The 72089-nt window shown below is 40.7% G+C and overlaps 1 protein-coding gene across 1 annotated transcript; it reads left to right on the top strand.

Annotated features, from left to right (window-relative positions):
- The first annotated feature begins 22547 nt into the window (after positions 1-22547).
- zswim2 (zinc finger, SWIM-type containing 2) lies at positions 22548-54615 on the top strand. Its single transcript, XM_060828123.1, has 10 exons — positions 22548-22697; positions 24459-24535; positions 26830-26870; positions 28002-28221; positions 31004-31252; positions 35258-35342; positions 39277-39404; positions 39952-40111; positions 53359-53596; positions 54602-54615. The coding sequence occupies exons 1-10, from the start codon at positions 22548-22550 to the stop codon at positions 54613-54615; spliced, it is 1362 nt and encodes a 453-aa protein (XP_060684106.1).
- Positions 54616-72089: the final 17474 nt, after the last annotated feature.

Below are 72089 nucleotides of genomic sequence, written 5' to 3'. Positions count from 1 at the left end.
GTGGCGAAGGCAAGTAATAAGGATGACAAAGAGGAGCTGCAGAGGGAAATCATCTGGGTAAGCAAGTGGGCAAATACTTGGCAGATGCAATACAACGTGGGAAAATGTGAGCAGGAAGGAGAGCTGCATATTATTTAAATGGAGATAAGACTGCAGAAAGCTGCAGCAGAAAGGAATTTAGGAGTCCTCATGCATAAATCATAAAATGCTTGCACACTAGTTCAGTGGGTAATAGTGATGGCAAATGGAATATTGGCTGTTATTTCAAACAGAAAGGGATATAAAAATAGGGAGGCCTTACTACAACTGTACTGGTCAAACCACAGCTAGAATACTGTGAACAACTTTGTTCCATTTATCAACAAAAAGACATACGGTCATTGGAGGCAATCCAAAGAAAATTCACCAGGTTGATCCTGGGGATGGAAAGATTTCCTTATGAAGAGGTGTCATTTGGGCCTATAATCATTGAAGTTTAAAAGAATGAAAGGTGACCTTAATCCAAACATACAAGATTGTTCGAAAGAACAGGGTAGATACAGAGAGCTTGTTTCCCCTTGTGGGAAAGACTAGGACCAGAGGACATATTCTTGGAGTAAATGATCACCCATTTAAGATAGAGAAGGAATTTCTCCTCTCGGAGAGTAGTGAAAGTGTGGAATTCTTTACCACAGAGGGCAATAAAGGCTGCATCATTTAAGAATATTCAAAGGTGAGACAGATGCTTAATGAGTAAGTAAATAAAGAGTAATGGGGAAAAGGCAAGAAAGTGGAGTTAATACTTGCATCCATCCTCAAGACATGTATTTTTTAAAGTTCATTTGTTGAATGTGGGTGTCACTGGCTGGCCTGCATTTTATTGCCCATTCCTACGTGCCCTTGATGAGGTGGTGGTGAGCTGCCTTCTTGAACCGCTGCAGTTCACCTGCTATGGGTTGACCCCCAATGCCATTAGGGAGGGAATTCTAGGATTTTGACCCAGTCACAGTGAAGGAACAACGATATATTTTCCAAGTCAGGATGCTGAGTAATGTTAATTAATGGTAATTTAACAATGACCCTTCCTAAGGACTTTAACTGGTATCTCGACATGATATCCAACACCTTTTCCAGCAGACCTATTGGGAGAGATTGAATAGACTGGGGCTGTTTTCTCTGGTGCAACGGAGGCTGGGAGATGACTTTATAGAGGTTTGTAAAATCATTAGGGGCATGGATAGGGTAAATAGACAAGGTCTTTTCCCTGGGGTGGGGAGTCCAGAACCACAGGACATAGGGTTAGGGTGAAAAGGGAAAGATTTAAGAGAGACCTGAGTTGCAACATTTTCACGCAGTGGATTGTGCATATATGGAATGAGCTGCCAGGGAAATGGTGGAGGCTGGTACAATTACAACATTTAAAAGGTATCTGAATGGGTATATGAATAGGAAGGATTTAGAGGGATATGGGCCAACTGCTGGCAAACGGAACTAGATTAGTTAAGGATATCTGATCGCGCCAGGACTAGAGGGTCTGTGTCTATGCTGTATAGCTCCATTACTCTAACTCCTCTTTGGAGAATTCCCAGGAACTAAGCTGAAGGAAGGATGGAGTCACAAGGATGAAGAAAACAAACCTTGAGGATCTGCTGTGGGCGGAGAATACAATGCGACTGTCAATCCTCCAATAAATACATATTTCGACGAAATTGAGAAAATCCTTGCGCAGCATTTGAAAGAACCAGGTTTAGGTGCAAGAACCAGTCCCTGCGCCGCTCACCTGGAAACCCCGCCCCCAGTGACCTTTCACCCGGCTGCACGGGGCTGACGGGAAGCCCCGCGGCGTCCTGTTTCCATAGTGACGCGGCTCGAGAACCTCCGCCGCCCGTTTTCAGCCTCGAGGACCCAGCGGCCGCACTCTCCCAGGTCAGCGTCCCAGAGGCCGGGGGCGGGGGAGACAACAGCAACAACACCGGGAGAGAGAGAGAGAGAGAGAGAGAGGGAGAGGGAAGGGAGTGTAGTGGGAGAGCAACAATAGAGGGGGCAAAAGGTGGGGAGAGAGGAAGGGGTGAGCGAGAACAAGGCGAGAAATGGGGCTTGAAGGGAGAGAGGCGAGTTATGAATGAGGGAGAGTGGAAGGGAGGGGGAGTGGGAATGTGTGAGAGGGACATGGGGATTGAGGGTAGGGGGAGTGGGAATGTGTGAGAGGGACAAGGGGATTGAGGGTAGGGGGAGTGGGAATGTGTGAGAGGGACAAGGGGATTGAGGGTAGGGGGATGTGGGAATGTGTGAGAGGGACAAGGGGATTGAGGGTAGGGGGATGTGGGAATGTGTGAGAGGGACAAGGGGATTGAGGGTAGGGGGATGTGGGAATGTGTGAGAGGGACAAGGGGATTGAGGGTAGGGGGATGTGGGAATGTGTGAGAGGGACAAGGGGATTGAGGGTAGGGGGATGTGGGAATGTGTGAGAGGGACAAGGGGATTGAGGGTAGGGGATGTGGGAATGTGTGAGAGGGACATGGGGATTGAGGGTAGGGGGAGTGGGAATGTGTGAGAGGGACAAGGGGATTGAGGGTAGGGGGAGTGGGAATGTGTGAGAGGGACAAGGGGATTGAGGGTAGGGGATGTGGGAATGTGTGAGAGGGACAAGGGGATTGAGGGTAGGGGGAGTGGGAATGTGTGAGAGGGATAAGGGGATTGAGGGTAGAGGGAATGGGAATGTGTGAGAGGGACAAGGGGTTTACAAGGGGAAAATGGATTGAAAGGAAAAGTGGGGAGAGAGTGGGCGAGGAGAACTGTTGGAGTATGGGGAGGAGGAAGAGGGGTAGACCCAGAGTGGAGGTGAGGTAGGCATAGAGGGGAGGCAGATGGGAAAGGGTTTGCAGGAGTTGAGCAGAAGGGGTGGGAGAGGGGACAGAGGGAGAGGGAATTGTGGGGCTGGTGGTTGGGGGAATGATAGAAGCCGGGAATGAGATGGGGAAAGGGTGAGGGGAAGGGGACAGTTGGAAAAGATCTGGATTGGGTATTGGGGAGGGGGAAGAGAGAGAGAGAGAGAGGACTGAGGGCAAGAGGGAGGGAAGCAATGAGTTGAGGGAGGGAGGTGGAAGGTGACAAAAGAGTTTAGTGGAGGGTAAATGGGGAGAGGTGGTGAAAGAGGCAGGTGGTTGAGGGTGAGGGATGGGAGAAAGGAGAAAAGTGAAGTAGTCTGGGGAAGGGAGAGAAAAGGAAATGGGAAAGGTCAGAGGGAAACCACCAGAAAAAGTTGGAAATGACCGAAATTATCTAAGCTTGTTTTGTATCCCATAGGAGATGGAGGTGGGAGGGCAAGTTTCCAAAACGATTCACAAACAATGAATTTAGTGTTAAGTCTAGAATCATGCAGTGATACAGCAGGAAACAGGCCCTTCAGCCCAACTCATCCTTGCTAAACAAGTTTCCCAACTAAACTAGTCCCAATTGCCTTAGTTTGGCCCATATCCAACTAAACCAGTCCTATTTATGTACCATTTAAATGTTGGAAATGTCCCTGCATCTACCACTTCCTCTAGTAGTTCATTCCCAACATATGAACCACCTTGTGTGTGAAAAAGTTGCCCCTCAGGTCCCTTTTAGATCTTGCTCCTCTCTCCTTAAAAATATGTTCCCTAGTTTTGAATTTTCCCTGTCCAGGGAAAATATTTTGCTATTCATCTTATCTATGTCCCTCACGATTTTACAAACTTCTGAAAGGTCATCTCTCAACCTCCTATGCTGCAGTGAAAAAAAGGCCCCAAACTATCTTTGTAAACACCCTGTGGTTAAGCACAGTAAGCATAAGGAACAGGATATTTACATTGTTTCTGTATGTGTTTTTCTCCTGAGGTCACTGTACAATAAGAGTTCACAATTTCTGAGAAGGGTTATGTTGACAGAACACTGTCGTATAAAGGGTTTGGTTTCACTCTGATATGCTAATAAGAAGTAAGTGGTACAATGCATTGATCATGCAGTTCTGTGGCAAGGTGAAGGCTCAGTAAGATGCTTAAATAAAGTTGATATTTTTCTTCCCTGAAAAACACTCTATATTTTTTAACAGTGCAACAAACCAAGAATACTATATGGCAGGAAAAATGAACGAACAATCATGAAGAAGTCTCTGCCATTACCAGAAAGCAAATCTCAAGCCCCATTGAGGAAGAAACGTGGCTAAGTTGCCATCAGAGAATTACAAGCTATCAAACTGCATCTAGTCTTTCTGTGAAGTTGTGCAGTGAGCAGGTCAGTACACTATTGTAATCAATGGATGACTGTGCAGACAATATCCTAGTCAGATAAGTGATCAACAAAAAATATTATGTCCAAGAAGTTAATAAATGCCTACTGCAATCTACAAAAACGTATCATTTCTATCAGGTTAAATGTAATAAGCACACCCAACAACAAGGGGAAAGTATTAAAACATCTATCAATAGAGTGTACAAATAAGTATGGATTATGATTAAGCCGGGTGTTTAAAAAGCTTGGATTTAGTGCTATCTGACCACTTGGAATTGAGAATGACTTAGCATTAACAAAAGCATTTGAACCAAGCAGATGAGCATAGGTTGAAAAGAAAAACTAATTGGTGATTTGTGATAATAGTGGTAACCATGCAAAAATTATCTTGCCAAACATTTAGTAGGACCAGTCTGATTCAAGATTGGAATACATACAGACTCTAAACTCACACCTTTAATACATTGTCTAAGCTGAGCTGTCACTTTTGTTTTTACCTTAAGTTATCTCAGGCATATGATTTGAAAGTATTTCTGGGACTTACATATTAATGAATCAAAACCTGCAGCCCATTCTAAAAGGTGAAAGACTTAACAGTAATCTAGGTTTGTTCAATATGTTGCATCAGTGTATGACACTCTGACCTTTTGCTATAAATTCTGTGTTCTATGATCCTATTCCACTGACCACCTGACAAAGGAGCAGTACTCTGAAAGCTTGTATTTCCAAATAAATCTGTTGGACTATAACCTGATGTCATGTGATTTTTAGCCTTGTAGACAAAATGCAACATATTTTAAGTTGGGCATAGATGCAGCAATTTTGTTTCTTTCTAACAGTGAACTGTAGCGGAATTGGAAAGCCAAAGAGTTCAGCCTAAAAACTTCAGAAGTGAATTTCCACTGCTTATTACTTCACCAGTGGGAGAACAAAAATGCTGGTGCTTAGAGATGTTGTTAGTACCAGAACCAAGCAGGTCTATCAGAATCTGCAGAGATCTTGTATATCTGAATAAAATAGTTGAATGTGAAGTTCATCTAATGCCAGCTGGATGCAATAGCTCAGCAAAATTAAAAAGGAGGTGAAAGTGAGGACTGCAGATGCTGGAGATTAGAGTCAAGACAAGAGTGGTGCTAGAAATCTACAGCAGGTCAGGCAGCGTCTGAGAGTAGGAAAATCAACGTTTCGGGCAGGAGCCTTTCATCGGGAATCCTAATGAAGGGCTCCTGCCCAAAACGTTGATTTTCCTGCACCTCAGATGCTGCCTGATCTGTGCACTTCAGCACCACTCTAAAATTAAAAAGTAGTTTAATCTTCTCAAAATCAGATGCAAATATTCCTTTTAGACCATTGATGAAAAGTGTAAGTAGCTCAGAATCCTATGACATGTTGGAAGGTATTTTTCTGCAGGTTACTTTGTAGTGATTGTAACAAAGTCAGCCAGGTGGTCTTCCAAGAATATAAGTTCCCTGATTGGAACTTTTAACCTGGTCTACTCAGGGAACCTTAGCTGATAGATAAGAACAGGAGTGTCAGACATCCTGTTCACTCTGAGAACTAGGTGTGAAGGAGCTAGATCAGTATCAAGGACTCTCCACATGTAAATAATTAGTGACAGGAGCAGGTCTCTGTGGAAAGAAAAGCATGCTTCTGAAGAAATTCACTTGCAATAGTCGTCTTTGAGTTGGGGTAAGCGTTTCTGGCATCATGTTCTTTGTGAAGCTTGATCCTGCTGTCAAGATGGCTCAATATGTGGAAAGAGTGTTTTTTTCAGGCAAATAACATTGGAGCAGATGAAAAGCAACGAGTAGTTCTCCTGGCAACTTGCAGCTTTTTCAGTTATTAGGAGCCTTACTTTCCCTGAGGCATCAGATACTAAAACCTTTCAAGAGTTAATGGATTTAGTTAAGCAATATTACTACCCAAGCCTTCCCTAATTAGATTAGATTACTTACAGTGTGGAAACAGGCCCTTCAGCCCAACAAGTCCACACTGACCCGCCGAAGCGCAACCCACCCATACCCCTACATTTACCTCTTACCTAACACTACGGGCAATTTAGCATGGCCAATTCACCTGACCCGCACATCTTTGTGACTGTGGGAGGAAACCGGAGCACCCAGAGGAAACCCACGCAGACATGGGGAGAACGTGCAAACTCCACACAGTCAATCGCCTGAGGCGGGAATTGAACCCGGGTCTCTGGCGCTGTGAGGCAGCAGTGCTAACCACAGTGCCACCGTGCCGCCCAAAAGACGTTATTGGTTTTACTCAGCAATTCAAGAACTAGGGGAATCCTAATCAGAATTTTTGACTAGGTTAAGACAACGGGCAGAGGCATGTGACTTTGGTTTAACCTTTAATGAGATGCTGAGAGAAATTTGATGTGAGCGATTAATGACATAACCATGCAAAAGCACCTAGTAGCTGAAGACCAACTGAATTTCAAACAGGGACTACAACTGGCTTTGTCATTGGGAAATGAGGCAAGTGGAGCATAGGAGTTGTAGAGTATTCTGATGGGAGTGAACATCCGTGCCAGTCCAAGTAAGCTTGGGAAACACCATTTGAGTGAAGGCAATTGCATAGTGTCACTCAGGACATAGGGAAACTCTAGGTCAGCCCACAGCAAAACCCCAAAACAAAAGCAATCCTCGGCCAAACAATTAACATTTTCTTCATGATCCAGGCTGACAAGTCATTGTAGTTGCTGCCCATATGCAGACTCCCACTTACTAAATTGAGTAAGAGAGCTCATAGGCCAGTATTCAGGAGAGTGCACACCCTGGAAAGTCTACCTACATCTGGTTTGGAACAGTTAAATTGCTTAGCAGCATCAAAATCAAAACAAATCGAAATAAATGGTCACCTGGTTCTAATGGAAGTCGATACCAGTGCAGTGACTTCTGTGATCTCAGAACTAGACTTTAACAAAATTTGCCCTGATTTAAGTTTGCACAAGACCTCAGCTAGACTGACAACCTATACTGGGGAACCTTCACAGATTAAGAGTATAACTTCCGTTCCACTCTCTTATGAGAAGCAGCTGATTAAGTTACCAGTGGTTGTAGTAAAAAGCTTGGGTCCATGGGAGGAAATTGGTTGAGAAAGATTTACCTAGATTGACTCCACATTTTCGATTTGAAAATGGCTGTCTCAGTGAAATCGTAATTAAATACTGAGAAGAATTTCAGGAGGGTCTAGAGACAATCAGAGAAGCTAAGACTACTGTGCATGGACCAGAAAGCAATTCCACGATTCTGCAAGGCCCACCCAGGGCCATTTGTCTTACAAGCAAAAGTAGAGGCAGAAATCAGGCGGCAGTGAAGCAAAGGAATCGGCCAACCAGTCCAGTTTATGGAATGGGCAGTTAGATGAGGATCCCTAGAAGCATGCTACAATTAATACCCAAAGGAGTTTGCACCAATGTGCAAGACTACCATTTGGGGTATCATCAGCCTGTGCAATTTTTCGGTGGATGATGAAGAACATTTTACTATTCACTATTTATGTAGATGATATGCTAACAACAGGGAAGATTGATAGGAACGCTTAGAGAACTTGGATGTAGTCCTTAGATATTTCTCCCAGGAAATCGTACACCTTAGAAGGGAAAATGTGTTCCAGGCACCCCAACTGATCACTTGGGTTACAGAGTTAACAAGACTGGAAGATAAAAATGAGGATGATCAAATCATCTCCCACGTCTCTCATCTGTACTAGAGCTTAGATCTTTCCTTGGGCTGGTGAATATTCTGTAATAATTCATACATACTGTGGCCTCCATCCTGGCATCTTTGCATCAGCTCTTAAAGAAGGATAAGCCTTGGAAATGGTCATCGAGTCAAGCCATTGCTTTCAGGGAAGTGAAAAAACAGCTATCATCCTCAAATGTGTTGAATCACTGATTCCAAGCAAGATCTGGTATTTAATGCGATGCCTCCCCATATGGCATTGGGGTAGTGTTATCTCATAGTTGGTCCAGTGGAGAGTAAAGTCCAATAGCATCCAAGTATGCATCCAAGACTTTGGCTTTAACAAAGCGTCAATATGCCCAGATTGAGAATGACGGTTTGGTGATCATATTTGGAGTCAGGAGGTTCCACCAATATCTTGCAGATATAACTTATAATAATATAACATTTTTTTTCCCTGTCCAGGAGCAGCAGGAGACAGAGCGGAAGTGAGTTTGGAGACCAGGAGGTTGCCAGGAAGGTAAGGGCTTAGTATAAATTCTTACCTTCGAAGTCTGCGACCTTTTTCCTGTCCGGGAGCAGAAGGAGACAGAGCGGAGGTGATTTTGGAGACCAGGAGGTTGCCGGAAAGATAAGGTCTTAGTATATATTTGGGCAATGGCTAAACGTAAGGTACTACATATGTAGTAAGGTTTTTACTCTGTAAGGTAAGGCTTTTTCTTTCTTTTCTTTCGTATATTTAAGTTCATTGTCTGGTTTTGGTTAGTTGATATAAAGCTAAGGCATTCAATGGCAGGGGACCTCTGACCCATCGCATGTGCCTCTTGCTTGATGTAGAAGCTCAAGGACGTGGCTGACGTCCCTGACTCTTACACTCGCAAGAAGTGTGTCCAGCTGCAGCTCTTGATTGACTGCATGACCACTCTGGAACATGCGTGATGCTGAGGAGGTCGTGGATAGTACGTTTAGTGAATTGGTTACACTGCAGATTAGAATTGCTGAGGGAGACAGTAAATGGGTGACCAAAAGGCAGAGAAAGAGTAGGAAGACAGTGCAGGTGTCCCCCAAGATCATCTTCCTCCAAAACAGATATACCATTTTGGATACTGCTGGGGAGGTGGCTCACCAGGGGAGGGCAGCAGTTGCCAGAATAATGGCACTGTGGCGGGAACTGCTGTTCAGAGAGTGGAAAAAGACTCATAGGGCCATAGTCATCGGGGACTCTATTGTAAGGGGAATAGATAGGCCGTTCCCTGCCTGAGAATGAGACTTTTGGGTGGTATGTTGCCTCCCAGGTGCTCAGGTCAGGGATACCACTGAATGGCCGCAGGGCATTCTGAAAGGGAAGGGTGAACAGCCAGTTGTTGTGCTACATATAGGCACCAATGATATAAGTAAAAAAATGAGATGAGGTCCTGAAAGCAGAATTCAGGGAGCTAGGAGAGAAGTTAAAGAGGAGGATCTCAAAGGTAGTGATCTCAGGATTGCTACCAGTGCCACTTGCTAGCCAGGGTAGAAATGAAAAAAATAAGCAGGATGAACATGTGGATTGAGGGATGGTGTAGGAGGGAGGGGTTCAGATTTCTGGGACATTGGGACCGGTTCTGGGAAAGTGAGACTATTACAAATTGGATGGTCTACACCTGAACCAGACTGGAACTAATGTCCTTAGGGGAGTTTTTTGCTACTGCTGTTGGGGAGGTTTTAAATTAATGTGGCAGGGGGCTGGGAACCAGAAGACTTGTAGACAATGAGATGGAAACTAGAGACTGTAAGGATCATGAAGTTAACATTACTAAGGGGAAGAGTAGGCAGAGTAGATGAACGCAAAAGAATTGGAGGCCTGAAGTGCATATGCTTTAATGCAAGGAGTATAGTGGGTAAGGCACACAAACTTAGGGCTTGGATTGGTGCCTGGGATGTTATTGTGATCACAGAGACTTGATTGAAGGAAGGGCATGATTGGCAACTAAATGTTCCAGGATATAGATGCTTCAGACAGGACAGGGAGGGGGGGGGGGGGGGGGGGGGGGGGGGGGGGGGGGGGGGGAGGAGTTGCATTGCTGCCCAGGAATGATACCACAGCTGTGCTAAAGGAGGACACTATGGAAGGCTTGAGCAGTGAAGCATTATGGGTAGTGCTGAGAAATAAGAAGGATGCGGTTACATTGTTGGGGCTGTATTACAGCATGAGGTAGAAGAACAAATAAGTAAATAGATTATGGAAAGATAGGCAGAAGTAGGTACTGCGATGCTTGAAATCTGAGTCAAGGTTAGAGTGGTGCTGGAAAAGCACAGCAGGTCAGGCAGCATCTGAGGAGCAGGAAAAATCGACGTTTCGGGCAAAAGCCCTTCATCTGGAATGAGATTATGGAAAGATGTAGAGGCAGCAGGATGGTGATGATGGAAGATTTTATTTTTCCCAACATTGACTGGGATATACTTAGTGCCAGAGGTCTAGGTGGGGCAAAATTTGTAAGGAGCGTCCAGGAAAGCTTTCTAGAGCAGTACATCGATAGTCCCGCGAGGGAAGGGGCCATATTTGACCTGGTGTTGGGGAATGAGCCAGACCAGATGGTAGAAGTTGCAGTGGGGCATTTCTTTGGGAATAGTGACCACAATTCCATAAGTTTTAGAAAACTTATAGTCAAAGATGAGAGTAGTCCTAAGGGAAGAGTACTAAACTGGGCCAAGACCAATTATATCAAAATTCGGCAGAAGATGGGAAATGTCGATTGGGAATGGCTATTTGAAGGGAAATCCATATTTGATATGTGGGAGGCTTTCAAAGATAGGGGTTGAAGATAGTGCAGGATAGGCATGTCTCTTTGAAAACAAGGGATAGGAAAGGCAAGATTCGTGAACCGTGGATGACAAGAAAATTTGTGGACTAGCCAAGAGGAAAAGAGAAGCATATATAAGGTCCAGGCAGCTAAGAACAGAATGGCCTTGGAGGAATATAAGGAGATGAGGACCAATCTTAAGCAAGGAATCAAGCGGGCTAAAAAGGGCTATGAAATAACTGTGTGAGCAAAATTAAGGAGAATCACAAGGCTTTTATTCATACATAATAAGCTAGAGGCTAATTTGAGAGAGAGTTGATCCACTAAAGGATAAGGAAGGAAGGTTGTGTGTCAAACCTGAGAAAATGGGTGAGATTCTCACTGATTACTTTGCATCAGTGGTCACTGAGAAGAGGGACATGATGAATGTTGAGATTAGAGAGAGAAGTTTGTATACTCTGGATCACATTGACATAAGGAGTTAAGATGTGTTGGGTAGGCTAAAGGATGTTAAGATGGCAAATCCCCATGACTGGATGGGATCTATCCCAGGTTGCTGAGGGAGGAGAGAGAGGAAATAGCTTGGGCCCTGACAAATATCTTTGTAATATCCTTATTCTCAGGTGAAGTGCCAAAGGACTGGATGGTTACTAATGTTGTCCCCTTATACAAGAAGGGTAGTAGGGATATTCAAGGTAACTACAGACCAGTGAGCCTGATGTCAGTGGTGGAGAAGGTACTGAGGGATAAAATTTATTTATATTTGGAAGAGAATGGGCTGATCAGTGATAGGCAACATGGTTTTGTGCTGGGGAGATCATGCCTTACCAACTTACTATAGTTCTTTGAGGAAGAGGCCAAGTTGATAGATGAAGGAAGAGCTGTAGATGTCATATACATGGACTTTAGTAAGGTGTTTGATAAGGTTCCCTATGGTAAACTAATGGAGAAAGTCAAGTCGTATGGTGTGCAAGGTGTTCTAGCTAGGTGGATTAAGAACTGGTTGAGCAACAGAAGACAGAGAATAGTAGTTGAAGGGAGTTTCTCGAAATGGAGAAAGATGACCAGTGGTGTTTTACAGGTATCAGTGTTGGGGCCACTGTTGTTTATGATATACATAAATGATCTGTTAGTCTGATCAATAAGTTTGCAGATGACACAAAGATTGGTGGAGTAGTAGAAAGCATAGGGGATTGTCAAAGAATACAGGTGAATATAGATAGACTGGAGAGTTGGACAGAGAAGTGGCAGATGGTGTTCAATCGGGCAAATGTGAGGTAATGCATTTTGGTAAGTCTAATTCTAGAGCAAACTATACTGTAACCGGAAGAGTCTTGGGAAACGTTGATGATCAGAGATCCAGGAATTCAGGTCCATTATACCCTGAAGGTGGTTGCACATGTGGAATGAGTGGACAAGAAGGCATATGGTATGCTTGCCTTCATTGGGTGGGGTATTGAGTATAAGTGCTGGCAGGTCGTGTTAAAATTATACAAGACTTTGGTTAGGCCACATTTAGAATACTGTGTTCAGTTCTGGTCACCACATTACCAAAAGGATGTGGATGCTTTGGAGAAGATGCATAGAAGGTTTATGAGGATGTTGCCTGGTATGGAAGGTGCTAGCTATGAAGAGAGGTCGAGTAGGTTAGAATTGTTTTCATTTAAAAAAAAAGGAGATTGAGGGGGGACCTGATTGAGGTTGACAAAATCATGAAGGGTATAGACAGGGTGGATAGAGATAAGCTTTTTCCCAGGGTGAAGGATTCAATAACGAGAGGTCACCCATTCAAGGTGAGAGGTGAAAAGTTTAAGGGGGATACACACGGAAAGTACTTTACACAGAGGGTGGTAAGTGCCTGGAACGCATTGGCAGCAGAGATAGCAGAGGCAGACACGGTAGATTCATTTAAGGTGAGTCTGGACAGATGCATGAGTATATGGGGAGCAGAGGGATACAGATGCTGAGAAATTGGGCGATAGGTTTTGACAGTGGATTTGGATCGGCTCAGGCTTGGAGGGCCGAAGGGCCTGTTACTGAGCTGTAAAATTTCTTTGTTTTTTTGTGTTTTTTTAATAATGGAGCACAAACTCCTACCATGTCTACTTAGAGGACAAGGCCATGCCATGCATAGCTTCAGACCTAATTTAGCGGTTTGATCTAATATTAAGTGCATATAATTATAAAGTGGAGTACCATACGGGAGGCCAAGTAGCAAATGTGGATGCATTGAGCAGCTTCCCACTGTTGGGTACCATTGGTGATATCACCACTGGCAGAATACCTAAGATTTTAAATTTTCTGGACACACTTCCAGCCACAGCTGACAATATCAGACTTTGGACACAGAAAAATCTAGTCCTGGAAAAACGGAATCAGCTGGTGATGATGAGGGAAACCAAAGGGCTATCACAACCAGAATTGAAACCTTTTGGAATGGAGAGACCAGATCACAGTCAAAGATGGCATATTATTATAGGGAGGAAAGGTCACTATCAGGTACTGGCTGAATTCCACCAGGGTCATCCAGGGGTTTCCAAAATGAAGATGTTAGTGTAAAGTTATGGTTGGTGGACAGGACTGGATGCTGGGGTAGTGCCCACAGTGCAATAAAGTCAAAGATTGCGGACGGCAACTCCCCTACATTTGAGAATGGCCACGTAAACCCTGGACTCGGTTACACATCGAATATACAGGACCTTTCATGATCTCAATGTTCTTATCATTGTGGATGTCCACTCAAAGTGGTTGGATGTGCATAGAGTTCATTCAAGGAACTTGAGTACAATGTGCATCTTTTGCAATATCCGGACTCCTGGAAGTGTTGGTCACATATAACAGGCCATCATTAACGGAAGGGAATTTGAGTATTTCCTAATGTCAAATGGTATTTGACATAGAAGGACAGCTGCAAACCATTCACTGTAATGGTCTGGTAAAACAACAGTCCAAACTTTGAAGGCAGGTTTAAAGAAATAGCCTACAGCCTCACTAGACACCTAACAGTTCCTATTATCGGACCAACCCTGGTACAGCAGAGATGCAATTTGGGAGAAGACTCCGTGCCAGGTTAAATTTGTTCTTCCTGGACCTGGGGAGCACAGGGTGAAATGGCCTCCGGAATGTCAATGCCAGTTGCAAGACTCGTCTAAGCAAGACACACAGTTTACTTCAGGGAATGGGATCTCAGCCGGGCCCGCAGGAGCTGACCGGACCTCCCAGTCACCACTCATTTTAATTCCCCTCACACTCCTTTCCAACGTGGCCATCCTTAGCCTCCTCCACTGCCACAATGAATCAAACTGCAAATTAGAGGAACAACCCCTCATCTTTCACCTGGGCAGCCTCCAGCCTGGAAGACTCAATATTGAGTTGTCCAGTTTCAAATGACCTCCCTTTCCAGCTCCTCACTCTCCCTCTCATTCCTCTCAACCACCAACCGGACTCCTCCCTCCATCGACCAAACACATTGTGCCCTCTACCTATCTTTACCTATCCCCACCTCACCATTCTGCCCTTCTCTCCTCCCCCCCCCACCCATTTTATCTGCTGCTTCCCTTATCCACCCCCAGTCCTGAAGAAAGGTTACACCCAAAACATCAACTGCTCCACCTCCTGATGCTGCCTGGTTTGCTATGTTCTCTCAGCCTCCTGCTTGTCTGCATGGGTAAGAGGCATGGTTAACAAGAGGTCAGGTTCAATGATGTATGAAATTCAGGTAGGCGCAACATCCTGAACAAACACATGGACCATGTAAAAGCTGCAAACTGGGAGCAAAATATGCCCCAATCCTTAACAGCCTTTCTGACTGTTCTGGAACATATGGATTCTCCAAATCAGTCGAGCATTGAAAATAGCTCAGAATCTGAGATGGACACAGAGGATGTCGCTGCCTCGATGTCTTTGCAGCCTGAAGAGAAGAACAAATTTCTTCCATGACGTCCCAGGCACAAGTGGTGAACTTCTGTGTATTACACTCTGCTATATCAGAGGCAGAATTAGAGGAACCAGCCTATGTCCTCTGATTTGGGGAGGGAGAGATGTAGTGAGTGTAGCAAGGTCAGCCAGGTGGATCTCATGGAATATGATCAGGGCTGTTGATCTGGTCTAGTTATGGAGGCCTGGCTGACATTCTGTTAACTCTGTAATCTGGCTCTGAGAGAGCTGGATCAGTGTCAAGGATTTTCCATATTTAAATGAAGGGCGATTTGTTGTCTGAATACCAGCCTGTGTGGAGTTTTTTTCATTCTTGTTATTACATTAGCAGCAGTGACCTTCCAGAGGATAATATCAAGCAGCCTAGAGGTCTGGCTAGAGTCATATGTCACATCGATGATGTCCTGATCCATGAATCCACTCATACAGAATATGACTAGTTATGTGAGTTCTGCTGCAATGCCTACAGATAACAGGACTTGCACTCCACTACAAATGTGAATTCTCGCAGCTGACTATGTCAGGCTCCTTAGGCACATTGTGGAACCATCCAGTGTTAGGGTTGATCAACAGAAGACAAAAGCAATCAAGAATTTTCCAGCTCATTGAAATATTAATGAGCCCTACATATTCATGGATATGGAAAACCAAGTTGGAAAGTTCTTGATGAATATAGACATCATCAATGAATCGTTTTATCAGCTGTGAGAACAGGACAATACATGGCTCTCTGCGAGGAAGCCCCAAGAGCTTTTTCAAAGGAAATCAAAGAAGTGGAGATATCATCTGATTTTATGAGCTTGGATACCTATTACTTTTACTGCAGATGCATATTTTACACACCTGGAGGCTGTGCTCTTTCAGGTACAAAAGCTTGAAATAAATAAGTAGTATCTGATCCAATATATTAACAGATAGACAGAACAGATATATGCAGTGATAGATACATTTTCTGCTGCAAAGGCTTGTAAAAAGTTTGCAAGCTTACCACAAACCATCTTTTAAATTCTGAGGAAATAAACATGCATCCATCAGTATAGCCATTCAAACTGAGACTGCTGAGGTTTGAAGCAAAGACAGAGTATGCCAATATTTATCTCTGTGTCAACAGCTTAAAAAAAGTAGTTTTCATTGAAGTGCTGAACCTTTTATTATCAATAGCAACAGCAATTCTATCAGCAGCAACTCAGTGACTGAATAGAATTAAAGATCCACAAAAGTCTGACAAAGCTTGTGCTCATGAAAAAGATTACTTTATCACAGGATGGCTATCACAAATGTCACAAAATTCTACTCTTGGAAGAGGAATTATATCTCATCAGTTGATTTATTTATTTATTTATCATGAGAGAATGATCATTCTGATAGTCACTGAGACTCAATATACAGTAATATTTGCACCCCAGATAACTCACACTTTGCATTAGAACAAGATATTCTGCTTGGCAGTTCGAGCTCTCAGAACCATTGGAAGAAATGATATCAAGCAAAGTTTTTTGTCTATTCATTACCAAAAGACAAAAACCATTTGTGTCACTTTCATTCCCTTCACAACCATTTGAATTCCTTATGTTGAAAAAAGACTAAGAAATCAGCTCTCTGCTCTTCCATATGCACTCATCTAGAATCACAGAATATTACAGGATTGTTATAGCACAGGGGATCATTCAACCCATCAGGTAACACCTACACTCTGAGTATTGCACCAAATGCCTTCTCCCTGTCATTCTGCACTTTGATCCTTTACAAATAATGGTCTTTCTCGTTTTTGAATGGTTTGATTGAACAAGGCTGCAAGTATGAGGTGTCACAGGTACAATCTGATGACTTCAGAAAAGGTACAAGCAAAAGACAATGTGTATTGCTATAGCACATGTAACAAAGTATACAACTTACTAGATTTACTAGGATGTCTTGAAACACATAAAAGTGGATAAATCCCCAGGACCTGATCCGGTGTACCCTAGAACTCTGTGGGAAGCTAGGGAAGTGTTTCCTGGGCCTCTTATTGAGATATTTGTATCATTGATAGTCACAGGTGAGGTGCTGGAAGACTGGAGGTTGGCTAACATGGTGACACTGTTTAAGAGGGGTGGTAAAGACAAGCCAAGGAACTATAGACCAGTGAGCCTGACATTGGTGGTGGGCAAGTTGTTGGAGGGAATTCTGAGGGACAGGATGTACATGTATTTGGAAAGGCAAGCATTGATTACGGGTAGTCAACATGGCTTTGTGTGTGGGAGATCATGTCTCACAAACTTGATTGAGTTTTCTGAAGGGTTTGGAGGGACATGGGCCAGGTGCTGGCAGATGGGACCAGATTGAGTTAGGATATCTGGTCGGCATGGAGTTGGACCGAAGTGTCTGTTTCCATGCTGTACATCTCTATGAACTGCAACAAGTACATTAGTTTCAATTCAAGGCCAAGCTCAATTTGGACAAGTGACTAGATCGCCTGGATTGCAGGGAGAACTAGCCATTTGGATACAGAATTGGCTCAAAGATAGGAGATGCATGGTGGAAGTGAAGGGTTGCTTTTCAGACGAGAGGCCTGTGACCAGTACCGCAAGGATCTGCTTTCTGGTCATTTATATAAATGATCTAGATGTAAATATAGGAAGTATCTTTTCTAAATTTGCAGATGGCATCAAAATTGGTGGTATGTTGGTCAGCGAAGAAGGTTACCTCAGAGTACAACAGGACTTTGATCAGATGGGCCGATGAACCAAGGAGTGGCAGGTGGCGATTAATCTAGATAAATGTGATGTGTTACATTTTCGTAGGGCAATTCAGGGCAGGACATACACTTAATGGTAAGGTCCTGGGAGTGTTGCCAAAAAAAAAGAGACTTTGGAGTGCATATTCATAGTTCCTTGAAAGTGGAGTATGAGGTAGACTAGGTTGTGAAGAGGCATTTGGTACGCTTACCTTTATAGGTCAGTGCAGGACTTGGGAGATCATGTTGTGTCTGAACAAGGTAATAGTTAGGCTACTTTTGGAATACTGCATTCATTTTGGTCTCCTTGCTATAGGAAAGATATTGTTAAACTTGAAAGGATTCAGAAAAGATTTACAAGGGGGATGCCAGAGTTGGAGGGTTTGAGCTTAAGGGGGAAGATGAATAGGCTGGGACTATTTCCCCTGGAGCATAGAAGCTGAGGGGTGACCCTCAGTTTATTAAATCATAAGGGAGGTGGATAGGTTGAGTAGTCAAGGGCTTTTTCCCAGGTTAGGGGAGTCCAAAATTAGAAGGCATAGGTTTAAAGTGAGAGGGGAAAAATTTAAAAGGACCGTAGTGGCAACATTTTTCACACAGAGTATGGTGAATTTACGGAATGAACATTATTCAAACTAATATTGGTACAGATTGATGGAGCTGACATACACTGATTTCTACAGGGGAGCAACCTTCTACACAGTCTAAGCAATCATTAACAGATCAAAGACACAGTGTTCATTGAGAGATCTGAATGATAACTTCTGTTCAGCAATCAGGTCATCTGTCAGTTTCCTTTCTGCCCATTTAGCCAGCAAAGTCTAAGAGACCACACATTGGATTAAAATTCCTTAATCTCCTCCAAAGAAACTAAGGTCACATTCTCATGGACTAGTGAAACCACCACAGCAAATGCTTGTTTAAAAGCTGATTTGAAATGGGAACTCAGCTGTAATATATTGGATAGAATTAAGACTCTGGGGGTGTAGCATTTGTGGTTAAGTCTGACTGATATGCTCATAATGTATGATATACATCATTGAAAATAATGCATTGTTACATGATCTTGGCATATCAGCTTTATAGGTTTATTAACACATCTCTGGAGAGCAGTAATTTCAGTTTGAAAGGCACAGAAGTATGAAGATTTTATGCAAGAAGCAAGGCTTTAAATTGGACCAGATTCAAAATGCTAACCAAGTTCATTACTGTCCTCTAAAATGAGAAAGTAAGAGAGCAAATACATCAAAAATTGTAAGCAGCTTGAAAATAGAAAGTATTTTAGTTTTATATATAAAATATAAAATACAGACAGACACATAATCTGCCTCACCTCTGAGTCAAATAGGCCTCACTCCTTGAACTTGATTACAAATCCTATGTTTATGGGTCAGTAGAGGTTAAGAGAAATGAGATCCTGAAGTGCATCCCCGCAATTGTGCTGACAGCAAATGCATCCATCATTAGGTCCTTCATCATTGAAAATGTTGCTGTAACACTGCTGATGGAACAGTGTAATTACGTTAGGTTTTTATTTCCACAGTCAACATTATGCCTGTAGGCAGTGGAAATATGATTATAGTTGTGTATATATACCTTAAAATACAAACTGAACTCTCAAAGGCAAACGTTGTTCCATTTATGCCCAGCCCTCTGGCTCTACTTCTTCTAACGACTCCAATCTTGAGGCCAATATGCAACTCACCAAGGAATCAAATGTCATAGATAAATGATGTGAGCTCGCAGTCAGCATAAAAAAAGGAGCATGATTAACCAAAAAGATGACCATGAATGACAATTTAGCACATTGAGCAGGTAGATGTCAGATGAAATGTAATGTAAAATGTCAGTTGGTATCAATTTCAGAGGATGAAGGAAAGGATATATCACAGAACATAAGTATATTTTACAAGGCAACAGAGTTGCAGATACGTAAATCATTAAAATGAGACAATATATTCATCTATTTTTGAAGAAATCTGCATGAGCTGAGGCTAAAGCACAAATGGTCAGAGATAATGGTAAACATATCTAAATCATTTTTTTGTGTTTGTGAGATAATGTATTATGATTTTCTTTCCCAACTCAGTCACACGCACTCCATGTTTACTATACTGCGTTTCCATTCACTCATTCGTAAAATCATGTTTTTAGAACAAAGAACAAAGAAAATTTACAGCCCAGGGAACAGGCCCTTTGGCCCTCCGAGCCTGAGCCGATCCAAATGTACTGTCTAAACCTGTCGGTCAATTCTTAAGCATTTGTATCCCTCTGCTCCCCACCTACTCATGCATCTGTCCAGACGCATCTTAAATGAAACTACCATGCCTGCCTCTAACACCTCTGCTGACAATGCATTCCAAACGCCCGCCACCCTCTGTGTGAAGTAATAACTGCAAGTATCCCCCTTAAACTTTCCACCTCTCACCTTGAAAGCATGACCTCTCGTTATTGAATCCTTCACCCTGGAAAAAGCTTGTCTGTATCCACCCTGTCTATATCCTTCATGATTTTGTAAACCTCAATCAGGTCCCCCCTCAATCTCCTTTTTTCTAGTGAAAATAAACCTAACCTACTCTCTTCATAGCTAGCACCTTCCATACCCGGCAACATCCTCATAAACCCTTCTCTGCACCCTTTCCAAAGCATCCACATCCTTTGGATAATGTGGTGATCAGAACTGTACACAGTATTCCAAATGCGGCCAAACCAATGTCCTGTACAATTTTAACATGACTTACAAGCTCTTATACTCAAGACTCCGTCCAATGAAGGCAGGCATACCATATGCCTTCTTGACCACTCTATTCACCTGTGCAGCACTCCCAGGTCTCTCTGCCCATCAACTTTTCCCAAGGCTCTTCCATTCATTGTATAATTCGCTCTAGAATTAGATTTGCCTAAATGCATCACCTCACATTTGTCTGGATAGAAAGCCATCTGCCACTTTTTGTAGTATACTTTACTCTTACAAGATAAATTAAACATCCCTTCCAACCCATTACTGTTTCTTTACACCTTTTCAATTGTAATGGGCCTCATGTTGCAAGCAGTATTTAGACCTGTTTCCATCTCAAAGGCTACCCCGAATGTGTATTAATACCGCTGTCTACTCAGAACAATGCCACTCTGCCATTGTGTCTCTATAACTCACTCAACTATGGAAAGATTAACCATCTCTCGAGACCTGAATAGGTTGCAGATCATCAAACAGTTTTTAAATACTTATCAATAGGGCCGCAAATCCCTTTAAGAAACACACTCAAAACAGAGCTTCTGGGAAACTGGATGAACGCATGTGTAAGAACCGTTAAAGACCAGCGATAGTAAATGAATTCTATGACCCAACTACGAGAGATCGGTTTAAAATCCTCAATACCTTTATTTAGTACGCATATACATTCTTACTTATTTAGACCATATAGGTCTAGTATTTTTGCTAACATTACTAACTTTAAAGACAAATGGATTAACACCTGTTAATTATGCAAACTCAGATCTGACAGACATTCTGATCCCATTACGAGTAATAGCCAGCATTCAGCAAGTGCTTAAACTATCTCCTGTTTCTCAAGGACTGATGTCACGCAAACTTGTGTACAATAAATACAACTATGTGACACCATATTGTTAAAATTTTAAGGTATGTAAAAACTGTGTATAAAAGAAACTATGCTTTGGATGCCATCGCGTTTCAAACTGCTCCAGCAGATGTTCAGTAAAGAGGCTATTTTCGCCACTCACTGATCTTGGTCGTTATTGAGCACTATCCCACATGCTGCTGTTAGAATACTGAGTCCAATGAGACGGTTGCAGTTTTAAAGAGAAAGGCATGAGGCCTTCATAGAATATAAGGATAAAAATATTTTGGACAATTATAAGTTGTATACTGTAGTTTAAAGCCCTGATTTGAGAAGTGTGATAGATTCTCATTTAATTTTGTACTTTAAGCAAAAATAATTTGCACAAATCGAATTGAATAAACCTAATTGCAGCTGCTATTCTAAATGTTCAACTTATTACAAAACAAAGCAGCTCATGATTTGTTATCAGGCCTCGGCCTCTGTTGTCCATAACGTAGTGCTGAAAAAGCACAGCAGATCAGCCAGCATCCAAAAAGCAGGAGAATTGATGTTTAAAGCATAAGCCCTTCAACAGGAATCTTTTCATCAGGAATGAGGCTGTGAGCTGAGGGGGCGGAGAGATAAATGGGAGGATACAAACTCCCAAACCTGGCTGCCCTTGGAAGATACAATTCTTCCTGTGACATCTGGAAAAGTATAAAGTTGAAACTACTAACCATAAAGCAGTACATATCAGATAATTGTTTAACTAGCTTTTAATCAAGGCTAAGCTTTGAAAGTTATGTTTAATCTTACCTGTTTAAATAAATGCATTGTCAATAATCTTGAGAATCACTTTGGATTCCATAAATTTGACATATCATTGATTTTCCAATTTTATAATAATATGTGCAACCTGCAAGAAATATAAATTCAAACTATAAAAATAAAGAATTATAATGTTACCTAATCTGGGAAAAATAGCCTAGAAACTGAACAGGCTATTTGCTCCAAAGCCTATGCTAATTCCCGATGTCAGGCTTATGCCCGAAAATTAACTGCAATTTTCCAGCGCTACACTCTCTACTCTGCAGTCCTCACTTTCTCCTGAAGTTTTTTTTTGACTAAGGGGAAAATTGCAAAGGCATATGGGAATGCTTACAAAATAGACCAATGATTTATGTTAGCATGCCTCCTCTATGCTTATCTCTCCACGCTTCAGGCTCACTACCTTTATTCCTGATGAAGGGCTTTTGCCCAAAACGCCGATTTCGCTGTACTTTGGATGCTGCCTGAACTGCTGTGCTCTTCCAGCACCACTGATCCATACCCTAACTTTACGCTAATCTGCATGTACATGTAAGACAGAATGGAAATAAAAGTAAGACTTTTGGAGTGATTGACAACTTTGAACTCCCAAAATGTAACTGTAGAAAACTGTAATCTTATGGCACCACTCAAGGAGTAACCATTACAATTTGATCAATGCAGTTAAGTAAACTATTCTGATTAGTCTTTGTTGTAAGTTGAGAAGAATTCATAGACGTTATTAGACTGTTGTGTATTAGTTCACTTTATTTGTTGTTCTTCAGACATTTGAGGTTTCCTGAACCTTCTCAACATGGCACGAGCAGTTCAACTGAGAAGAGCTGCAACTGATTTAGTTAGCTGGCATCAGGATCAGGCACTCAACACCACAATATACATTCTGAGAGAATTGGGTCCAGTTGGTTTTCTTCTTAAAGAAGAAGGTATATCTAAATATTTTAAAGTAAGTATACAAAATTTAATAAGACTTCAGATTTTATTATTTGGAAATGGTTCCTTATCAAATCTTTTACTGCTGAAAGTTCTCAGTATTTCTCAGCTTTTATATTTTAGATGGTCATTTGTTGTTTTCATTGGCTTATATGAAAAAACAGGAAAGTGAAACGAAGTAATATTTGATTTCCATGTTTACCAGTACCAATAACACAAAATTCTTTCTCAAGGTGCAGTTTTATACATTGTCTTTGCAAGCACATTTCTAATGTTGACTAACTGGCACATTCTATTCCTATTCCTTAAATTGTGAGCTGTGCTTTTCACAGAGATGAGATGTCCAGAAGATAAAGTAAACTCAGATTTACAGTTCACAAGGTGAACTTAATTTACACTTGCTTAGAGGTATAGAGAGCAAATAAATCTCATATCAAACTAATGATCTGAATTTTCATAGTTCTCTTGTTACAATGTATGGGACTGAATTTTATTCCTGGTTGTAGTGGTCTGTAGTGTGCCAAATATCACACCATAGAACTATCACCCTTTCTGTTGCCAATGTCTTTATTGCAGCAAATTTGAAGCATGCCATTCCTGTGATTATTACAGGTCTGCTGTATGCTGCACAGAAAATGTGGCAAACACTTGCAACACTAACTTTAATGCATTCTCATTCAGTCCCTCTATGATCCTTAATATTGAAATTTCACCTACTAACACAGATTATGTAGTGATTTTCAGCTCCGCTCAGCTCCTTAGATTTGCCATCCCTTCTGACAGTGGTGATTGTTTGCCATTGCTTTTGCAATGCTGGTTACTTGTTGAAATGATTCGGATAAGGGCAACCAATCAAATGCAATTGATGGAATAAATATCAGACAGATTTAATTAAGAAAGCCCACCTGTGCTGTCAGCTGGTGAAGAATTTTGTTTTAGTTAAAACTGAGTATCACTCTTCACCCTGAGTGAATTTAAGTGGAAGATATTTTTTATTGTTTTGGAGTACTTCAACATGTTTGTTCTTTGTATTTCATAAATATGGATGAATTAATGACCTTGAATTTGCAAGGACTCAGGAATGACAGTAGAGAAAGAATTGGAAAGAATTAAACAGAATTTTAGAGCACAAATACAACCCCTCATTCATACCTCAGACGAGCCTCCTCTTAGCTTACTTCATTTCATCTAATTGGCAAGTCTCTTTATTTCTTCTGGTACCATGTAATTATCAAGCATCCCCTCAAATTCACTTGCATTATTCACCTCAACTACTGCAAGTGAGAGTGATTGTCTCATCCTACTAGGTTAAATAAAATAAGTGATCAGTGGGACAGATGAGATCAGTTTAGAATGGCATCATGGTTGATGTTGAATGCAGGGTCAAAGGGCCTGTTTTTGTGCTATAGGTTTCTATGTTCTATTTTCAAAGTCTGAAGTTTATAAAAACTGCCAAATTTTGGGAAACATTGTGTATATAAATGAAAAAATGATCAAGACACTAATCTGGCAACTGAACGTATAAAAGGGAATAAATCATGTTTTAATTAGATAATAATATATTTTTCTTCATGTAAAAATAATTCTCAGATTCTTCTTTGAGCTTGAACATGGTGCAATAAACGTCAGGTGACAGTAACAATGACATTTCCACTTATAGAAACAAAAGAGAAAAACGTCTGAACTTGTGAAACCTGTATGTGAACAGACATGATGCTGAATATGTATAGACATTTAGATTACATTAATCTCAATTATTTCTATTTCCTGGAAGGTGAATATAGGAAACATTCACACCTGCAACTGTTCCACGTTTCTCAAAGAGAAGGACCTCTGCAAGCACATCTGCTGGTGAATTCATTTTCTTGCATGGTTTTTGATTGACAGTTTTCTAAAATATCTTTTTAAAAAGTGCTGTACTGTATTAGTAGCACTGCTACTTGGAGTTTTCTGCAAATAGTAGATTAAGCTGCTGGCTGTAATTTATATAATGGTTTTAGCTCTGTTAGGAACATAGCTTTTAATAGTCTTCAGTACAATGGTAAATTGATTTGCCCATAGCATCTTCAAAAGAGCACAGCTCTTAATAGCTATGCGACTGGTGTTTTGAGGAAAATTGCAGTTAATTTTGACTATTGAAAGGTGAAAGAAATTACTTACACAATTATGGCCACACAAGAATTTAATTACTGTCTTAAATTCACCCAAATTAATCTTCAAATGTTTTAAGCATGTCAGCTCTAACTTGAAAATGCAAGCATTCAACCATCCTGTGACAATATAAAAAGGAGAAGTATGTCTGTAGCTCATATTTGCTTTTGTCTTAACTGGGGAAAAATTGACAAAGATGTTGGCATTGTTCTGGAGTTTGTTTTATTGAATTGAAACTATATCTTTCTTTAATTCTAAGTTTTACTGGAAGTGGTAAGAGAGCCAAAAATTGTGTTCATGTTCTAGGGGAATTCAGTATGCTGAGGGAGCACAATTTGTTCTCACTGTGTCTTCAGGAATATATATTTATTTGAAATTATATTATTTAAAGAATTGCATAAATTCCAAACATTTGCATTGTAATTAAAAACAAAATGGAAGGCTGAAGTGCTTTCAAAAGAAACTGATGTACTGTGTTTCACCAGGAGAGGATCTGCCAATTTGGACCTTCCTCTCATTGGGGACCTGCTCAGCAGATGTCAGCAATACAAGTGGCTGATCAGCATATTTTTCACTTTGTGGATGTTAATTGAAAAGTCTCAGAGCCAGGAAAATTCAGCACTAATTGCATACTGATATGTATTTGGCCAGTACTGAACTTTCCCAGCATAGGCACCTCCCAATCTGCATTTAGAAAAGGAAAGGATGTCAAACAATGTTCTTTCCCAAAGAGAGGCCATTAGTCATGCAGCTGATGTTATCTGAATCACTGCTGTTAAGGGGGCTAATTTGTAATGAATTTATTTTGTACAAGTAGGTAGCATATCAAATATCTTAAGTAATCAGATCATAATGACAATTCAGTGGAAGGGAAGTATTAACAGCACTCCCTTTGCAATTCTATTTTCACAAACCTAAGCTGTCAAAGCATAATTAGTATATTAATGAAGACATGATCAAGTGTGAGAAAATATTGCTCCAATTCTGCAAATTTATCCAGTGAATAGTTCAATAGCCAATAATCCCTTCATTCAGAAGGTCATGAATCTTTGGAATTATCAAACCCAGGGTGTGTGCATGCTCCAGCATTGAGGATATTTAAAATTGATTTAGACATTTTTATTCACTCAAAGTCAAGGGATATGAGGAATGGGTAGAAAAGTGAAGTTAAGAGAGAAGGTCAGCCAAGATCACATTGAATGGTGAAGCAGACTAAAAGACCGTATGGTCTATTCACGTTCCTATTTCTTACGTCCAGATGTGTTTTCTTCTCTTTTTGTTCAGATGACTGACCTTAACTGAGATAGGAATTGGATGCTTTGGTTACTCACAGTGCCCAGGGGTTTAAAAAAGCTAAATTAGCCATGGTTTCTGTTCCTAATTGAACAACTTGGGGGGGGAAAAAAGGTAACCTGTTTTTTCTAATCGACTCCTTTCAGAGATGTTATTACACGTGTCTGGATCAGGTGGGACTTGAACCCGAGCTTCCCAGTCTCAGGATAGAGACTTACCACTGTACTACAAGAGGGCCCCCACACACAGAGCAAGTACAGGTTGTTTTGCTATCGCACACATTTCATCAATGCAAATTCATTGTAATGTGATTGACAAATAGGGAATGTTGTTTCTAAACCACAAACTTTTAAGCATGTGTTGGATATAGCGTGATTGCCTCACCGACACTTTAAATGTGATTTGTGTCGCGTAATTTTTGTGTAGCATGGGGGTCACACAGGAATACAACTACTGTGTAATAGCAGAACTACCTGAATTGCCCATTGTAGTTAGGTGCCAGCATTCACTATTGAGACTCCCACATGAATAGTGGCCAGGTGAAAAATGTATTAGATTGCTTTGAACACCTGAAATCATTCCCCAGAGATGTTTTCAAAATACAAGAAAATAGAAAACAACTTTAATATAGTGACTCTCATTACTTTAATTGATATTTTGGTATTTTTGGATTTATTTTAACTTGTTTTGTTTTCAAACAGGATTTTGTTAAAGAAGTTTAAACTACCACGTGGTCATGAATGTAAGTTTGATAATTCAGTTCTTCAGTTATAGATTGAAGATTTTAATAACGATAGTACCTTGATTACCATGGCTAGAGGTCTCCAATGTAACTGATCAGAGCACCTCAGTTTCTGTTGAGGAGGCTCCTCCCACTTGTACTTCCCTTAGTCACTGGCTGGAGCAGACTCAGTCTGAAAACTGTACACTGTTGGGAAAGAAGGAATTCATGTTAAAAGGCTTTATTTTGGGCTTTTCTAGTCATTCCACAACACTCACTGAACTGACAACACACCACAGAAAATGACTCAATACTATACTCTAGCATTTGCATCTAGAATGTGTCTCCATTTGACTGGAAAATTTTCCCTCTTCTGTTCCGCACTTTACTAACTATAAAAGAAAAGTACAACTTTAATTGCACTGTGATAATTCCTTTATGATCTCCTGAATTAAGCCCTTAGTGTTGCAAATTGCTTTGGTTTGGTTTATTGAAAACTACTCGGTGGTATTCCATTTTTAATGCAATTTATAAAATAATACAAATGAAAAGGAGTTTAATAAATGATACAGGTTCCCTATTTGTTCCTTCAGTAATTGCATTATGTAGCTGAGCTAAACAAATGATAAGTTTCAGGACTAAGCTAGTCTCCTTACTGAAAATGGAACAATTGAGTACAATAATTGGGTTAGGAAGGTAAAATTAACAAATTAATATTATCATTCTGCTCAGAAGTGGGTTTGAATAATTATTTTTCAAGGACAGCATCAGGTTCTGTCAAGGCGTAATGTATCATTGAATAGCTTGCTACCACTCAATATCAACTTCACATGTGAAAAATTGTAATTTAAGTGAGATACAAGGAAACAACCAGGACCTGTAGGACAGTTCTTCAGCATAAGTCACTAGGAAGAATAATTGAAAGGAGAATCAGCTGTTTTAATAATTGATTCTATTTATTATTTAACTGTGGATTTATGCCTTGTCATAACATAAAATGGTGATCAGACAATGTAGATGTATTGCATTGATTTTAGAATTGTATGTATAAGGTCTAATTATGAAATGCTGCTTTAAAAATAATTACAATTTTAAGATAGTTTCATATGTGTTGGAGTGAGTATGCCCTTTTTGGGTCTGTTCTCCTTTCAGATGCTTTCCAACTTGGCCTTGTGGACCGAGAAATCGAAATATTGTTGAACAGTCTTCATACAGAACAGGCACCACAGCCACTCCTGAACAAATATAAAAAAAAGCAAAAGGATGAAGAAATAGTTGGTGCTGTATGTCAGAAGGAAATTGATCCAGAAGATGTCTGTCCCATTTGTCAAGAAGAACTATTGAAAAAGAAAGAACCTGTAACATATTGCAGGTTAGACATGCGCTGCTTGTATTTTAGATTGCATTCTAAAACAGAGGAATAGAATAAGGAAGGGAAAACAAAACTTCAAAAAAGCTTGCAAAATATTGTTTGGTCACCATGGGTATATCTAAAAATTTTAACAGCTTCTATTTCAGGTGTGATTTGACAGAGGACATGAGTTGATATTCTTCATATTTTGATATCATATACAGTACTGTGTACTTGGAAAAAGTGATAAAGAATATTCTTGCTTATTTGACTAATCATGGTTGAGCAGAGTTTAAAATAAGAATAATCAATTTCATGTGACTTTAAATTCTCAAATTGGTTTATTTTAAAAATTTTAAGGAGTTTATGAATCTTTTGCTTTCTGTACTTTACAATGGTGGTTTTTGGGAGTGTGGAACTAAAATTTATTATGTTCTGTTGCTGCTTCACAACCTCACTTTGCATGCCTCTAAAGTAAATAGGAGATTCAAATATGTTAATTTACAGATAGTTACCACTGAAGAATGTGGCTTTACTTACTCAGGAGTTGCCTTGCCACTTTTGTGTGTTAAAGTTTGGTGTGTGATACCCTACAATTAAAATAATATAGTATCATCGTGGAATGTGGGTAGTGAAATGCATAATGCAAAACTGATATCACAGTTATCAGTGTTTAGTTTTTTAAAATTCATTTGTGGGAAGTAGGCATTGCTGAATGGCCAGCATTTATTTCTCATCCCCAATTGCCCTTTAGAAGGTGGTTATGAGCTGCTTTCTTGAATTGCTGTAGTCTATATGCTGTGGGTTGACCCACAATGCTCTTCGGGAGTGAATTCCATGATTTTGAGTCAGCTACAGTGAAGGAAGAGTAATAAATTTCCAAGTCAGGATGGTGAGTGGCTTGCAGGGGAAGATGCTGTCCAAGGATCTATGATGAATTCCTGCAGTGCCTCTTGTAGATCGTACACATTGCTGCTCCTGAGCATCAGTGGTGGAGGAGTAGATTCTTTGGATGTGGTCAGGCATATGGAGAGTATTTCTTCACACTCCTGACCTGTAGAAGATGGAAAGTCTTTGTTCGAGTCAGGTGGTGAGTTACTTGCTGCAGTGTTTCTGCCCTCTGAATTGCTCTTGTAGCTACTGTATTTATGAGGTGAGTTCAGTTGAGTTTCTTATCAATAGTAACCCCAAGGATGTTGGTAGTGGGGAAATTCAGTGATGGAAACACCACTGAATGTCAAGAGGCAACAGATCATGTGTTATTGGAGACAGTCATTACTTGGTATGTGTATGTTTTTGCTGCTTGTCAGCCCAAACATGAATATTGGTCCAGATCTTGTTTCATTTGAATATGGACTGCTTTATCTAGGAGTTGCTAATTTCATTAATTTGTTATTTATATTGATATTTTTAAGGGACAAAGTTGAAATTGTCTATGTCCTGTAGTCTTTCCTTTCTCTTGCAACTTACAATTTTTAAAAGTCTAACCCCAACTTGCTTATTTGTATAATCTCCTCCAGTTTTTTTAAAACATAGTTAGTATTCTGCAATTTGTCCAAAGATGGTTGGGTGAATTGGCCATGGCAAATTGCCTATCGTGATGAAAAGCCCTTCCTGATGAACGGCTTTTGCCCGAAACGTCGATTTTGCTGCTCGTTGGATGCTGCCTGAACTGCTGTGCTCTTCCAGCACCACTAATCCAGAAATTGCCTATCGTGTCCAGGGGTGTGTAAATTAGGTGGATTGGCCATAGGAGTTGCAGGGTTACGGGGATAGGGTACAGAGGGTAGGTCTGGGTGTGATGTTCTTCGGAGGGTCAGTGTGAACTTGACAGCAAATGGCCTATTTCCACACTTTAGGGATTCTATGTTTTGATCCTTGCTGATGTCACTAAGTATTCAAGTTTAAAATTCTGTGGAAAGAGTGGGATAAAAATATTACAAGTTGAGAGCAAATATCTAAATGATGGATTGCACATCAACTGTTTTACATAGATTCTCAGCAGAAGAACACATAATTCAAGCCCCCCAGCATCTCTCTCACACACACACACACCCACCACCCACCCACTAAACAGTAAAGATTAGAGTATGCTAGCAGTAATCAGTGGCACCCATAAGATGGCACTATTGTAGTTACAATGCTTATTAGTGAGCTGTAATAGCAGTGTCTGAGTACTACACAGATAGTACTTTTGAACAGCATATAACTTTAAAATTACAAGTATATCTTTTATCTTGTCACCTTTGTCTAGATCATGTTTATTATTTTTATGTAAAACATTACAAAGATGAATAAGACAATATAGGCCATTTATGCTTGATTTTTAAATTTTCTTTTAAACTTTTGCTCCTTTAATGAAAAATGTCTTCTCAAAATGCCTTTGAATTTGTTTGCTATATGATTTTCATGGAGTTACAAGTATTAATTTCATATTTTCCCTTTTTTTTGAAACAGAATGACGTCAACGATTTAGATAGTGGCTGTTTGTTAGTGATGGTTAAACTGCTGTATTCATCTTTCCACGTTTAATATACCTTATTACAACCTTTGTTTAACATTTGCACCAACATAGGCATTAAAATCCCACTTTTGATTGCTGAAGCAGTGTTTCTGGAAATAATATATTGACATCATCTTATCAGCTAATTAAAAAATATAAAAAGAAAAGCCAAATGTAAATATTGTAGTGAGCATATTTATAGTGTACATTTTTGTGAATGTCCTGTTAATAATCGCCTTCATAATGTTTAATAGTTGATTATGCAGACAACTATGGTGACAATTTGTTTTCTTTGTACAGGTATAGCTGTGGAAACAATGTCCATATCAAATGCATGAAAATTTGGGCAGAACATCAGGTAAAGACTGAGAGTGAAACCATTGCCAAATGTCCTCTCTGCAGAAATGAGTTTGCACCACTTTCTCTCTTGCAAGAAGAATTTAGAAACTCCACAAAACTTTTGGCTGCGGAAAGAGAAAGACTTGACAAACACCTTGGTATTCCATGCAACAACTGCCAGGTTTGTCCAATTCAGGGCAAATGCTATAGGTAAGTTGATTTCTATTTCAAGTTAACAAAACTCTAACATATAGCGGTTTGCTATTTTGATTAGAGCATCTACACCACTTGCTGCATCTTATATATGTTATCTTTAACATTCACAGTACAGATCTCATTAAATGCTCTCTAGTGTGATGAAACCTAAATGAAGAAAACTTGGGTTCTTTTCATTAGAGCAGAGGAGATTATATGTTGACCTGATAGATTACTGTCATGAAGGTATGCAAAACTGTAGTTAGAAACAAATTTTCCGGTGATGGATGTTGAAATGCCTTGCAGCCAACCACCTTGAACATTTACTCTATGACTGATGAACTGTGGCATCAGTGTGTACCATCTATATGAAGCACTGCAGTAACTCAATGCTCCTCTGACAGCACGTTTCAAACAAAACATCCTTGTCACCTAGAAGAACAAGGGCACTAGATACATGCAAACAATTAAACAATGAGAGAACCCAGCACGTCAATGAAAAAGACAAAGCTTTTTAACTATAATGATTTATATTGGCCTTGTCTTGAGGTCCTTTATGACATGGATGCAAGTTTTCAACCAATTTGATTCACTCCATATGATATCAAAGAACAACTTCAAAGGTTATCATGATTTGGAGATGCCGTTGTTGGGCTGGGGTGTACAAAGTTCAAAATCACACAACACAAGGTTATGGTCCAACAGGTTTAATTGGAAGCACTAGTTTTCGGAGCACCGCTCCTTCATCAGGTGGCTTCCCTGGTGTATCCTGGTGTTGTGTGATTTTTAACTCAAAGATTATCAGCCTTGTAAACATTCTGACAATCATACTGATTGCACTCCAGAATTAGCTGTGCCCTGAACCAGGCTGTTCAAGTACAACCACAGCAATTGAATCAATTCAGCAATGTGGAAAACTGTCCAGTTATATCACATCTACACAAAGCAGGATAAATCCAACCCAACCAATTTACTGTACCATCAGTCTGTTCTCAATCCCCAGCAAAATAATGCAAGGTGTCAGTGACAGAGCTATCAATATTCAACACACCACTCACATCATTTGTATGATCTTTTGATCCCTCTACCCATTGATAAATTCACCTGTAAATTCTGTGCCTGTGTGTTTTTCCTCGCTTATGAAAGGGCAGTGCTCTGAAAGCTTGTGATTTCAAATAATCCAATTGGATTATAATCTGATGCCATGTGACTTCTGACCTTGTCCACGCCACTCCAAGACTGGTACCTCCACATCGAGACTTAGATCAAGGAGAGTACAGAAGGGGCAATTGGATTTCAGATCAGATCAGAAGTTTAAGCTCTTGAACATACATTTTAGGGTGCAAAACAATTTCCCATTTAGAAATCCCTAAAATTTTAGGCAAGAATCCACAAAAAGAGCCCAAAATAAAGCTCACCCAACTATGCCATCTCCAATCATCAGACGGACATTAATAGATTAAGTGAATAGGCAAAACTAAAATAAATGTAATTCAACGTAGGAAAGTCTGAGATCATCCATTTTGACACTGCAATTATTATTAATTATTATTAACTAATTAGAACTTGTTTCATAAATCAAGCCTATATGTCCCAGACTATAAAAGAATGTGGCATAATCTAATTGAAGCGTTTAAGATGAACAAATGAGCTAGACTGATATCCACTGGAGTTAAAAGATTAAGAGGTAAGTTGATTAAACATATGATCCTATGGTCATGACAGAATGGATATGAAGATGATGTTCCCTCTTTTTGGGGAAATCTAAAAATAGAAGTCACCGTTTCAAAATAAGTGATCACCCAATTAAAATGGAAATGAAACTACTGTTTTTCTCTTTGAGTAGTTTATGGAAATGCGTTGGAGGTATTCTTGGATATTTTTAAGACTTAGGTGAATAGATTATTGTTGATCAAAAGAGGTAAAAGGTTATAAGGAGAAGTGGCAGGAATGTGTATTTTAAGATTGCATCATCAGCCACAATCTCACTAAATGATGGAGCAGATTCAGGAAGTCAAACAGTCTGCTCCTGTTCCTTGTTCTTATGTTTGTAATCCAAGAAGCATTCTCATCTTAGGAAAATAGTTGGAAGAAAGGGATTGGGCAGGGAACAACCATGAAGTACTATACAGCGAGGGGGAACAAAAAAAACTAGACAATTTAAAAATGCAAAATGCAGAGAATTGGCTAATGGACAGGAAAGAGTGAATGGGGATGAGGAGTTCTTCAGGTTGGCGACTAGTAACCAGTAGGGTACAAGTGGGATCAGTGATGGACCTCAACTGTTTACAATATATATATTATTGACCTCTAAGAAGGGAGCAAATGTACTAAAGTCAAATTTGCAGATGTCACAAATATAGGTGGAAAAGAAAGATGCAAACAGCTTACAGAGATGTTGATAGGTAAAGTAAGTGGGCAAAATGTTGGCAAATGGAGTATAATCATTATGGAAGGGAAAACAAAAGACCAGAATATTACTGAAATGGAGAAAGTCTGCAACACAAATAGTCTAGGGAGTTGGTGCGAGATACTTGTGCATGAAACTCAGAAAACTAGTACATAGATACAGCATTGGGAGCTGATGGCCTACTGGTATTATTCACTAAAATGTTAATCCAGAGACTCAGGTAATGTTCTGGGGATTCAGGTTTGAATCACATTGGCAGATAGTGGAATTTGAATTTAATAAAAATTCTAGAATTAAGAGTCTGACGATGACCATGGAAACCATTGTTGATTGTCAGAAAAACCCATCTGGTTCACTACTGTCATTTAGGGAAGGAAACTGCCATATTACCTGCTCTGGCCTACATATGACTCCAAACCCAGAGCAATTTGGTTGACTCTTGAGTACTCTCTGGGCAACTAAGGATGATCAATAAATGTTGGCCTTGCCAGTGATGCCCTCGTCCTATGAATGAGTAAAAAATAGTAATCAGGAAGGCTTAATGGAGTGTTGGCCCTTATTTGAATCTAGTTGGAATATAAGATTAGGGAAGTCTAACTGCAACTACAAAGTGCTGATGAGACCCTGTCTGGAGCACAGTGAGCATTTTTGGTCCTCTTATTTAAGGAAAGATACTATTCAGGCAATTCAAAGAAGTTTGCTAGATTGATTTCTGGGATGTAGGGGTTGTCTTATATACAAAGATTAAACAGTCTGGGATTCTACTTATTGGAATTTAGAAGAATGAGAGGTGATCTTGGTGAAATAGATAGGCTTCTTAAGGGGCTTGACAGGGTAAATGCTGAGAGGATGCTTCCCCTCTGTAGGATTTCGGACAAGAAAGCAGAGTCAGGATAAAGGGGTGCCAGTTTAAAACTAAAATGACTAAGAATTTCTTCTTTGAGAATTGAAAGCATTTGGAACTCCTCGTTACGGAAGGAGAAGAGTCTTGTGTATATTTACGGCTGTGATAGATTCTTGATCAGTAGGAGAATCTAGGGTTATCGGGAAAGTAGATATCCAGAGTGTCAGATCAGCCAAGATCCTGTTGAAAGATGGAGCAGGCTTGAGGGGCGAATTAGAATCTCTACAATGTGGAAACAGGTCCTACGGCCCAATAAGTCCTCACCAAGCCTATGAAGAGTAACCCACCCATTCCCCTCCCCTGTATTTACCCCTGACTACCTGCACATCTTTACGACTGTGGAAGAAAACCGGAGCACCCAGAGGAAACCCATGCAGACACGGGAGAATGTGCAAACTCCACACAGACAGTCACCTGAGAATGGAAACAAACCCGGGTCGCTGGCGCTGTGAGGCACCAGTGCTAACCACTAAGCTACCGTGCTGATCCAAGTTGTAACACGCAGTAGATTATTTTGGAAGAGGTTGAAGTGTGTAAAACAATTGAGCGTCATACTGTTCCTTCTTTTTATGGTTTTATGATCTTAATTTTTCTAATGTTAATTAAACTGAAGTACAGATTAACCAATTGCACATTGGTTATGTGCAATGCAAGGTTAATATTTAACAAATTGATACAAGCATTTTTTTTGTTAATCTTCCAAAAGGTGTTTAAGATGTCCTGATTTTCACCTTTGTCAGGAGTGTTTTCCATGCCTGAACCATCCTAAGCATGAGTTCACTTATCGAGAGGTAATTCTAGGTGCTTTCTGTAACAGTAATTTAATTGTTATTCATAAGTATGGAGTAAAGACGATGCAAAAGTAGTAGTAACAATAACTTAACTAATGATAATTGTTGTAATTAAGTATGCTTGGGGATTAGCATGGAGAAGGTTTGGGTAACCAAAACTGTTTATTGAATTATATGCATTTATATGTAGAGAAGGGACAAACCCTGCATGGTAAAAACAATGACTGCAGAAGCTGGAAACCAGATTCTGGATTAGTGGTGCTGGAAGTGCACAGCAGTCCAGGCAGCATCCGAGGAGCAGTAAAATTGACCCCCACCCTCCTCTCACTTATCTCTCCACCCTTCATGCTCTCTGCCTGTATTCATGATGAAGGGCTTTTGTCCGAAACGTCGATTTTACTGCTCCTGGGATGCTGCTTGAACTGCTGTGCTCTTCCAGCACCACTAATCTAGAAACCCTACATGACTAATATAGTGTAAATTCTATTAAATGACATGTACCTGGTGTCATTTCCTTTGATGTTATCAGCTACCATATTACTATATTACCATGTACCTTATACTGCACTGTCCTCCCCCAATATGTATTTATTCTTCTACATCATTGAAGTTTGCATTTCTGTTCATTTACTTGTATATTCACTCCCAACTAAACCTCCTGTAGCACGTCTTCAAAATCAAGCAGGGTTCTCAACGACCTTGTGCCCTTCCCTGCCAGAGCATGATCATGATTGGTGCCTGGTATGTGTTTCCTTCTTCGGTGTAAAGATTAATTTCGTCTTCTTTAATCTTTAAATAAATGTGCTATTGTGACATTTTATGTGCTGTTCTTGCTTGTGGAATGAAATGTTGTTTCCCCTGACTTGTTGTTCGGGTGAATCTGATTGGGCTTCTTCCAGATCAACTTGAGTACTGAATGGTAGTGGCGCAGTTATCGGGTAAGAAATAGACCATTATCCAAAACCCCTAGTGCTATTGTGTGTGCCATTTTCTTGGCAGTTTTACCCTATCAAGATCCCGTTTATGTGGGATCCTTTGTCACTGGGGTTGTTTCAATCACACTCTTGGGGTAGCTGATGGTGAACTGGCAGGTCATTCTGCTCTCTGTGAGATCATTCGTGCCTCAGCTTTATGAGAGAGTACTAGATCTGTCTCGGGTCTGAGTCCCAGTGTCCTGGTTATGTCTTCAAAATGGGTGTAAGGATCCTTTTCCTTGTGGTCTATTAGTTGCTGCCACAGGTCTTGAAAAATTCTCTTCTTTTTTATTTAAAGCTAATTTCCAATAGCTTCTGGGTTTAGGCTGAATTAATCTTTCAGATTACATTCTTTTCAGACTTTGTTCTAATGCATGGTGTTCTATGCAGGATTTTGCATTTGGTGAATCTTCCAAATTTTCAAACATAATCATCCTGATCATACTTGCCCTGTTCTCTGAAAGCAGTTTCTCTTCATTTGTACTCTGAGCACAGACGCTGCCATTGTGTCAGTTTTATCATTGCTTTTCTGGGTTCTAGCACCCCCAAGATTCACTTATTCGGGTCACTACCTGGAATTAAATTGGACACTGTTAATGGTGAATTCTCATTGGGTGGTATAAAACCACGTGCTCAACAAAGAATTGTTTCAGAGAGACATAGAATTTTGTGAAATTTCTCATCTCCTGTTCTGGAGTCTTTCAGACAGTCAAAGACCGTCAACGAGTTGCCAAATACCCTGTCAAGGCATATATAAAAGGCTAGAGGAGCTCTAGTCTCGGTCACTGTGCAGCATCTGAAAGGATGGAGATGGCTTATTGAGCTTAAATCTTTTTTTGTGTCAGTTAGTGAAAAGTTTTGTGTTGTGGTCTTTCTACCTCCTTCAAGAGGAAACTTGGATCTTTGTGGCATGGGCAGAATCTGTATTTAGGAGATGGACCTGCTCAGTGGTTCCTCAAGCAGAATCCGCCTAGTGAACCTTCTCTGAACTGCTTTCAATGAAAGTATCACTCCCCTTAGATAAGGTGGCCAAAATTGTGCTCATTGACCTAGGTCTCACCATTGCTCCGTACAATTGTAGCAAAACTTCTCTACTTTAACAGTCCAGCCCGTTGCAATAAAACCTAATGTTTCATTTGACATCCTAATTATTTGCTGTACCTACATGCTAACCTTGTGTGATGAATGTACAAGGACTGACAGATGCCTGTCTCCAAAATTGATCTGAAGTTTCTCTTCATTTTGCCTAATCACTTAACCTATTCCATTTCTGATCACTGCATTTGTTTCAACCTCAAGTTGCTTTCCTTCATATGTTCCCACTGTCAGCAAATTTGGTGACAACAGGATGGACCCCTTCATCCAAGACTTTGATACATATTATAAATAGTTGAGGTCTCAGCTCTGAATTTGATAGCCCTCCGCTATGTACTGTAAGGAATCCTTAAAATTACCCAGTATTGTGAGTCTGTTTCTATTACTTAACAAATCTTCTCCCATGCTAATATATCATCCAATATCATAAGCTGTCAACTTATTATGTAACACCCTATTGACTGTCTTTTGGAAATCCAAACACACGACACCTACTGGTTCCCATTTATATACCTCCCTCCCACTGCATGTTTTCAAATTGCCCTTTCACAAAACCATGTTAACCCTACCTTATGACATTATAATTGTCCTGCTATCTCTTTAATAACGGATGCTTGCAATTGTCCAAGTAACAGACATTAAGCTCACTAGCCTATCGATTCCTATTATCTATCGCCTTCATTTCTTGAACAGGAGTGTTACATTTGTGGTTTTTTTGATCTGCAGAGATCTTTATAGAATCTAGGGGACTATGGAAAATTCTATCTAGTACATGTACTATCTCTGTATTTACTTTCTTGACATTAGGATGCAGGCTTTCAATCCCATTAACATCACCTGTGACAGTGATTGTTTCAAGTTTCTTTCCTGCCTTATGCTGCTTGATTTTATACTACTCTTGGAATATTTTGCATAGTTTCACTTGTTCAAAGCATTTGCCATTTTTTTGTTTCCATTATTAATTCTTCAGTCTTGTACTCTGTGGGATCTATACTCATTTAGCCACTTATTTTCTTTTTTTTTGCAAGCTTCTGGAAACTTCTACTGCTTTTATATTTCTTGCTAGCTTTCTCTTGTATATCAGTTTTGTGTGTTTGAGTTGAAACATTGTGGATATCTGGATTAGATATTTTTAAATAAAGGTCACTGAGTGGACAGAAGAACTTTATCAAGAAATGCCTTTATTAAAATAATTACATAATTAATTAATGCTTATTTACTAGAGATCTCCTACCCGGGTTCATGACCATCAGGTTACAGTGTCTGATTGGAATATTGTTTGAAGTAGTTAGTAACCAGCCTGCTGAAGGAAAGGAGCTTCCCAGTTTTGCTTTCCTGTTACTGTAAAGATCTTCCTTGTGGGTGCAGTGTGGTATGGGAGCCGTGGTTCAGGTGGTCTAGTGCGAAAGCCTCAGAAGGAGTTTATTGATAGTTCCTGCAAAGCTTCCAAGCGACAACTGTAGCATTGAGACACAATATTTGTGCTCCAGAACATTGGATTGACAGCTATCTGAACAGCTCTTTTTGCTTTCAACAACTAAGACATATTTGCAAAAGTGTTTCTTTTTACCCTAAAGTGAATATCTGCAAAGAGAAATATGTTTTTTTTCCTTCCCCTTTGTATGGTTTATATTTGTAGACATAGGATTTGGGTTATTTAGAGGGTAAATATTCATATTTTAATATCACGAACTCTAAGCTTTTTGTTTAAGGGGATAATCCATAAATTACTCCCACCAATGACTTATTTCCTTTGGAATTTCATATTTCCACTCCAATACCAACTGCTTTAGACATGTACAGTCTTAAACATTCATTCAAGGTTTTCTAAACAGCAGAAATAGGTGTTTTTTTTTAATTTTTAGAAGAGAAATCAGCGTTGGAAACCAGTACAACAGGTTTCTGGCATGCCTTTGCCATTAGCAGTTATCAATGATCTAATGAACAGAGAAATAGTTTCCAATGACTATGATCTACTTCTGCAATTGGACAGGTAAGTGCTTTTTCAGCGGTGATGACATTTAAAGTTTTATCCATTAGAGGTAAAATAACTTAATGTCTTTTATGGGCCAGACCATAATCAGGAGAATATTTCCTTTAAATGAAAACCCTCTTTGTACAAAGAAGCACCCGGACTGAAAAAGGATAGGTGACAAGATAAATCCAGCAGTAGTGATTTTTGATGCAATGCTTGACTCGAATAGTATTGTACAAGAGGTGATTTAAGATAATAGTGGGCTCATTTCCCAGAGAGGTTTTAAATTTTTTGAGAGAAAGGACATCAGTATAACAGCACTCTATAACCTTTCATTGGGTCAGTCAAGTAATCTCTGGTTTTCCTGCCCCCGTGATGCACGCACAGAATGAGTAAGGCTCATAAAAGTCTTTTTTAAATTTGTTCTGTTTATTTTATGATAATGCTTTCATTACTTTTATGTTTTAATGAATGTAAACACAGATTCTAAAAATGTACAAATCCAGTGTCTTTCTACAGCACATTTCACTTACCTGTGAATGTAACATTTTTCATCTGTTCCAAGAAATAGATCCAACACTGTACCAGGCCACATCGTGCTGACTTTACCCTTATTAATAGTGAAAGAGCAAAGCAAACTCCTTGTGCCTGGTCAGCAGTGCCGAGTCTGTCTAAAAGCATTCCAATTAAGGCAGCAAGTTCGATGGCTGCCTTGTCATCACAAAGTAAGAACATTTTTTCATGTTATTAGCTAATTTCCATCTTTATGCATCAATTTCAGTACAAATTAGTACTTGTAAAAAGTATTATATTGCTTGCAGCCATGCTTTAGTATAAGGAGACAAGAGGTCTTTTCTCTACTTTTCTAATTAACTAGTTCATAGTTGTTATTACACTCCTCTCAAGCAAGTGCCTCTTGGTCCGGGGTGGGGGACTGTACCACTGCACCACAACAGGGTTCCAATTCTTTTCTCTATTCTGTTAGTATAGAAAAGATAGAGTATGCACTAGATTAGATTAGACTTACAGTGTAGAAACAGGCCCTTCGGCCCAACAAGTCCACACCGACCCGCCGAAGCGCAACCCACCCATACCCCTACCCCTACATTTACCCCTTACCTAACACTACGGGCAATTTAGCATGGCCAATTCACCTGACCCGCACATCTTTGGACTGTGGGAGGAAACCGGAGCACCCGGGGGAAACCCACGCAGACACGGGGAGAACGTGCAAACTCCACACAGTCAGTCGCCTGAGTCGGGAATTGAACACGGGTCTACAGGCGCTGTGAGGCAGCAGTGCTAACCACTGTGCCACCGTGCCGCCCACCGTGCCGCACTAGTTATCACAATGCTTGATCCTCCCAGTGTATCCAGAGCCAGTTTACTTTTCTCTGGCACATACTCTCACCAAATGGGTGGATAATCTTGGGCAAATGGTACAGCAGAGAGAAGATGCAGCAAGAATGGCTTTGGCACCCTTGTAGCCCTCCAAAACATTACAAACTCCTCTAATGTTCTGAATCTTTTGTAGGAGGGCCAAATAAACATTTTAATTGTCACATTTCTAGGGCCTTCCAACCTTCTAGCTTAACATGAGGCACACCAATGACCTTTAACGGATCTCTAGACTGGTCTTATAGGCCAAATTCGGGCAGACAGTAAATGCCTGAGGCTTGATCCTAAATTGCCTTTCTCTCCTGAAAGTTGCCATATCCAGATCTTGCCTCTTCTCACTCCACCTAATTCATGCAGGTTACAAGAGAGTGTGGCTTCATTGGAGATCACTTGCAAAAGTAATTGAATTGAATTTATTGTCATGTGTACCGAGGCATAGTGAAAAACTTTGTCTTGCAAGCAATACAGGCAGATCACAGAGTTAAGTAGCATAGGTAAGTAAATAATAGGTAAACAGCAGCAAAATCAAAAACACGGATACAGGTGAATGTTAAGAGTTTGTGTGTCCATTCAGTATTCTAACAACACAATGGTAGAAACTGTTAAGAAACCAGCTGTGCAGGTGTTCAGGCTTCTGTACCTATTCCCTGATGGTAGAGGTTGTAGAAAAATATTGCCAGGATGGGATGGATCTTTAAGAATGCTGGTGGCCTTTCCTTGACAGCAGGCCTGGTAGATGGATTCTATAGATGGGAGGTTGGCCTTTGTGATCGTCCGGGCCGAGTTCACCACTCTCTCTAACCGTCTCCGAATCGTACAGTTGCCATACCAGGTAGTGATACATCCAGGCAGAATGCTCTTGATGGCGCACCTATAAAAGTTGACAAGAGTATTCACCATCATGCCAAATTTCCTCAGCTACCTGAGGAAGAAGCAACATTATTGAGCCTTTGTAATCAGTGCGCCCACATGAAGAGACCAAGAAAACTTGTTGTGGATGACCACTCCCAGGAGCTTGACACACTCCACCTGTTCTACCTCTATGCTGTTAATGTGTAGGGGGATATAAGTAACATTCCGCCGAAAGTCAATAATGAGTTCCTTGGTTATGCCAGCACTGAAAGCTAGGTTGTTCTCAGTGCCCTATTTTTCCAGGTCTTCTACCTCCCATCTGTAGTCTGTATCGTCGCCATCTGAGATTCGACCGACTTTGGTGGTGTCATCAGCTAACTTGTAAATGGCATTAGTGTGGTATTTGGCGACGCAGTCATGGGTATTCAGTGAGTACAGTAGGGGGCTGAATATGCACCCCTGGGGAGGGGGTCTCCAGTGTTGAGTGTTCGAGTAGGCTCATGTAGGCTGCCTCCAGCTGCCCTGGCCGCCTTCCAAGGTGGTCGAATGGGTCGTGGGCACCACGTGATCTACTGCCTTCATCCAGTCAGCTGGCTTTGAGGATCAGAGAACTTCAAACCTGTGAGTTTAGAGAAAACATACTTTTAAAAATTACTAATAACTATGCTATTAAGTTTAAAGAGTGTAGAACAATCGTAGGAAATAGGAAACTTAGTACCAAATTCTTGGTAGTGTAGATGAGCAGAGCAATCTCTGTGTCAATGTACATAGATCCACCCAGGTGGTTAGGATTATTAAGAGGGCATACAGTGTATTAGTTTATATTGGTAGAGGGATTGAGTTTCAGAGCGTCGAGGTCATGCTGCAGCTTGACAAAACTCTAGTGAGGCCGCACATGGTATATTGTGTACAGTTCTGGTCACTGCATTATAGAAAGGATGCAGAAGCTTTGGCAAGAGTTTCAGAGGAGATTACTAGGATGTTACCTGATATGGAGGGAAGGTCTTAGGCTGAGGGACTTGAGGTTGTTTTCATTTGAGAGAAGGTGTTTGAGAGGTGACTTAATTGAACATTTAAGATAATCAGAGGTTTAGATAGGATGGACAGTGAGAACCTTTTTCCTTGGATGGTAATGGCTAGCACAAGGGGACATAGCTTTAAATTGAGGGGTGATTAGATGTAGGACAGATGTCGAGAGGTAGTTTCTTTACTCCGGGGATAGTAGGGGCGTGGAATTCCCTGCCTGCAATAGTAGTAGACTCGCCAACATTAAGGGCATTTAAATGGTCATTGGATAAATATATGGATGAAAATGGAATAGTGTAGGTTAGATTCCACTGGTCAGCGCAACATCAAGTGCCAAAGGGCTTGTATTGCACTGTAATATTCTATGTTCTATTGTAAGGAAGGTACTTGTGAAATGGGATCAGGTCCCTTGTCCCCTGTCGCTTTGTATGCCATTACTCAGCATCAATGGCAAGTTTGTACACAAATCTGGCAAACACTATACAGGACTGGTTCTCCGGTACTATTGCCATTTCATTATGGATTTGGCAGATACTTGCATGCCAAGAGCCATTGTGATACAGATGGTATTGGTGCACTTTAATCTTTGATCCAGTTTCCCTCCTTCAAAGCTGTCTTTTTGATTAAGCCATTAATGACTGATATCATGGGGTCCCATACTGCCTGGGACAGCAAGTACACGTATCCAACAGTCCACTGAGTGCCAGCAACCTGGGGAATTTCTTTCTTGCTGTAGAAATGTAGCAATGATGTGCTCACCAGATGTCATAGAGTCATAGAGATGTATAGCATGGAAACAGACCCTTCGGTCTAACCTGTCCATGCCGACCAGATATCCCAACCCAATCTAGTTCCACTTGTCAGGACCCGGCCCATATCCCTCCAAACCCTTCCTATTCATATACCCATCCAAATGCCTCTTAAATGTTGCAATTGTACCAGCCTCCATCACATCCTCTGGCAGCTCATTCCATACACGTACCACCCTCTGCGTGAAAAAGTTGCCCCTTGGGTCTCTTTTATATCTTTCCCCTCTCACCCTAAACCTATCCCCTCTAGTTCTGGACTCCCCCACCATGGGGAAAAGACTTTGTCTATTTATCTTATCCATGCCCCTCATAATTTTGTAAACCTCTATAAGGTCACCCCTCAGCCTCTGACTCTCCAGGGAAATCAGCCCCAGCCTGTTCAGCTTCTCCCTATAGCTCAAATCCTCAAACCCTGACACCATCCTTGTAATCTTTTCTGAACCCTTTCAAGTTTCACAACATCTTTCCGATAGGAAGGAGACCAGAATGGCACACAATATTCCAACAGTGGCCTAATCAATGTCCTGTACAGCCGCAACATGACCTCCCAACTCCTGTACTCAATATTCTGACCAATAAAGGAAAGCATACCAAACACCTTCTTCACTGTGGCTCCACTTTCAAGGAGCTATGACCCTGCACTCCAAGGTCTCTTGTTCAGCAACACTCTCTAGGACCTTACCATTAAGAGTATAAGTCCTGCTAAGATTTGCTTTCCCAAAATGCAGCACCTCACATTTATCTGAATTAAATTCCATCTGCCACTTCTCAGCCCATTGGCCCATCTGGTCCAGATCCTGTTGTAATCTGAGGTAACCCTCTTCGCTGTCCACTACACCTCCAATTTTGCTGTCATCTGAAAAATTACTAACTGTACCCCTTATGCTCGCATCCAAATCATTTATGTAAATGACAAAAAGTAGAGCGCCCAGCACCGATCCTTGTGGCACTCCACAGGTCACAGGCCTCCAGTCTGAAAAACAACCCTCCACCACCACCACCCTCTGTCTTCTACCTTTGAGCCAGTTCTGTGTCCAAATGGCTAGTTCTCCCTGTATTCCATGAGATCTAACCTTGCTAATCAGTCTCCCATGGGGAACCTTGTCGAACGCCTTACTGAAGTCCATATAGATCACATCTACCGCTCTGCCCTCATCAATTTTCTTTGTTACTTCCTCAAAAAACTCAAACAAGTTTGTGAGACATGATTTCCCACGCACAAAGCCACGTTGACTATCCCGAATCAGTCCTTGCCTTTCCAAATACATGTATATCCTGTCCCTCAGGACTCCCTCCAACAACTTGCCCACTACGAAGGTCAGGCTCACCGGTCTATAGTTCCCTGGCTTGTCTTTACCGCCATTCTTAAACAGTGGGATCACGTTTACCAACCTCTAGTCTGCCGGCACCTCACGTGTGACTATTGGTGATACAAATATCTCAGCAAGAGGCCCAGCAATCACTTCCCTAGCTTCCCACAGAGTTCTCGGGTACACCTGATCAAGGTCTGGGGATTTTTCCACCTTTATGCATTTCAAGACATCCAGCACTTCCTCCTCTGTAATATGAACGTTTTTCAAGATGACACCATCTATTTCCCTACATCCTATATTTTCCATGACCTTTTCCACAGTAAATATTGATGCAAAATACTCATTTAGTATCTCCCCCATTTTCTGCGGTTTCCCACAAAGGCCGCTTTGTTGATCTTTGAAGAGCCCTATTCTCTCCCTAGTTGCCCTATTGTCCTTAATGTATTTGTAAATACCCTTTGGATTCTCCTTAATTCTATTTGCTAAAGCTATCTCATGTCCCTTTTTTGCCCTCCTGATTTCCCTCTTAAGTATACTCCTACTTTCTTTATACTCTTCCAAGGATTCACTCGATCTCTCCTTCTATACCTGACATATGCTTCCTTCTTTTTCTTAACCAAACTCTCAATTTCTTTAGTCATCCAGCATTCTCTATACCTATCAGCCTTTCCATTCACCCTAACAGGAATATGCTTTCTCTGGATTCTCATTATCTCATTTCTAACGGCTTCCCATTTTCCAGCCGTCCCTTTACCTGTGAACATCTGCCCCAGTCAGCTTTTGAAAGTTCTTGCCTAATAAATTCGAAATTGGCCTTTCTCCAATTTAGAACTTCAACTTTTAGATCTGGTCTATCCTTTTCCATCACTATTTTAAATCTCATAGAATTATGGTTGCTGGTCCCAAAGTGCTCCCCCACTGACACCTCAGTCACCTGCCCTGCCTTATTTCCCAAAAGTAGGTCACCTCGTGTAAGATACAGCCGTGATCACTTCTTGTGGTGAATATACATAACAGTTAGCATGATATGCTAAGTTATTTGTAGCTTCCCCAATCCAGTGACTACTTTCACCAATTCCATCTTGAACTTGAACAGGGCTGCCTATCTTGTTTAGAGCTGAAAATGTGTTGCTGGTTAAAGCACAGCAGGTTAGGCAGCATCCAAGGAACAGGAAATTTGACGAATCGGACCAGAGCCCTTCATCAGGAATCAGGAGAGGGTGCCAGGCAGGCTAAGATAAAAGGTAGGGAGGAGGGACTTGGGGGAGGGGCGATGGAGATGTGATAGGTGGAAGGAGGTCAAGGTGAGGGTGATAGGCCGGAGTGGGGTGGGGGCGGAGAGGTCAGGAAGAGGATTGCAGGTTAGGAGGACGGTGTTGAGTTCAAGGGAATCGACTGAGACAAGGTGGGGGGAGGGGAAATGAGGAAACTGGAGAAATCCGAGTTCATCCCTTGTGGCTGGAGCTACATTTCCTCATTTCCCCTCCCCCCACCTTGTCTCAGTCGATTCCCTTGAACTCAGCACCGCCCTCCTAACCTGCAATCCTCTTCCTGACCTCTACGCCCCCACCCCACTCCGGCCTATCACCCTCACCTTGACCTCCTTCCACCTATCACATCTCCATCGCCCCTCCCCCAAGTTCCTCCTCCCTACCTTTTATCTTAGCCTGCCTGGCACCCTCTCCTCATTCCTGATGAAGGGCTCTGGCCCGCAACGTCGAATTTCCTGTTCCTTGGATGCTGCCTAACCTGCTGTGCTTTAACCAGCAACACATTTTCAGCTTCAGTCAAGCTGTGGCAACTAAAAGAATGTGAATGCCTCCTCATGTGTCTAAGATGTGCCGAGCGACCATTCACCATTTTAGCAAGAGTCCAAAATTACATTTTGGTTCTGAAACCCTGCATAAAATAAGTGGTTAGGACTCACAAGATTTCCTTGGATTGGCAGAAGCTGTTGTTGGTCGCCATGTACATCTTAGCTTTTGGTTTGGCATTCAAACTACTTCGGTGGTAGTGTACATCGATGACAGGACAGGTTTGATGATGTTCTGTTCATCTGTAACAATGGAGGCACCAATTAAGGGCAGCAACTGTGCCCTCTCCTTTCAAACACTGCTTCATTGTCGGACCCTTTTATCTCCAGACTGAACTAGGGCCAAATAGATAAAATTGCCAAAGGAATGCAAATTTGTTGAAGTATCTTGGGTGATCAGTCTGAATTGCTCACAGCCTATGAAAGCTTCCTATTGAAAGCTGAAGTGTAAACCAAAGATTTCAGTAATCTCCCAATATTTAGTATTTCCTCACCAACCTTTTGTCATCATAAAATATCACCAGCGCACCTGTCAATCGTGTAGTAGAATGTACCAATGTATCAGCATCTGAGCTGATTGAGGATGCAGGAAGTGCTTTCTCAGAGGAATCTGTGACTACTTCTTCAGAGATGGTGGAGCAGATATTGGCTCTCTGTTGAGAGCAGAGACTTTGTGGATGCTTCTGGTGCTTGCAGAAGGCAAGACAGGAAATGAGTAGCAAAACAGGAGTGGAAGCTTGGTGGACATCACTTGACAATGGACCTCACTTGGTTGCTAGGGGCATGTAGTCTCGGCATCACCATGAGAGGTCTTTACCCTCATATATGGGCTCAAGCATCCTCTCCTTGTATGGAGTGAGGAGGTGAATGTCAGATATCCTACCACCCATAATGTCTCTTTTAGCTCAATTGAGGGCTATATTCTCCTGCAATGTGACCGAGGTAGGGATTGAGTGAAACATATCTGTTAGTTAGTTGTGCAGACGGAGTACAGGTGTCGAGTGAAATGGAAGCATGGAGGGCAGGAAGGGTGTTTTTGTTTTGGAACTGCCTATTGTTGATCTTTTTGTACTCAACGCTCTTTATTTTTTAAACTCCATACCTGTGCTTGTGCGTATTGATGTCACAATTCATTACTTGTCTCAGAATTAGTAAATAACAAAATTCCTCTTTTTTTCACTCAAAAAAACTTCTTAGTTGTCTTCTTAATTTTGAGTAGTACTATGTTTGAACTTAGTTAAAAATCGCACAACACCAGGTTACAGTCCAACAGATTTAATTGGAAGCACTAGCTTTCAGAGCACCACTCCTTCATCAGGTGGTTGTGGAACTGATCTTTTGTGTCACTAAACAGGTTATGAGAAAAACAGGAATTGATTCAATTCTCTCCATCTGTTCAGAACAATATCTATCACTCATTTTTATTCCCTCATCAAAAATGCAATTAATCATATCTGACTTTGTGCCTTGCGGAAGAGTTCTCAAATATTTTCCAACATTAAAATCTACCTTTCAAGGTAAAGAAAACTTTTCATTATGATGCCCAGTCCTATACATTGTAGTTGTTTAAAATGGCATCATCATACTACCATATGGTGGCTCACTCTCTCGACGGAGCAGGTAAGGGCTGTTTGGCAGTGTCTGTTTGTAGACGCGGTTACGTTTGTTTAACGGTTTAAATTTAGAAGTTTTTTTTAAAATAAAGTGCGGAACGGACCCAGAAGCTGGTGTAGCACAAGCTTACCTGGGTAGGTTTTTTTTCCTATAAAGACGCACAGGGGAAGAACCCGAGGCACTACAGGGGTAGTGCCTCCCACCCGCCCTCCTCCTCTAACCTAATAATAAGACTCATTGTGGGAAGCAGGCAAGTGCTGCATTTTGCTTGTTCTATTCTTTAGACCTAGTTATTTTTTAAAGGTTACTTTTAGAGGGATGGCAGTGAAGGCAGTGCAATGTTCCTCTTGCAACATGTTTGAGGTGAGGGATGCCATGGTCGTCCATGCTGATTACACTTGCAGGAAGTGCACCCATCTCCAGCTCCTCCAAGACCTTGTTAGGGAACTGGCGCTGGAGTTGGATGAACTTAGGATCATTCGGGAGGCAGAGGGGGTTATAGGTCGGAGCTTTAGGGAAGTAGTAACTCCAAAGATTGCAAACAGAAGGGTGACAGTGAGGGGGACTGGGAGGAAGCAGCCAGTGCAGGGACCTCCTGCGGCCGTTCCCCTCAAGAACAAGTATACCGTTTTGGATACTTGTGGGGGGGGGGGACTTACCAGGGGTAAGCAGTGGGGTTCAGGCCTCTGGCACGGAGCCTGTCCCCGCTGCTCAGAAGGGAAGGGTGGAGAAGAGCAGAGCAATAGTTATTGGGGACTCGATAGTTCGGGGCACAGATAGGCGGTATTGTGGGGGCGAGAGAGACTCACGCTTGGTATGTTGCCTCCCAGGTGCAAGGGTACGTGACATCTCTGATCGTGTTTTCCGGGTCCTTAAGGGGGAGGGGGAGAGCCCAAAGTCATGGTCCACATTGGCACCGACGACATAGATAGGAAGAGGGATGAGGATGTTAGGCAGGCTTTCAGGGAGCTAGGTTGGAAGCTCAGATTTAGAACAAACAGAGTTGTTGTCTCTGGTTTGTTACCTGTGCCATGTGATAGAGGGTCGAGGAATGGGGAGAGAGAACAGTTAAATGCGTGGATACAGGGATGGTGCAGGAGGGAGGGATTCCGGTATCTGGATAACTGGGGTTCTTTCTGTGGAAGGTGGGACCTCTATAAACAGGATGGTCTACACACTGAACCTGAGGGGCACCAGTATCCTTGGGGGGAGGTTTGCTAGTGCTCTTTGGGAGGGTTTAAACTAACTCTGCAGGGGCATGGGAACCTAGACTGTAGCTTTAGGGTGCAGGACCTTGAGTGTAGGGAGGTTAGGAACATGGCATCAATCTCGAAGGAGGGTGCCTGTAAACAGGAAGGTGGCTTGAAGTGTGTATACTTCAATGCAATAAGTATACGAAATAAGGTAGGTGAACTTGCAGTGTGGGTTGGCACCTGGGATTTCGATGTTGTGGCTATTGCGGAGACATGGGTAGAACAGGGACAGGATTGGCTGTTGCAGGTTCCAGGGTTTAAATGTTTTAGTAGGGTCAGAGGTGGGGGTAAAAGAGGGGGAGGTGTGGCATTGCTTGTCAAGGATAGTATTACAGGGGGTGGAAAGGATGATGGATGAAGACATGCCATCTGAGGTAGTTTGGGCTGAGGTTAGAAATAGGAAAGGTGAGGTCACCCTGTTAGGAGTTTTCTACAGGCCTCCTAATAGTCCTAGAGACGTAGAAGAAAGGATTGCAAGGATGATTCAGGAAAAGAGTGAAAGTAATAGGGTGGTTGTTATGGGGGACTTTAACTTTCCAGATATTGATTGAGAAAGCTATAGTTCGAGTACGTTAGATGGGTCGGTGTTTGTCCAATGTGTGCAGGAGGGTTTCCTGACACAATATGTAGACAGGCCAACAAGAGGTGAGGCCATACTGGATTTGGTTCTATATAATGAACCAGGCCAGGTGTTAGTATTGGAGGTAGGTGAGCACTTTGGGGACAGTGACCACAATTCGGTGACCTTTACTCTAGTGATGGAGAGGGATATGTGTGCACTGTAGGGCAAGAGTTATAGCTGGGGGCAGGGAAATTATGATGCAGTGAGGCATGACTTAGGATGCGTGGCTTTGAAAAGTAGGCTTCAAGGAAAGGATGCAATCGATATGTGGAGCTTGTTCAAGGAGCAACTATTGAATGTCCTTGATAAGTATGTACCTGTCAGGCAGCGAGTAAAGGGTCGTGTGAGGGAGCCGTGGTTTAATAAGGAATTGGAATCCCTTGTTAAAGGGAAGAGGGCGGCCTATGTAAAGATGAGGTGTGAAGATTCAATTGGGGTGATTGAGATTATAAGGTAGCCAGGAAAGATCTAAAGAGAGAGCTAAGAGCAGCAAGGAGGGGACATGAAAATTCCTTGGTTGGTAGGATTAGGGAAAACCCAAAGGCTTTCTATAGGTATGTCAGGAATAAAAGAATGACTAGGGTGAGAATAGGTCCAGTCAAGGATAGTAGTGGGAAGTTTTGGGAGGCTGAAGAGATTGGGGAGACACTGAATGAATACTTTTCGTCAGTATTCACTCAGGAGTAGGACATTGTTGCTGATGTGAATATTGAGTCACAATTAATTAGAATGGATGGCTTTGAGGTATGTAGGGAAGAGGTGTTGGAAATTCCGGAAAGGGTGAAACTAGATAAGTCCCCTGTGCCTGATGGCATTTATCCTAGGATTCTCTGGGAAGCAAGGGAGGAGATTGCAGAGCCATTGGCCTTGATTTTTATGTCCTCGTTGGCTGCAGGAATAGTGCCAGAAGACTGGGGGATAGCAAATGTGGTTCCCTTGTTCAAGAGGGGGAGTAGGGATAATCCTAGTAACTATAGGCCGGTGAGTCTCACTTCTGTTGTGGGCAAAGTCTTAGAGAGAATTGTAAGGGATTGGATTTATGAACATCTGGATAGGGAATAATGTGATCAAGGATAGTCAGCATGGTTTTGTGAAGGGCAGGTCGTGCCTCACAAACCTTATTGAATTCTTTGAGAAGGTGACTAAGGAGGTGGACGAGGGTAAAACAATAGATGTGGTGTATATGGATTTTAGGAAGGTGTTTGATAAAGTTCCCCATGGTAGGCTACTGCAAAAAATACAGAGGTATGGCATTGAGGGTGCGTTAGAGATTTGGATTAAGAATTGGCTGGCTGGAAGAAGGCAGAGGGTAGTAGTTGATGGTAAAGGTTCATCTTGGAGTGCAGTTACTAGCGGTGTTTCACAAGGATCTGTTTTGGGACCATTGCTGTTTGTCAGTTTTATAAATGACCAGGAGGAGGGGCTAGAAGGTTAGGTGAGCAAGTTTGCGGATGATACGAAAGTCGGTGGAGTTGTTGACAGTGAGGAAGGATGTGGCAGCTTACAGCGGGATATAGATAAGCTGCAGAGCTGGGCAGAAAGGTGGCAAATGGAGTTCAATGGAGGTAAGTATGAAGTGATTCACTTTGGTAAGAGTAACAAGAAGATGGAGTACTGGGCTAATGGTCGGATACTTGGTAGTGTGGATGAGCAGAGGGATCTTGATGTCCATGTACACAGATCTCTGAAAGTTGCCACCCAGGTAAATAGTGCTGTGAAGAAGGCATATGGCGTACTGGCTTTTATTGGTAGAGGAATTGAGTTCCGGAATCCTGAGGTCATGTTGCAGTTGTATAAGACTCTGGTGCGGCCGCATCTAGAGTATTGTGTGCAGTTTTGGTCGCCATACTATAGGAAGGATGTGGAGGCACTGGAATGGGTGCAGAGGAGGTTTACCAGGATGTTGCCTGGTATGGTAGGAAGACCATATGAGGAAAGGCTGAGGCACTTGGGGCTGTTTTCATTGGAGAAAAGAAGGTTTAGGGGTGACTTCATAGAGGTATACAAGATGATTAGGGGTTTAGATAAGGTTGACAATGAGAACCTTTTTCCACGTTTGGAGTCAGCTATTACGAGGGGGCATAGCTTTAAATTAAGGGGTGGTAGGTATAGGACAGATGTTAGGGGTAGATTCTTTACTCAGCGAGTCGTGAGTTCTTGGAATGTCCTGCCAGTAGCAGTGGTGGACTCTCCCTCTTTATGGGCATTCAAACAGGCATTGGATAGGGATATGGAGGATAGTGGGCTAGTGTAAGTTAGGTGGGCTTGGATCAGCGCAACATCGAGGGCCAAAGGGCCTGTATTGCGCTGTATTTTTCTATGTTCTATATATACTTGTGTAAAAGTTTATCTCATGTAAAAGTCGACCCCTTATTTTTGACAAATTTGTTAATGTTAATGTTCCTGAGGTTCATTACATAGGAGAATAATTGGAGGGAAATGGAAAAATTTGGCGGGCAAGTTCAAAATGCATACATATTCAGAATTTAATATATATTTCACTTTAGGTGTGCCATTATACCAGGCCATGATGATATTGAATAGTGTGATTTTGCAGGATTTCAATGAATCTTTGACATGTTAAATTTTCATACCGGTATATATAAATAATATTTACTACCAGTAATTCATTCTTGTTTCTCTTTCTTTTATCCGGTAGTTACCTTTACTGTAATTGGTTGTGTTTTTCTTCTTTACCCGGGATTAGTTGAGCGATAAAATCGACTTATGCTAATAATACGGTATTTTGAACTGCAGCATGAATTTCAGCCCCTCAAAACTAGAGCCCATGTAATAGTTGACACTATAAATTGAACCTTTAAAAATAGTCAAAAAAAGTTGACTTTTACACGAGTATATACGGTATTTCCAACCTGTTCCATGAATGGCTTCCAGACAGAGGTAGGCCTACTGCCAATGGCTAACCTAGCTAATTAAATAAAGCTTTCCCCTGAAGATCACTGGTTCGTTCAGTCAAATCGGTGAAACCATAAACAAGAAATATTTTGTATCACTTATATTCATGCTGACTTATTTTATTACTGTTAACTGATGGAGAAAAGTAACCACCTATGATTATATAAATGTTATATATCTGTACATGTAACTTTTTTATCTCTTTACATATTTGGTATATGGAGCAATGTTAAATCAATCTTGTTTTCAAGGTGAAGTAATTTATTTTATTGTGTCATAGTTGGAGGGGCATATTGTTGTATAAATAATGGTACATGTGAACCTTAACTATTAATAACATTTCTTGTTTTAACAAGTTTCACAAAGACTGCATTGACCATTGGCTATTGCATGAATCAAATTCATGTCCAATTGATGGACACGCAGTCTATAATCCATTAACCTGGGATGAAGGATCAAGCAGATGCAAAAAGAGAGAGGCATTCACCAATTCTGAGCATTCCAGCTCTAATATTCAACCGGATAAACCTCAGTTTGCTATTCCAGTGATTGGTTACCATTCATCACTGAGAAAAAGCAGCAATCAAACCTATGGTCAGCTAAATCAAAACCAACGTCAAAGAGGATATGGAGATCAAAATTCTATAAACATCACAAAGGATTTTGCTGTAAATGGATTAAATTACTTCCGTTTGAATGAAATAAAAAATGAAACCAGCATAGATCAAGGTCATAATGCACAACATCCAATACCTGAAGGAATGTTTGAAGAGCATGCCCCACATCTTTTACCTGATACAAGAGGTAAAAATAATTCTGCATCTGTTCAAGTTGAAGCAAAGTCAAAGGACTCTAAAGATAGTCAAATAAAGAAAAGCAATATTGTCATTAGCAAGACTCATAGCGCAGGTTTAAGTGGTACATCGATATTGCAGTCCATGCACAACAGCAAATCTAACTCAACAGAATTATCACCGCAACAGATCTTACAGGTGGAGCTTTGTCCACATGACAGTAGTTCCATACTGAGAACTCAAAGCAGTGGGCTTAAAGGTGAAATCAGAAAACAAGTTGGACTCCTTTCAAGAAAAGTCAGATGTGCATCCATGAGTTCAGCCACCGAATGTGTGAGCCTTGCTATGGAAGGAGTTGCAGTGAACACCAGATTATAAAGCCATTCAATTATTGTAGCATATTGTCCAGCAAGAAGTTTAAAATTATTAATACAGCTGTTACTTGAAATTTGTAAAACCTGTTTTCTAGTAACAGTTTAAAAATCGTGGACAAAATCACAAAGTGTTTGGAAATCCACAATTCATGCATGACTCTCTAAGAAAGCAGAAACTCAAAGTTATCCCACAGAAATTTCAAAAATGAGAGCCTTTACCTATATTGCAAAATCTAATTAACCAAGAATAACAAAAAGGTAGCATTAAAATATAGTAGCATATCACTTGACTTGAGTGTTTTAATAAATGAGTCAATGTCTCTACCAGGTTTTATAGTCTATATTTTTTTGTTCAGAATACTACTCCTAATTACGTGTGGGAATATTTTAGTTTATAGTGTTTCTTGATCATTCATTTTATTTTGAATCAGGTGAAGATGTGTAGCCCATTATAGTTTTTTTTTCTTTTGATTAGTGTTATTCCAAGGAATAAAATGCAGTTAGTACAACAGAACTTAGTATTTAAAAAATCAACTCTTGCATTTTTGTCAGATACCGCAGGCTATCCTAAAACATCAACTCTGTCACACTTTAGACTAGTTAATAATGGACATGTTAAATATTATGAGATAATATATTTGATATTAAATAATACATAGTATAGAAAATTATATTTGACAGCATTTACTGAACATAACAGCAATGTTATGAAATCGTTACTTCCAGTTAATGGTGGTAATATGCTGTAAATTAATAATCCAGAAAATAATGAATTTGCAGTTATTGTTGTATAAAAGAATAGCTCAAAGCAGATTATTATCATCTGAATCATTTTATTAAATTGACCTACTTATTTGAAAGAAGCAACAGAAAATCCAACAACTCATCTGACTAATATCAAGTTTGATATTACTTGAAAAAACAACAAGGAAGGGTACTCCAGTTCACCTGCTTGGAATATGGAAAAAAGTTGACTTAACTTAAATATGATTAAAAGAGACTGTTAACGACATATCCTGACTTTTTTATTTTAAAGAGTTTATTGTGGTTCATAACTTTTTAGCAACATAATAAACTCATTAGTTTATAAAATAAAAATACATTTGTTTTTATTTCATTGCTGTCAACTTAATTAAATACACATTCTCCTCTATCTTTGATGCTGTTGTTCCCAGTAAACATTTACTGCATCCACCTTGACTGTTCCACACTAACATGGCCCATTCACACTTAACTGTTAACACAAAATCATTTGTAATCAATCCTCTCATGAGTTGACATTTTAATTGATTTTCTCTCTTTGGGTACTATATCACTCCCATCCAAAACCAGTGATAGCAATTGATGTTCTTAAATGTAGTTATTGTACCCTCATAAAAATATGCCCATCTTTTCCACGAGGCTATATCTAAATTTCTATAATCAAGTATAGACCAACCTGGCTGTGACAAAAATGTGGATATTCTGTGGTGTGGAAGTGTGGTGTATTATCTACTTTCATTCTCCTTGTCCACTTTGCATTCTTTGAAAAGGTTGAGCAAAACATCCTCTTCCAATGCCTCTCCTCCCTTGTCTAGTTCTTTGGGACTGCCACCATTTTGTTCTACTCTTTCCTATTAAATTATAGTGAGTGCATCTTGAACCACAATTTTTTTTTACTGCCCTTACTTTCAGAATCTACATGGAAGGACCTATTCTTGGCCCCCTGTTCTTTCTTATCTATATGTTGTCCCTTGGGCAGCATCCACTAAAGGCACTAGTTCAGCTTTCATGCGTATGCTTGAAGTGATGTATATTGTCTTGGACCTTTTTTTGAAGAGAGGTTTTAAGACCAAGGCACAGAGGTGTCTATTTGAATCCAATAAAGTGAACAGCTTGTGAGACCTTGTGTTTTTTTAAAGTTGGAGCAGGCTCAATGGATGGAGTCAAGCTCTCCCAGAGACAGGATTTTCAGTAGCAATTGCTGTGATCTTGAAGCAGAGTTTGGAAGCTGCAGTACATCTCTCCCTGCTGCTCTCTCTTTCAGACTTTTATTTTGATGTTTATCCTCCTGTTTAGTAGTTAAGTAATCCATTATTCTGTTAAGTTTTTCAATAGTTGTTTTTCCTATTTCCTTTTTTGTTGTATTTTAACTATTGTGTATGAATAAAGTGTGTTTTGTTTCAAGACTGGTAGTTTGACCAATCAAATTGCATCTGGAATACAAGGCCTGGCACTTGCCTTTAAGATATGAAAAAGTTAGGGTCTAGGCCATCTTAATTTATTTTGATGGGGCTTGGTCTTGTCTATAACAATGCTGAAGATACTAACATGTACTAATGATGTCACTTTAGATAGATATCACCAGCACCTGATGGTTTCCATCTCCGGGTATTAAAATAAATGGGAAAGGAAATTACAGATGCAGTAATCCAAATGATTTGGAGATGCCGGTGTTGGACTGGCATGTACAAAGTTAAAAATCACACAACACCAGGTTATAGCCCAATAGGTTCAATTGGTAGCACTAGCTTTCGGAGTGATTAGATTAGATTCCCTACAGTGTGGAAATAGGTTCTTTGGCCCAACTAGTCCACACTGACCCTCCAATGAGTAACCCACCCAGACCCATTCCCCCTAACTCTATGGGCAATTTAGCAATGACCAATTCACATCTTTGGACTGTGGGAGGAAACCGGAGCACCTGGAGGAAACCCACAAAGACACAGGGGGAATGTGCAAACTCCACACAGACAGTCACCCGAGGCTGGAATTGAACCCTAGTCCCTGGTGCTGTGGGGCAATAGTGCTAGCCACTGAACCACTGTGCTTCATCAGGTAGTTGTGCAGTGCACAATTGTAAGACACATAATCTATAGCAGAAGTTTACAGTGTGATGTAGCTGAAATTATACATTGAAAAAAAACTGGATTGTTTGTTAGGTCTCGCATCTGTTTGACCATGTTAGCTTCACTTCTTTCATACGTAAATTACAAATTCACCCCACATATTTGTGGGGTGAATTTGTACTTGCAGAATTACATTGTACTTTGCTCAAAAACTGCATGAATCCACGTAAGTCTCTGTTAACCCATGTTTTAAATTAGAATCAATCTAAACAGTATGGCACAGACAACAGGACACAGGGGGCTTAACACCTTCAATGTATTATCTGGGCTGACACCAATTGATAAAGTTAACCTGTGAATGTAAGTTTTAAAAAAAAGTTTTGTGATTTACATATGAAAGAAGTGAAACGAACATGATCATTCTAACAGATGAGAGACTTAACAAACAATCAAGATATTTTTCAATGTATAATTTCAGTTACATCACACTAAACTTTTGCTATAGATTCTGTGTCTTACAATTGTGTCCTCCACAACCACCTGATGAAGGAGCAGCGCTCTGAAAGCTAGTGCTTCCAATTAAACCTGTTGTGTGACTTTTAATGCATTAATCCAAGGTTTTCAAAATTGGACTGGAAAATTACAAATGTTATTCTGTTAATTAAGAAAGGTGGAAGAGACAAGGTAAGCAACTATAAACCAGTCTAAAGTTCATTGTGGGAAGTTACCAAAATCAGGGACAAAATAACTGAGTAGTTATATACATTTGAGCATTGTGATAAGAATGCATCTACGGGTATAATCTATATCAACTTCCAGAAGAAATTGCAGGCAACTTATTGACATGGCTGATAAATTGAGTGGAAAGTCAAAAAAGAACATGAAGGATAATAGCTCTGTACGCTGGCAAGATGTCGCAAGTGTGTTTCTCTAATATCTACATGGCAAAACACTTGAATTTATATTCATTAATGCAAATCAATAAGAGAAGAAACCCAAAAAAAAATGAGAGCAAGTCATTCTTCAGATTCCATTTGAAGTAGTAGATCCATTGTGGGTATCACACCACAAGCTGGATACACTAACCGTAGAGAGGAGGTGGCGCAGATTCACAAGGAGGCTAGTGGAGTTAATTGATTAAATTATGAGGGGACTGGTTAAATCAACTTGGTGCGGGTGTTCTGATCAAGTTCATTAAAATAATAGAAGACTTTTGTAAGATAGATAAAAAGGAAAGTTTCTGCTGGCGGAATAGGGCAATCTTAAAATTAGAGCCAGAACATTAACAGTGAATTCAGGAAGCACAATTTCACACAAAAGGTACTGAAAATTTGGACGCTGGGTTAACTCAAACCTTCAAGATTGAGGTTAAAACATTTTTGTCAGGCAAGGGAATGAATCGAAAGTGGGTAAAAGAAGATGAGTTAGAGATCCACCATGACATAACTGAATACCTGTTTTGGACAAATTGCAAATATAACATTTCCCTCCCTGTTCTTATCCCCCCCCCAAATCTCATATCCTCAGGGTTTGGAACTAGTTCATCATTCCTTCAAAGTTAAAAATCTCACAACACCAGGCTATAGTCCAACAGGTTTAATTGGAAGCACACTAGCTTTTGGAGCAACGCTCCTTCATCAGGTGATAGTGGCTAGAAAGCTAGTGTGCTTCCAATTAAACCTGTTGGACTATAACTTGGTGTTGTGTGATTTTTAACTTTGTACAACCCAGTCCAACACTGGCATTCCAAGTCATTCCTTCACTGTCACTCAAAATTTGGAGCTCTCTTTCTAACAGCAGGTGAATGAATTAAAATTAAACTCCTACTGTTAATCTCAATTGGAATCTCCATGTTCCTCAGCTTCTACAATTTTCCTCTCAATACCATGCTGTCCTGCAGCCTCTCAGAAAATATCTGGCCCTGACTACCTCTAATCATTATCTCATTGCTATTTGTGCACAAATTATCTGCAGCATTTCTGATAATAAAATGACTATAATATACTTCATTGACTGTAACGTCTGTGGGATGTCCTGAAGTTATGAAAGAGTCACAGCATAAGCAGTATTAGGTGGGAAATTGTTCACTTTATTGAATGAGCTCTTCCATAACACAATATTGCAACTCACACAATTTTGTAAAGAGATGATTGCAAGTATTTTCAGCCACTGTCATGTATTGTAGAAGTTTCCTCATCTTCTCTTGAGATGTTTTGCAGCTCATGATTTCAGAATACATTTCATTTGTGAGGCCAAACCCCATCATTTGATCTGCAAGCTCTTCTACATTTTGCACCTTCTGAACAAGATTCGCCCAGTTTTGTTGCACAAAGGTTTTCTTGTCTGTTGTTGCAAAACATGGAAAGAAATGTAAGAATTAATGTCACGCCTAAATGTAAGAAATTAAAAGACAGAATTTAAAGAAATCAAACTTAAAATCTGCTTTGACAACATGTGATGTTAACATCATGAAACTGAATATTATAACACCTCCTTTTACCTGATTGGAAAAGCTAATCATTTTTTAAAAAATCTTTCAGCTATTATTCTGAAACAATTAGAAAAAAAAACCTTCTAGCTCAAATTTCTTTTAATTTGGTCTTATAAAAATTGCCTCTGAGAATCAAACAGTTTTCTATTGGATCTTAATGTGAGAAAGGTGTACACCCCAAGGGACAAAGAACTACTTGTTAAAATACAAGATGTAAGGGTCAACATAAAACTAAATGCAAAACAAATCAGAATGCAAAGAAAAAGCATGTGCTGATGATTGGAAGAGGTACACAGAACGAAACAGGATAATTACAGAATTAGTGCTATAAAAAGCTGATGTAAAATGAAACTTGAAGGGAAACCAAATGCACTTAAGAAACCTTTGCAGTTATACAATTCAAAATGAAGATAAGTAAGCATTGTGGGCCCCTATAAAACTTAACAATGGTAATATATCAGAAGTGTTAGAAAAAAAGTTCTGCCAGTATTTACAGTAGAAAAAGAAGATACCATGACAGAAATCACAAGGAAGTTAATATTAATTCAGGGACAGGTACCAAAATTAATATAAGCAATTTAACAGTAATAAAATTAATGGCATTAATTGTGTCAAATCTCCAAGACAAGATTGTTTCAAACCAAAGTTGTAAACTCTGCATACATTGGCTAGCATGCTTCTTACATTACAACAATGAGTAAGTTTCAAAAAATATCTCATTGGACGCAAAACTGCATGGAATATCTTTGGTCATGAAAAGCAGTATCTAAATTTAACTCCTAGATGTCTTAAATGCGATCTTCCAAAGTTATCTAAAACCAGGAATTGTTCTATTAGACTGGAAAAGTGCACTTTATTCTACTATTTAAGAAAGGCAAGAGAAGGAAACCAATGAATTAGACCAATTAATGTAACATGCCCTAAAATTAAAAGCCTGGTCTTTCAAAAGAACAGAGAACAATCCTACATGTTAAGTTTGGAACACTTCCACAAATAGCAGTCATTAACTTTACATCTGAAATTAATACATTATTTTCTAAAGACATTAACGGATATGGAAAGCAAGTATGTGGGCTTAGGTTACATATCAGTCACAAACTCACTAAAAACAACACAGGCTGGTTCGTTAAATGCCTAACTTTGTTCCTATGTTCCTGTGTGTCAGGCAAAGGACTGAATTTCATTGACGTTTGAGACTGGCCAGTGCAGTACTTTTACATAAGAAAAGGGATGAAAATGTGTTGCTGGTTAAAGCACAGCAGGTTAGGCAGCATCCAAGGAACAGGAAATTTGACGCTTCAGGCCAGAGCCCTTCATCAGGAATTCCTGATGAAGGGCTCTGGCCCGAAGCGTCAAATTTCCTGTTCCTTGGATGCTGCCTAACCTGCTGTGCTTTAACCAGCAACACATTTTCAGCTCTGATCTCCAGCATCTGAAGACCTCACTTTTTACATAAGAAAAGGGAGTAAGGTTAGGCCATGTACTCCCTTTACCCACTCCAACTTTCAAAATCTCACACCTGATCATGTATCTCAGCTTCACTTTGCCATTATATTCCCAAATCTCTTCTTTCTTTAATGTCCAAAAACATAGAAATGGATGTGGACGTGTATGCCAGGAAAAGAGCGAAGACAAATTCATAAGGGAAAGATCCTGCCTCATTGATGTCCTTGAACCTTTCAAGGAAATGCTAGCAGAATGGACATTGGAAAATTTTATGCCACAGTGACATAGAGGCACACAGCATAGAATCCGGCCCTTTGGCCCACCATGTCTATTCCGACCAAAAATACCAAACTCTGCTAATCTGACAGCCTACTAAGCGCTGGCATTTTAAGCACTCATCCAGCTGCTTCTTAAATGTTGTGAGACTACTTGTCTTCACTATCTGCTCAGCCAACCATATTCCATATTTACACCACCCTCTGGGTGGAAAATATGCTCCCTCAGGTTCCTTCTAAACCACTTATTTGTCACCTTAAACTTATGCCGTCTGCTCTTGGACATGTCTACAAGGGTAAATTATCCTCACGATCTACCGTATGTATGCCTCTCAGTATTTTGTATACCTCAGTTAAATCCCCCGTCAGCCTCCTCTACTTCAGGAAAAACAAATCCACCCTGTCCAGTAACTCCTCGTAACTGAGACTCTCCAGAAGTTAGATTAGGTTTCCCACAAGTCCACACCGACCCTCCAAAGAGTAACTCACCCAGACCCATTCCCCTACCCTTTATTTACCCCTGACTAATTCACATAACATTATGGGCAATTTAGCATGGCCAATTCACCTGGCCTGCACATATCTTTGGATTATGTGATGAGGAAACTGGAGCACCCAGAGGTAACCCACGCAGACTCAGGGAGAATGTGCAAACTCCACACAGATAGTTGCCCGAGGCGAGAATCTAATCCGGGTCCCTGGCACTGTGAAGTAGCAGTGCTAACCACTGAGCCACCGTGCCACCCCTAGGCATCCATCCAGGCAATATCCTAGTGAATTTCCTTTGCACCCTCTCCAGTGCAGTCACATCCATAGAATGGTGTGGTGACCTCACAACTGCCGCATAAAATTGCAAAAGGACTTCTGCTCCTACATTCTATGCCCTGGCTAATGAAGCAAAATATCCCACACCCCTTCTTCACAATCCTATCTACCTGTGCTAACACCTTCAGGGATCTTTTAACTTGTACACTTTATTCTTCAGTACTCCTTACGAAACTACCATTCATTGTGTTCATACATCCCTTATTAGACCTCTCCAAATGTATTACCTTATCAGGATTAAATTCCACCTGTAATTTCTGGTATTATTTTTATTCATTTAGAGAATGTGGGCATCACTGGTTGGGTCAGCATTCATTGTCCATCCCTAATTGCTAAGAGGGCAACTGAGAGAAAAGTTACATTCTCCCTGTGTCTGTGTGGGTTTCCTCTCAGTGCTCCGGTTTCCTCCCACAGATTAGGGTGAGTGGCTGTGCTAAATTGTTCAGGGATATGTAGGTTACGTTAATTAATAATGGGAAATGCATGGTTAAGAGGGGGTGGGTCTGGGTGGGATGCTGTTAGGAGGGTTGATGTGAAATCGATGGGCTGAATGGCCTGCTTCCACACCGTAGGGTTCAATGTCTACTTGTGTACACTGCTGTGGGTCTGGAGTCACATGCAGGCCAGACCAGGTAAGGATGGCAGCTTGCTTCCCTAAAGGGCTTTTCAAACAGTCAACAACAGTTTTAAGGTCATTATTAGACCTTTAACTCCAGATTATTATTTAATTCAAATTCCACCATCTGCCATGACAGCATTGGAACCTGAGTCTTCAGGGGGAACATTCCCTGGATCTCTGGATTAATAATCTAATGGTAATACCATTAGGCCAGCTGAAGTCCCAAAAGTTATTGAGTTAAACTGAAAGCTCTGTGGAGGACTTTGAAGAGCAAAATCCAAGAATAGCCAAGTTTTATGTGTGGTGCTAAAAGTAGAACAATGAAAACAGACATGAGAAGTTAACTCTCTCCACAATTGCTGCCAGCTTTAGAGTATTTTCAACAGTTTTGCTTTATTTAATATTAAAAATAATGGAGAGCTTACTATGTAGGAGGAGGGGGGAGTACTTAATGAAATGTCTCCAGTGTTGATGGCACTTCTATACCTCTATTTTACGCAAATAACCTTGATTCACCAAGAGAATTAGAAGGCCTACAACAATTACAGGATGTGTAATGTGTAAACAGGGAGAAGAATAACAAATAAAGTTTGGTGCAGAAGAGTATTATGATATTTTGAAGGCAAAATGGTTAACAGATAGTCTGTGAATAATGCTAAAATTATGAAGGATGGATTTAAATTAAAATTTGAGAGAAGGTAGACTCTATGCAAAATATAGCTAACATTGCTGCACTGAAACAATGTTGACTAAAGTGTAGATTGCAAATTTGGGAAGAAGTTGTGATCATTCTGTATAGTATTCCAATAGGATCATCCTTGAATACAATTGAATACAGTTAAAGCTGCCCAGACTAAGAGAGACACTTAAGCAGGGTATTTTAAAGGCAGCCTTAAGAATCCTCTGAATGGACAAATTTAGAGGGTCAGAACAACCCTCCTCATTTACAACTCTCTTGTGTTCTTACAAATAAAAACGCATGTAGGAAAAATGAAATACCTGTCACTTTGCTTTCCAGGTCTTTAGTGTTTATTTTCTTCATCGGAGCTGCAAGGAAAAGATTAAAGATATGTTATCCCTGAGTGATCCTCCTTAATGTAAAACATACATGTGTTATATTTTCAATAATCAATTCATACACAGTGTATGAATTTTACTCCAAGTCATTTCAGGCTATTATAGTATAATGAATTATTCTCATCTTAAAACTACTTTAGGTTGGAGTCTCATGGTCAATGGTAGTGCACCTACTTCTGAACCAGAAGGTCTGGAATTAATTACTCACTTTCCATGGAGCTGTGTCATAACAGTTCTGAATAGGTTGATTAAAAATAATGTTGGGCTCTTCAGGTGCTGTGCAGTGCCAAATCTGAGCCAAGGTTCAAGGTTCCAGAGGTGTGTCATAACATCTTGGAACGTGTTACTTAAAAATAGCTAGAACAATTTTAGGACTTGATTGTCTTGCGCCAATTATGTGTGTGAAAAGCAGATCGGTTGTATCAATTCTGAGCTAGAAATGGGAGTGGAAGGGTGATGTCAAAATTGAAGAATCTCTGCCCTGAAGTACATCTGTGGGATGTGGAGGGAATACCGGAGGAAACCCACACAGACATATGGAGAATGAGAAACTCCATACAGACAGTTGCCTGAGGGTGGAATCAAACCCAGGTCCATGTCACTATGAGCTAGCAGCGCTAACCACTGAGCACTGTACCATTGCTGTATACTTAGCTGAGTGATTAATGCTAAAATATTGGCCGCACGTGCAGTCTGACATCAGCTGACCTTCACAGTCAGACCAAAGACAGTTTCTCCTCCTAGTGGTGTCTATGGAGTAGGTCTCCCTGATTGCACTGGCAAAGAAGGAGCTCTTCCTGAAGCTGAGGCCATGTCCAAGGGCTAGACCTGCTGCTCTGCCTGGTTTCCACCCATCATCTCTTCCCCCGACCTCCTGCATCCCTTCGCCATTGGTGTCAAACAAGGGCATGAGCCCTTCTTCAGGAATGAGGAAAGTGTGCCAAGCAGGCTAAGATAAAAGGTAGGGAGGAGGGACTTGGGGGAGGGGTGTTGGAAATGCGATAGGTGGAAGGAGGTTAAGGTGAGGGTGATAGGCCGGAGTCGGGGTGGCGGCGGAGAGATCAGGAAGAAGATTGCAGGTTAGGAAGGTGGTGCTGAGTTCGAGGGTTGGGACTGAGACAAGGTGGGGGGAGTGGAAATGAGGAAACTGGAGAAGTCTGAGTTCATCCCTTCTGTTTGGAGGGTTCCTAGGCGGAAGATGAGGCGCTATTCCTCCAGCCGTCGTGTTGCTATGATCTGGCAATGGAGGAGTCCAAGGGCGGAGAAACGCAAAACTTGTGCCCACACCCCTCCCCTTACTTCCCTCAAGGCCCAAGGGATCCTTCCATAACCGCCATAAATTCACATGCACCTCCACACACATCATTTACTGCATCCGCTGCACCCGATGTGGCCTCCTCTATATTGGGGAGACAGGCTGCCTACTTGCGGAATGTTTCAGAGAACACCTCTGGGACACCCGGACCAACCAACCCAACTACCCCGTGGCTCAACACTTCAACTCCCCCTCCCACCCCACCAAGGACATGCAGGTCCTTGGACTCCTCCATCGCCAGACCATAGCAACACGACGGCTAGAGGAAGAGCGCCTCATCTTCTGCGTAGGAACCCTCCAACCACAAGGGATGAACTCAGACTTCTCCAGTTTCCTCATTTCCCCTCCCCCACCTTGTTTCAGTCCCAACCCTCGAACTCAGCACCATCTTCCTAACCTGCAATCTTCTTCCTGACCTCTCTGTCCCCACTCCCACTCTGGCCTATCACCCTCACCTTAACCTCCTTCCACCTATCGCATTTCCAACGTCCCTCCCCCAAGTCCCTCCTCCCTACCTTTTACCTTAGCCTGCTTGGCACACTTTCCTCATTCCTGAAGAAGGGCTCATGCCCGAAACGTCAATTCTCCTGCTCTTTGGATGCTGCCTGACCTGCTGCGCTTTTCCAGCAACACAATTTTCAGCTCACTTTCTATAGTCCATAAATTTATACAGACAGCTAATCCAACAGAGCAAAGAAGCTATCATGTGTTGTTGCATTATGTCACACTAACACAATTACAGAACAGTAGCCATTAATATTATAAGTGGCAACCAGTGAAAAAAAGATGATTAATTAGTGGAAGTATTTCAAGTATATTGTAATTGAAGAATAAGCAATTAAATCAATTGTTAATAAAAGCTGTATTGTATAGTTATTTGCTACCATTTACATTAATTGTTCTGAACAAAGTATTGTTCAATCAAACAGTGGGAAAGGACTGATTTAGACACCTCCAGGATTCAAGTCTCCTTCAGGGTTTTATCAATAGCACAGCTCGAGTCTGAAATTTTATGGGCTGTAGTGAGGAAAAACTTGTTCCTTCTTAAGATAAAATGACACTCTACAGCCCATTGAAAATTCCATTGTTTTCAAGAGTAAAGAAATACGCATAGATTGAAATGAAAAGATTGCAAAGTATTCAGCCCAAAGAAAGAATGAGCAGAGTCAGGATTATATTATTATCAGCAGCAGAGAACAGACCAGGAAACATGGTTTTGTGAACAAGGGCTGGAAGACCATCTCTCTCTCTCTCTCTCTCAACCTAGATTTCAGATACAAACCGACAAAAAGTAGCTTCAAACAACAGTGACCATTAAGCAGAAGCACTGGCACATCTGCAGTTTTCCATTATGGAGGAAGCAGGAGAGTACCTAAATAGTTGACCTCAGGTTTCACTTTTGCAATTCAAAACACTCGAATAACTGCAAACTTCCAACTGCCTTTACCTCTCTGTCTGTATCAGATAGCTCTAATGAAGAATCATCTCGACTCGAAACGTTTGCTTGCTCTCTCTCCACGGATGCTGCCTGACCTTCTGTGATGTCCAACACTTCTTGTTTTCAGTACCTCACCAATGCCTCCTTTTTGTGAGCTCATTACCCGTGGTTTACATGTGTGTTTGCTGTTAGGTTTTATTATTTTTTTCAGGTCATAAATCTCCACTCTCATTCAAGAAAACCTTGGAATTGGTTCGCCTTTATTTTTGATCTGATTAGCAACATTTAATTGAAATGTGATAGCTATGTGCTAAAAAAAATTGTATTGTTGCAGCTGACCAAGAGAGGGATTAAATCAATGTGAGCCATGACCCCCCCTGACCTTGTTATAACATCATTGATACAGTGTCTTTGTGTAATGGTTTAGTTCTGTTCAACATATAACTTCTAACCTAAACAGTTTTAAGTGAGACTTTTAATCAGGTGAGCTCAACCAAAACAAAAAATCTAAATTGCCCAGAAATCCTTTCCAAGCTTGCACACACCTAAGTCAATAACGAAATGTGCTGCAACCAAAAGAAAAGTCAGTTCTAGCAATGTTCGGCTGCCATATCATTTAGCAAGCAAATCATCCACATTACGGTATCCATAGGTAGCAGCCACCACAGTATGATTGAATTTCACATCCAGTTAGAAAGGGAGAAGATTGGGTCAAGGACTAGTACTTTAAATCTGAATAAGAACAACACTGCGGCATGAAAGCTGAGCTGGCTGAAGTGAACTGGCATTCTAGGTTGGGGAATAGGTCAATAGAGATACAAAGGCAGGCATTTAAAGCAATGTTTTAGAATACTCAGAATGAATATATCCTGGTCAACTCTGCACTAATGCTCCAAAGAGCATCCCACCCAAACCCACCACTTCCCAACCACCCTATCCCCGTAACCCCACATTTCCCATGTCTAATCTACCTCACCTGCACGCCTCTGGACACTATGGGCAATTTGGTAAGAACAATGACTGCAGATGCTGGAAACCAGATTCTGGATCACTCTTCCAGCACCACTGATCCAGACTATGGGCAATTTGGCATGGCCAATCCACCAAACCTTCACACCTTTGAATTGGTAGGAAACCAGAGTACCAAGGAAAAAAACCCATGCCTACACAGGGGAAATGTGCAAACTCCTTACAGACAGCCACCTGAGTCTGCTGACACACATCACAAGCTTTTCCAGAGTTCCTACCATCTTCACTAGTTATGATGATGCACACTGCTGTTTCTAAGCTGCAAACAATTTTCTAACAGCTCCTCTCTCTCTCGTTATTGGTTCGAAGAGGACGGAAGGAAATCATTTTATGGTTCCAGGAAAGGCACACAGCAAGTTTTATTTCAATTACTTTCACACAGGAAATGTTTAGACTAGAAAATAGTTGAAGACAGATCATGTAGAAATTTGACCTTGGGTGGTGGATTAGTACTGAAACACACATATAGACTACAATTTTTTCCAGTTGTACACTTTACTCTGCTTCCATTGAAGTGTTTGATCTAATAACTGACAAAAGCTGAATAATTTAATGTGGTGCGTATCATGTTACAATTCAATATCAAAATAACAGTTACCCAAAGGTACTTTATTCCTGGCTTTCTCGCCATGAGATTTCGAGCTGGGATTTGTCGACATTTTGATGGTAGCACTGTTCAATCCTTGGATATTGGGACTGAACACAGTAGAGCCTCCATCAGCCGTGATATTAGACACAATCTTATGCCCTTTGGCACCTAAATGGGCAGTTGAAAGAAGATAAATTACAGAATTAGCCAACATTATAGATTTTTACCAGATTGTACATCCAAAGTATGACTTGATGTCTTACTACTACTCATTTCATTCAGCAGAATTAAAACACAGTTTCTGACTTAAGCAATATTACACCACATTGGGTTAGAGAATGTGATCTGTAGTTTTTTTATGTTGAACTATTAGGAACTTTAAATCTTCCAAATAGTGGGCAATATATTCTGTAGAATTTGTGCTAGATGGTATCATTCATAAATGCCTGTATTTTGTGAAATGGTGTAGGTATCCTAAGCAGGGAATGATCCAATGTACTTGACTCTTAACAGGGTCAGATAAAAGAGAATGCAGTTGATATTATCTTTGGTCCCTACTCCCTAGTGGTCAATTCTTTTCTTTCTCCCTGGCTACTGTGTGAAGTTGTACCAGATATTTCACAATTATGCAATCCCACTTGACCCTGAGCTGATTTAGCAACACCATGGCCTCCTCATCATCGAGGCAGACCATAATGTGAGCATAATGAAGTTAAAATATCTTTGTTTGGTTAGGCAACTGAATGACAACTTGGAAGAGGAATGTTTTGAGTAAAAAGAGGGGGAATAGGCCAGTATTTATAAAGACATCAGCCAACAACTTCTTCTAACAAATAACAAAAATCAGCCATCAAGATTTCTTTGAGTCAAGTATCTGGTCAAGGAAAGTGTAAGATTCCTTCTAGGTCAAGGAAAGTGTAAGATTCCTTCTAGTATCACCAACAACAAAAAAAAGCAAATAAAAAAACAATCAAAGTTTAATTCAGGGCAAGTACATAAATATCTTTTTGATAAATCCATCATTCCTATGTACTCAAACTCATGCTGTATAAGAAATGATACAAGGTTGCATTTGACCATTGATATTTAGACTAACATTGTGCATCTACATCAGAATGAAGAATACCAATTGTAATATACTTGAGTACCTCTGTCTCTGCCATAATATCAAATAAAAGAACATTTAAATATTAGTCTGCAAACACATTTCAGCAATTAACTATTAATTGAAATGGACAGACCATATTTAATCTGGCTTTTCTTTCAAGAAAGTCACAAGGTAAAATAAAAAATACCTGAATCCATCTTTAGTGTTCAAGTCTCTTAGCGCTGGAGAATTACCTGCAGCTCAAATTTAAAGAAGAGATTATTTTGTTTCAATATGTTGTTTTAAATTAAAGTAGCAAAGTCCAGTAAACAAGGTCTATATCCTTTAATCTTTACTCTGCCATAAAACTTTAAACAAATCATACAAGCATCATTGAACCATAAAATGTTTAAGGCTTCACTAAGAGCTGAGTTAACCTTTGGACTAATTTGTGCAACTGACTTAGGAGCATTTATCTCCTTGACTAGAAACTTGATCCATTTAAATGTAATAGCTAATTTCATCTATGTGGTAGTGTGGAAACTATAACTAACTGTTCTCAAGAAGGAATGATATAAGCATATGTTACCATTTTGAGTACAATTATTACTACTGGGAAGTGGAAAAGTGTACATTGGACAACAGTTGAATCTGCTTCAATAACCTGCCACCATTCACTCCCCCCGTTCTGGTAAATGACCTGACAATATTTACTTTCTGGATTCATACACTAGAATCACTAAAAAAAAAGTCAAGAGTTGGAGGGAAACATTACAGCCTGGAAATTCACATTTTTAAAGATATAATTTAATATTTTTGCTCCTGAAACATATCCAATTCCCAAGTGAAAAGGAGCTACTATTGGGTGGGAATAGGGTGGGATCAGCTGTGAAGAGCCTCAATTTCCAACAGCTTGACAGTATTTGCTTACTTACAGTACAGTAGGGAAATTACAAAACATGAAATGGACATCTCAAAGCTGATTAAAAGGGCTGCAGCAAATAATCAAAGGAGAGGCTACGCAAACAGAAAGAAAAAAGTGAAAAGACAACGTCATGTTAATCACAACAGGGAACACAGCATGTTAATTTCAGCACTAATATTAACTTGATTGTTCTGAGGAAGGGTCACTGAACCTGAAATGTTAACTGTGATTTCTCTGCACAGATGCTGCCAGACCTGCTGAGCTTTTCCAGCAACTTTTGTTTTTGTTAACTTTATTGTTGTTTATGATCAACCACTGGGCTTTTCAACATGAAAACAATGGCCCAAATTTTCAGATCAGGGTCAGAAACCCTGTTCATGTCAGACAAAAAGTTACCTACTTACCTGCACAAGAATTTGTCGCACCCGAGTTCCAGTGCCAGATCCAGTCCAAAACAAAACACAAGTGAACCTTTACAGAAGCCGCACCTACTTTTACAGCAAGTAAACATAGCTTCAAGGTGCCAAAGCCTCTTTTACGAGCGACTGAAGGAAGGTGAGTGTTTATGGTTAGTGGGTGTGGGAATGAATTGGCAGGATGGAAGGTGAATAGTGTGGCAGATGGATGAGGGGTTAGGGTAAGGGTGAGGGGGTATGCTGACAGATGACTGTGTTGGTGGATAGTAAGGTGGGAGGTGGTTGAGGGGGTAGATGGCAGGAAAACAGGGTAGGTTGAAGTTGGATGAGTGAGTGCCCAATGTTGAAATTGGGTTAGGGCATTCCAGTGTTAGGGAAGACAATTGGCTATCCAGAGGTTGGGCAGATGATGAGGGGAAGGTGTTGACGATGGAGGCATCAGGAGTCAGAAGAGGAGGTGTTAGTTCTTGGGGTGGGAAAATTGTTGAGGATGGGGATCCAGGTGTCCTGTGGCAGTGCAGATCAGGTATGATTTTGGAGAGATTGGATGTGAGTGGGAGCGGAATAGGGCAGGGTATAAGATCATAAGAAGTAGGAACAGGAGTAAGCTATTCACCCCCTTAAGCCTGCTGTACTGTGCAATGGAATTATGACTGCTCTAACATTCCTCACACCAACTTCCTGCACTTTCCCCATAACCCTTGATTCCCTACTCATCAAGAATCTCAGCCTTAAATATACGTAAGGAGTTTACCACCACAGGTCTCTATGGCAAGGTCTTACAATGACTGACAAGCCTCTCAGAGAGAAAAAAATTTCTTCCTCATCTCTATTTTAAATAGGCACCTCTTTTTATCTGAGGCTATGCCCTCTTGTCCTAGATTCCTCCATGAGGGAAAACATCCTCTCAGCATTTATCCTGTCAAGCCCCTTAAGAATCCTCTATATTTCAATAAGATCATCTCTCACTCTTCTAAATTCCAATGTTTTGATTCCTAATCAATTTACCCTTTGCAATTTACAATCCTTCCATACCAGGGATCATTCTGGTGAACCTTCTCTTAATTGCCTCCAATGAAATGGTGTGTTCCTTTAATAGTGGGACCAAAATGGTTGGGTGTCCAAACATTACACCTTTTATGAATTAAACAAGAGCTTAGGAGACAGTTATTTCCTGGTGCATTCACCAATGCAATGCCCCAACCAATCTTGATAAACATGCCAAACACTCTTCATGCTTTTCTCGAGGAATATAAGGGTTTGTTTCCATGCTGTACAGCTCTATGACTCTAAATTGTTGTTCCCTTTGAAATTTGGCATTCTTCCATTGCCCTGATAAGGCGAGATAAAAAGCTTCAGCAGCAGGTTGTTTTTTTAGCCACACATTCTTGTTTGTTCTAAAATATTATGGCATTATGTAAAAGTAAAGGGGTGTGTCTCACAAGATTAGATAGCATTTTGTAGCAAAAGGATACAAGCACAGGAACAAGGATATCTTGCTACAGTTATACAAGGCATTGGTGAGGCTACACCTGGAATAGTGTGTGCCGTTTTGGTCT

The sequence above is a fragment of the Hemiscyllium ocellatum genome, chromosome 7 (genome assembly GCF_020745735.1).
Source record: "Hemiscyllium ocellatum isolate sHemOce1 chromosome 7, sHemOce1.pat.X.cur, whole genome shotgun sequence".
Classification (NCBI taxonomy): domain Eukaryota; kingdom Metazoa; phylum Chordata; class Chondrichthyes; order Orectolobiformes; family Hemiscylliidae; genus Hemiscyllium; species Hemiscyllium ocellatum.
This window is presented reverse-complemented; position numbering and strand designations above follow the sequence as displayed.

Coding starts and splice junctions, on each gene's coding strand:
- zswim2 (XM_060828123.1), top strand. CDS start 22,548: ATGGCACGAGCAGTTCAACTGAGAAGAGCTGCAACTGATTTAGTTAGC. Junction 22,698..24,458: donor GTATATCTAAATATTTTAAA/GTAAGTATACAA, acceptor ATTTCCTGGAAG/GTGAATATAGGAAACATTCA. Junction 28,222..31,003: donor GAACCTGTAACATATTGCAG/GTTAGACATGCG, acceptor TTCTTTGTACAG/GTATAGCTGTGGAAACAATG.